This window comes from Adiantum capillus-veneris, chromosome 7 (genome assembly GCF_014529385.1).
Source record: "Adiantum capillus-veneris isolate H3 chromosome 7, ASM1452938v2, whole genome shotgun sequence".
In the NCBI taxonomy this organism is placed as follows: domain Eukaryota; kingdom Viridiplantae; phylum Streptophyta; class Polypodiopsida; order Polypodiales; family Pteridaceae; genus Adiantum; species Adiantum capillus-veneris.
Genome location: NC_140937.1, coordinates 124,937,349 through 125,009,437, shown reverse-complemented (window position 1 = coordinate 125,009,437; position 72,089 = coordinate 124,937,349). Strand labels below are relative to the sequence as shown.

Sequence of the window (72,089 nt, the reverse complement as noted above, 5' to 3'; positions counted from 1 at the left end):
ACACCGAGATTGCACATGACAATTTCAGATATGCGCTCATCATCTATGGTTCGCCATAGCGTGTCCCGGGCTTTATCAAATCCGTCTAGCCACTCTCCAATGTACACTAGGGACTCTGATACCAGCCAACCTTCTGCCATGCTATCCTCCGGACGTTCCTTCTGACGCACATATCCCTTGAGTGTTTTCATGAAACGTTCTAAAAAGAACATCCATCTGGAATGTACTGTGCCGGCTATTTCCACCTCATCAACTATGTGAACAAGAATATGCACCTGAATGGTTAGCATGGTAGTAGGAAAATGTTTCTCAAACATACACACAACCTCCATAGCGTTTAGTTTGGCGAATGGTATGGAATCCGTGTTGATCTCCTTTTGTGAGATCCATTGTACCAACTTCGCAAGTTTGTAGATTGTGTTACGGACGTCAAGAGACAGACATCCCTCAATGGAAACCAGTAAAATAAACTGCAAAACACGTGCAGCAATGATATTAAAGTACATCTACACACGAATTTGTTACACAATTCTCACTATGATATACTCCACTATGAACATACCTGACACATTTTATGCTAGTCGTGTGACTTCAAACCGGTAAGCTTTCCTTCTTTAGTAAAACACGTTCGGAGCGAGTGCATTACGCTAGTGGGGGTCCGCAAAGATCGAATGGTCTCTTTTACTTTGCGTTCTTGGGCTCCTGTGAAAATCCATGGTGCTTTAGGGAGTTTTATCGATCCATCGGACGCTATTTGCGGCCAATATTGCTCCATACGATCCACATTTCTAAGGTCAACTCTGGCTCCCAAAGTATCTTTCTTGCCGGTCAGATGGTCCCATAGTATATTACCCACATTCTTAAATATGTGCATTGGATCAAGCAAGTGATTGATCATGAGTCGGGGCCAGTATGGTAACTCGTACCATAGAGATAGTCTCTTCATCCCTGGGGGCAATCCGTCATCACACATCTCCTTCTGATCTAACCAAACTTGTGCAGACATCCTCTGTGGCTCTCTTTCCAAAAAGCCGTCGCGTAACACATGATTCTCTGGAAGATACGCTTGATGACCTTCGTAGATTTGCTTCTTCAGTGAGGGCGCCCTACGTGCATTTAGTCTAGGTCCACATGTGACACATACTCTGTATCCGCTTGTTTGAAGCCCTGCATGTATACACATGATAATAGATCAACTTGAGAAAAAGCAAGATTTACAGTGTCTGAGTGAGGAGTGTAAATAGATCATCTGAGCATTCTGTTAGTCCGGGATAGTCATGCATGGTCCACATTAGAATGCCTCTGATCAAAGCATTCTGTCGACCTGTGTGTCGGCTCATATCCACCACCTCTATGCCAATCCACAATTGTTGTAGCTCTTCCAATAGTGGACGAAGATACACATCCATATTCTTCACTTTATATCGCCCGGCACAATCAAGCTTAGCCATAGGTGCCCCTTCTTCGTAGTCAACCACGGGGGAATGTTGTAGTTGACGATGACAACGGGCCATACACTGTAAGATGTTGATCTTTGACCAAATGGATTTACGCCATCCATAGCCATGCCTAAGCGCAAATTTCGAGCTTCCCTGGCAAAATCCGTCCATGTTCCATCTATATGTTTCCAAGCTGCACAATCTGCAGGAATCCATAGCACACCATCCGAAGATTTATTCTCCTCATGCCATGATGCTAGGGCGGCCATGGACTTACATTCGAAGAAATGCTTGATGCGAGGAAGAAGAGGAAAATGTCGCAAAACCTTTTGCGGAATTTTTGTTCCGTGGAGATCTACTCGATATCTTTCGGAATCACATTTCGGACACTTCTCCATGTCTATGTATTCCCCTCTAAAAAGAATGCAGTCATTAGGACAAGCGTGGATCGAATTATAATCCATCCCCAAGTTTCGCAAAATCTTTCTTGCTTCCTCTCGAGAATCTGGCATCACATTATCAACTAGTAGTATGTGCTCTTTGAGCAATCTACATAACATAAAAATACGGTAGAATTGTGTAAAAATCTATCAGATCATTATACATTTAGAGTTTTATTAAAGTAAACTAATTGTAATAGATCACCTGAAAAGCGCTCTGACGCTAGTGTCACTCCATCCAAACTTTGTCTGCATGTTGAGAAGAACCAGGAGCGCTTTCAATCTAGACACACGTGCTCCATTATACAATGGCGTATCGGCTTCACTTTTCATATCATCATAGACAAGCCTTTCTGAATCCATGATCGTCTCGATCATTTCATCAACTTCGGGCTCAAACATTGCCTCGTTGGGAATGTGGTCTGCATGATCATCCCTCGAGCTGTCAGAGGCTACATCTTGTGGCCTCACATATGCTGCTTGACCAAAGCGCCTGCGAACACGTCTATTGGGTTGCAAGATTGCTGCCTGTTGGCCAGCGTCAGACTCCAACGAGTTATAATTGGCAAAAACTCGATCTATAATAGATAGATCGAACTCGCCAAATTCGCGAACGTGCTGCAAAGAAACGCGTCTTGTCCGTCGCACAGCATGCTTGCAATGGTTACAAGGACATAAGATCCTCGTTGAGAGATAGGTGTTTCGGTTGGACGGCCTCACATCCTCGTCGCTACTCATAATGAGGGCAAAAATCTTATAACCTAGACAACAAATTTAATCTTCTATTGGCATTCTTCGTCTTTTCTCTCTCTCTCTCTCTCTCTCTCTCTCTCTCTCTCTCTCTCTCTCTCTCTCTCTCTCTCTCTCTCTCTCTCTCTCTGTGTGTGTGTGTGTGTGTGTGTGTGTGTGTGTGTGTGTGTGTGTGTGTGTGTGTGTGTGTGTGTGTTCACACTGTAAACTACCTCACATTCTCTAGTCATGTCCAATCCCCGCACACCTCGGTCTAGAGGTGCACGGAGATCAGAACCACCGGGTTATAATCTCGTCTTTATTGGTCAATGCCTATATTTGTGGGTACAAGAAATCTACACACCCACGTCTACATGATACTGCATGTACTGGACAAAACCCCTTTGCCTCTTCTCTAGCTGTAGCATTTCACAGCATCTTAACATCTTTTCATAGTAGATCTTTGTTTGTAGCATGCAGGTACGTCATTCTTGCAATGTAGCTGATGTCTGCTCAAGGCACTTAATTCTTATTCTAGATTTGATGGGATGTGGTGTGTGTGTGTGTGTGTGTGTGTGTGTGTGTGTGTGTGTGACCCTTGGAATCGTCATCTTACATCACTAATTTCTGTGTATGCTCAATTTTCTCTTCCATTAGCTGAACATGACGGCTTATTGTATGGTAGCAGTAGTCGAACATGCAGGTGGAATTGCTGGTCCGCATGGACTGTCGAGGCTGTGAGCACAAGAAATTTTCTTCGCCATTTTTTCTAACCTTAATTAAATAAACTAAATCTAATTTAATATAACATATATAAACCTAAATTAATAAACCTAAATCTAATCTAATATAACGTAAATCTAAATCTAACGTAAATAAACCTAAATTTAATCAAACGTAAATCTAACTAAAAATAAACCTAAATCTAATCTAATTTAATTTAAATAAACCTAAATCTAATTTAACGTAAGTCTACTAAAACCCTAATTAATCTTTAACGTCTTTTGGGATAGTTTCCTACGGCGTTAAAACTCTCTTCTTCTTTTGTGTGTGTGTGTGTGTGTGTGTGTGTGTGTGTGTGTGTGTGTGTGTTTGTGTGGATGTGTGTGTGCCAATAAAAAGAGAAAAATGGTATAACCTTTCTATCACTCAAGTGTGGTAGATTGGTTATGCCATTTTCCTCTTGAATAACAAGTCTTGGTTTCAACTCCTCGTCGGCTAGATTTTTAGGTCTCTTTAATTAGTTTCCTACGACGTTAAATTAAACTCTCTTCTTCTCGGGTGTGTGTGTGCACGCCAATAAAAAAAGGAGAAAAATGGTATAACTATTCTATCACCGAAGTGTGATAGATTAGTTATGTCATTTTCCTTATGAATAACATGTCTTGAGTTCAACTCCTGTCGACTAGATCTTTAAGGTCTCTAGGGATACTTTCCTACGATATTAAAACTCTCTTCTTCTTCTTCTTTTCTCTCTCTCTCTCTCTCTCTCTCTCTCTCTCTCTCTCTCTCTCTCTCTCTCTCTTTGTTTTATATATATCTCTCTCTTTCTCTCTTTTCCTCTCTCAATGTGTGTGCATTCTTTGATTATGCATGTGTGTGTGCGCTTTTTTGGTTTATGCATGCTCTCTCTCTCTCTCTCTCTCTCTCTCTCTCTCTCTCTCTCTCTCTCTCTCTCTCTCTTTTCCTCTCTCAATGTGTGTGTGCTTTCTTTGATTATGCATGTGTGTGTGCGTATTTTTGGTTTATGCATGCTCTCTCTCTTTTCCTCTCTCAATGTGTGTGTGCTTTCTTTGTGTATACATGTGTGTGTGCGTTTTTTGTTTATGCTTGTGCTCTCTCTCTCTCTCTCTCTCTCAAAAACACAATGTGTGTGTGTGTGAGAGAGAGTGAAAGAGAGGGAGAGAGAAAGAGGGGAAGGGACCATGAGAGTGAGGAGAGGGAAGGAGCATACCTGACTCTCCTTCCTCTCCTCGTGTGTGTGTGTGTGTGTGTGTGTGTGTGTGTGTGTGTGTGTGTGTGAGAGAGAGAGAGAGAGAGAGGAGAGAGAAACAGGGGAAGGGAACATGAGAGTGAGGAGAGGGAAGGAGCATAACTGTCTCTCCTTCCTCTCCTCGTGTGTGTGTGTGTGTGGAGAAGAAAGAGAGAGAGAGAGAGAGAGAGGGAGAGCGTTACCTTGCTTGCTTTGAGCACGCGTCGAAAACTCAGATCTGAGATCTGAGTTTTCGGACACTCTCGGTTATTTTTTTTAGCCATGTCGGCGTCGCTATATGCGTCGCTATGTTACTTTTAACATAGCGACGCCGTGCATTTTCATGTTTGAGCGTCACAGTATGAGCGTCGCTAATGTTAAGCATGGCTTGTAGTGATCATGATAGCTCAAGCCAAGACATGCATGCCATGGGCCCACGGTCCAGGTCGTCAACTGTGCTTAGCCGCTTGAAGGAAACCTTTAGTAGAGCCACTCGCTCGGAACATTAAGCTAACGATGTAGATGAGGGAGGTGGGGTAGTAAATTTGCCATTCATGACCAACGTAGACCCCATGCTCTTGGAGAGTGTGCGTGTGAATACTCCATTCACTGCACCCCTGACTCTTCAAAGCTATTCCCCTCCGAGGTTATATTACCTAATGGTAGAAGCCTTGCCGAAGTGCAAGAGGTTGACCGATATATCATAGCAGCTAGGGAAAAGGAAATTGAGAGCTTACGCAAGGTGGAGCAACGAAGAGAGTTAAAAGCGAAAGCCACTATGTCAATATACTTGCTAGGAGAGCAATCAAGTTATTTTGAATTAGCGACCACTAAGGGTCAACCCATAGAGAGCCACATTGCATCTAGTTCAAAGGACATCCTTAGCATCTCAATCCTAGATGGAGCATTCCTAAATGAGAACTGGGAGTACGAACTACAAATGAAAACTCTAACCGACCTATACACAGGTCACACCTATCACGTGGGTTGGTTAGATGTCCTACAATCCACAACGGGTGCTACTAGTGAAGAGGATCAACAACAAAGAGTTTGTGAGGTCATCCATAGGGTTATTGAGCTAGAGAGATAGAACAAGGGGATCCACATGCCTTCAACGGGTCTCATGAGATTCTTGGATACAGGGAAGGCTAAACAACTGACCTTATCGCAAATGGAGACTCCCTCGGTAAGTCCGATGGATCCTCCATATGTTGTTTCGCCAGGGGCCTCAATGCAATCTAAGCCCATAAGTGATAGCTTTACCTTTCCAAGTCTAGCTCATCTTTCCCTTGATAACACCACGGATATCATGCCTACCCCAATGATGGGCATACCAAGAAACATGCCATGGACCTCATTTGTTAGTAAAGCACCACTATAAGGTAGCTCAATGCTTGCAACAGTACCTACAAGTGTATACCAATCGTGTACACCTATGGGTCCTCGTACTCATGTAGCCCCTACCCCTCCCATTGTTTCAACAACCTATGCTCCACAACCACAACACCCAAGCTCTTATTTCAATGGGGCCATACCGGCTAGCATTAGCATGTCACATCCAACATTTGTTATGCCTAGGGCCACACATATGAACTTTGGGCCACCACATGGCACAACACCATACCAGACTTGGAACCCAAGGGCTTTCTTTACGCCAAGCCCAATGCCAATACCTACTCCACATGTAGTCTCTGGAGCGCCTTCATCCACGATCCATGCTCACTTAGGTGACTTGGCAACATTTTCTCAAGCTATCGGTCGGTCTATTGCTGAGAATATGCATAACATGCCTGATAGAGAACCTAGAAGTAAGGCAGTACAAATAGCCAAGCTCACACAAAAATTTAGTGGAGACGGGGATGTGAGAAAGCATATCGAAGTGTTTGAACAAATAGGTGATTCTCTAGGAGACACAATTACCTGCATAAGAGTAATGCTTTAAGCCTAACCTTAAGTGGAAAGGCTAGGGATTGGTATAGAACCCTAAGGGTGGAAGGAAAAAACGATTTACCCTACTCTTAGGAGACTGTTCTTGAAAGAATACATACGAGAGGGAGTGCTTTGGGGTGTAGCCTCTCAGCTCCAAAAAGCCCAATCAGAGGAAGGAGAGTCGGTGAGAGACTTTATTGGTCACTTGAAGCATTTGAATTCTCGTTGTAATCCAAATGATCACTTCAATAATAATCAATTGCATGATAGATTCATTAGGGGATTACGACATGAGGATATCTACAATGGCCTAGTCATTAGACGTATCATCACTTGGAAAGCAATCACCACCACCAATGCGATCCAATTGGTGGATAATTTAATGATTCAAGGAGAAAGAGTGTCTGTTAAGCCTAAATCTACTAGCTGCAAGCATCGGGGCATCAACCAATGACCCTAAAGCCTATTGCCAGGGAGCCAAAGATATCTGAGATGGCTTTAGTAGATCTAACCAAGGCCATTTAAGAGAGTCTTAAAGACAATCGTGCTCCGAAAAACAATCATATGTATCCTAGAAGGGAGTAACAATGGTGCTCAGTATTCTATGGTCCGCATAGTACGAGTGAATGCCCTACTTTTAGAGTAAAATTCAATGGGAATTGCAATGCCTGTGGGAGGTATGATCATCAAACTAAGGATTGCATAGTATTTAAGCATGCAATGGCCAATAGACCAACCTTAGCATGGACAAACACATTTCGAGTGCCTGCATTGATGCTGGCTCCACCTCTTGAACAGACGTCACAACACATGGTCCCTAGGGCCCAAAACGTTGTTCAAACAACACCCTTAGCACCTCCAGTGCTAGGACCGCAACCACCACATTAGAGAATCACTTCTGTGAATCAAGTGGGTTGTGAGTCATCCATTGCTTGTTTGGAAGGCTGTGAGGAAGATATAGACCCTCATATTGCCTATGGGATTGATGCGCTTGAAGAAAGTCCACAATACTACATAGAGGACTATTGGGGACAAGTCAAACATGTCTATCAAGTAGCTGCTCTTGCTACAAGAGGCCAAAATATCAATTACAATGCCAAGAGACCACCTCTTCAATGCTATAAGTGTGGAGGTCCACATCGTGTGGCCGAGTGTCCTATTAGGCTACAAAAGAATGTCGTACTAATGCAAACCAATCAAGTGAGCACGTCTACAATGCCGATACTCATGTGTAATTGATGCGGCATAGATCATTTGATTGCCCAACGTCCGAATAATCCAAATGCACCAAAGATCACGCCATTAAACTTGATTGATGTTACCGAGGAGCCATCACAAAGTACACCTGTGGTACCAGTAAACATACTCACACGATCGATGCTCCAAAAACAAAATTAGATTCTTGAGGAAAGAGACACGGCATCAATTGCCCAATCTCAGAAGAATAAGAAAACATGAAGGAAGAGATCGCAAAAAGTAGTGAAGTCAGACCCCAGTTCAAAGACAAACATAGGGACTGGTGACCACCCAGTATATATGAACGACGCTGAAGAGGATTCTGATTCAGGTGAAACCATGGAGACCAAAACGACCACTAAGAAAGAAACCAACAAGGAACATCATCATGAGCCACAATGGACAGGATACAAGAAGAAGATAGGAACTTATCCAAACCCTATAGAGGAGATTGAGCGAGTCAAGCAATTAATAAGTTTGGTGGAAGATACTTAATGGGATCTAGAACCAGCACCTAGGCAGATCCAGATTACAAATACATTGTTTCATACGCAACAACAACCTCACCAAGTCCATAAACCCTTAGCCATACCTAGTGTCATCCAAGAATAAAGTGACTTAAAGTCATGGGAAAGTGGACGTACGCACTTCTTGTTGGAAAGAATGTTTACAGAGGGACTACGTGACCCTATCAAATAAATAGAGATCCCATCTTCCCCACGTCAAGGGACTGAAGCCCAAAAGGTTCCATTAAATATTTCCAAATTGATGGATTTCATGGCTTCAGTAGTTAGAACCACCATCATCTCCAAACTATATGGAGACCCTGAGCTATTCATAGCTCTTCGAGCTTTCCTGAATGGAAAGCTGAAGGTTGGGCTACCACAATTTGCACAGATGGATGAGCTAGGGAGATGCCAATAGAGGAGGAACACTTAGATCCACAACCCCACAACCCAACTTAGATGAGAACCTTGTTGTAGAAATACATGTTAACAAGTTGGGACAATACTTTGAGGGCGATGAATCCAATGCAACCATACCAATTACTACCAAGGGATTAATTGTGAAGGGAATCCTTGATGGTGGTGCTAGGGTTAGCATTGTGACTAAAAATTGCTGGGAAACTATGGGAAGACCTTGCCTTGGGACCACAACCATAGTAGTAAAGATGGCCAATGGGTCTATTGTTAAACATATTGGGATGCTAGAAGATCTCAAGATCAAGGTCTTTGGACATAAAATAAGAAATACCTTCATTGTTATGGATTTCTCCGAGTACACTATGGCATCTGAGATGATCTTAGGAAGTCCTTTCATGAGGGAAGCAAAAATGGTGCAAAACAGGTCTAAAAACCATATCTACTTCCAAGATTCTGTCATTCGGGTGGATCTTGTAACTGGTCGAGCACATCCTCTAGGAAATAGGTTTATAATTGATCATAGATCTGACACCACAGTTCACTCGGCCCCGTTGCAGTATTGTTACACATGTAAAGTGGACACTGATGTTGGGGAAGATTCTCCTTATATGGACGTACTACCTTGGATGACTGAGTCGAACAATGGGGATTGGGTTCACTTAGCAGCAACCATTGACACTTGGGGAAATAGGGGGACGACCTGCGTAACACCTGAGGGGGATAAAATGCCACCACTCATGCCCTTAAATATTCTAGAAGCAATGCATATAGCTTCTGATGACCTACAAGATGAAGGTCTGACTGGCATTGGAACCAGTAGCGTCTCACAAGACTATAGCCCACACGATTTGGGGTCAAAATCATCAATTGAAATTGACTCTGAGGGCAAAGAATCTGAGTTAAATCTTAGTGCAAATGTGGGGACAAACCATTCAGGGCCCAGTGGTACCCTAGATGACAATCTATCCAAGGAAGCGGAAGACACAAGTAGCGATTCATCTAGTGACTCTTCATTAGAGATCGGCCGTAATCAAAAATTAGACAAGAAGAGTAAGAGATATAAGAGGCAACAATATTGAGCAATTGTGCGTGCTAAAATAAATGAAAATAAATCTACCGTAGAATGGCTTAATTATATAGGGGCATGTGATGCTCATCGGAAGTTGGTAGATAACTGGGGTGAATACCTTCAAAGCGTTATGTGGTGTAGTGCACAACCCATTGACATCGCACAACTAAAGGCTATAGAGAAGCCAAAGTTAAGCCGTACCATAAGGAGACGATAAAATCGAGAGTTAGCTCAACAACAAAAGGAATTGGAAGTGAAATCACAGTCCACAGAACAACAGGGCCCCACAAACTTACAACCTGCACCTGAACATTTCAAATCCTACACCACAGAAGAACGTAAGGTTGTGTATACAAAGGCTCAAAGAAAACCTATCGATGGAAGCAATGGAGTATATGACGGTCCAACGATAGTTAAGGAAATAGAGTTAGCAAACCACGGAGAAGAGTCCAAACCTGTTTTCATCACCCAAGATCTGACAAAGACTACAGAGTGTGTACTTAAAGAACTTCTCAAGGAATTCAGGGATATATTTTCTTGGACATTTCATGATATAAAAGGTGTTCCAGCTTCCGTGGTGCAACACACAATCTCCATGAATAGCATGGCTAAACCAGTTTGGCAACAATCCTACCCAATGAATCCTAAATATCCAAAGATCGTTCAAGAAGAGATTGAAAAGCTTGTGAAATGCGGATTCATGTACCCTATTGAGCACTCAGAATGGGTGTCTCCAATAGTGATTATGCCAAAAAAAATGTAAAACTTAGAGTGTGCGTGGATCTCAAGAAGGTCAATGCCGCCACTAGGAGGGACCATTACCCCTTGCCATACTCAGAACATGTGCTTGAAAGAGTTGCAAGAAAGGAAGCTTATAGATTGTTTTGTTTTCTATGTGGATCATCAAGCTAAAGCAGCCTTTATAACCCTGCTACCGTGGTGCAATACACAATCTCCGTGCTTTGTTTTCTATGTGGATCATCAAGCCTTGTTGTATCTAGTAAATAAACCTTGTTCCACGGGAAGGATTACACGATGGTTGTTAATTCTCCTTGAGTTTGATTTACTGTCGTGGTGAGACTTGGTAAAAGACATGTCATGGTGGAGGCTAGGGAAGAATGATATTCTTAGATGTTGTGCCCGTGAGGATGAATATTTATACATACTGCAAGAAGCCCACATGGATATAGCCGGAGGATAGTTCTTGGGGGAACTAACAGCTACAAAGGTGTTGCAATTAGGCTATTGGTGGCCTACCTTATTCAAGGATGCATCACTTTTTGCAAAAGGATGTGATGAATGCCAACGTTACAAGATCACACAACAAAAGGATAAGATGCCCTTACATCCTGTTAAAGTGACTCAACCATTTGAAAAATGGGGTTTAGACTTTGTAGGCCCAATTAGTGTGGCAGCTCGTGAGACTCAATCTCGATATATTATCATTGCCACTTACTATGTGACAAAGTGGGTGGAAGCCAGGGTGACACATAAGGCTGATGCAAGGTCAACTTCCAAGTTTCTCTTTGAAAACATTATTACAAGATTTGGTTGTCTCTTTGAGATTGTGAGTGACAATGGCACTCATTTTATAAATGGATTGATAAAGAACTCACTACCAACTTCATGATAGCTCACTGTAAGTCCACACCTTATTATCCACAAGCAAATGGCCAAGCTGAGAGTACCAATAAGACCTTAATTTCTATCTTGACCAAAACGGTGGAAGCTCATCGCACAAATTGGGATTTGAATCTGACTTCAGCTCTATGGGATTATCGTACTTCTTCCAAAGTGGCTATTAATTGTACACCATTCAAAATGGTATATGGCCAAGAAGAAGTTATTCCATGGGAGTTTGTAATTCCTAGTCTACACGTAGCTTCACAAGAAGGTTGGGATGGTAACCCTTTAGTTGAGCGCTTATACATCCTTGAGAGGTTGGATGAAGAAAGACAATTGGCTGTGCAAAATGCACTTGTGGAGAAAGATAGAAGGAAGAAATGGTTTGATCGTCAACTAAAGAACAAAGATATCAATGTTGGTGATAAAGTCCTTATGTATAGAGTGCGTAACAAAAAGAAAAAGTTGAAATATGCGGGAAAAGGACCATATGGAGTATGTGAAATCACGCCACAAGGAACCATTCGTGTGGAGACTCTTGATGGAGTTGGAACCATCGGATTCCTCAATGGTAGCAAATTTAAAAGATATTATGATTCTCTAAGCCAAGAGGAACTACGTGTCATCCATCAAAAAAGGCATCCAAGGCACAAACAGAATTGAAGAAGATACAAGCTCAAGCTAAGACTAAACATCGACAGCAATGCATAAGACGCCAACGAGAGGCCAACCTTGGAGTTACACATGCATTCCACATTGAAACAGAGGATGATTGGTTGGAGTCTGACACACCTCTACAATACCCTATTGAGCTAAATAGCACCTATAAAAAAGTGCTATATAACGCCTTGTTAGACACAGGTGCTAAATATAATCTTTTGTCATATGGAGTGTGGTGTCAGTTGGGAAAGCCACCTCTATCTGAGAGTATTATCCAAGTCAAGGGTGTCAACAAGAAAAAAACTGCAGTTTTTAGAATCTGGCACACTTCTGTCAGTTATGACAATGGGTTTGTAGCTCAAGACTTTTTGGTCATGCCTGCTAGAACTATGGAGGGTAATATAAACTTAGGATGCACGTGGATGATAGCCACCAAATGCACTATTGATTGGGGGACTGGGGGTGTCACAACGCAAAAACCAACTCTTAGCCCTGCCACTCACAAGCCATAGTCCCTGAGATATTGCCTCTTAAGGTCATACAACCCAAAACCTTGCATGTCCAAGAGGTTGAACCATATGTCCCCATAGGCCAACTCTCTAGAGCTTCAACTGTTGTAGTTGAAATAAAGCTTGAGACATACAAGACCCATCCTAATATAACAAACAAAACATACAAGTGGGTCCCTAAAGCTTCTTTAGCAACCATAGCTAGTGCTAAAAGACAGGAGCCTGGTAAGAGATGTCCCACTCGCCCCAAGAAATGTAAAGAAACGTTGCGTTCGATTCCTTAAAAATAATTGGAAGCCCAAGGCTACTATGAAGGAAATGATCAAATCTGGGTGCCAAAACGTAAATTGTGCTCTTACCTATCACCTGACCCATGTGAGCCCAATCCTGTAGCTCCAAAACGAATTGAAGATTGTGGAAAGAAAAAAATCACGGGATGCTACACACCTGCTCCAGAGCTAGTTTGGGTACCTAGCTCAGGAACAGGGAAGTCAAATGAAGCTTCTTGCTCTTCATATAGTTCATATACGGAAATAAAAGCTTTGATGCAACCTCCACCTACCATTGTACATATCCATACAAACAAGAAAGAGTTTGCATCTCCCGTTGTAAGTTCACCACCTACAACAACGTTGCAAATAAAATCATGGGAGAGTACTTTATCACCTTTGCAACTAGATGAAATACCTAGGGCGGTCGAAAACTATTGGTCAAAGTCTTCACCCATAACAACTTGGAACAATTGGTTGCAAAAGGTGACGATAGCATTCCAAAAGGTATGATCTACCCAAGGAAGGGGGAGTGTTTGCTGACATTCATCATTCACTCACTTCCCTTTTGACCTTCCCCCTGACCTCTCAATCTCCAATCTTAAAGAATGTATATATAAAGCCTTATACTCACAAAAACAAGACAAAAAAGTAAAAGAGAAAGAGCCACCAAACAATAATCTGGAAACTTACAAGTTCTATACATAACACAAAATCATAAAAACACATTATGCACAAGGACATGACCTTTTGACACAACCCTTGTAATATTTACACTCTAACCATCATCTATCTGTGTGTACAGATATGGCTAGTACACTAGAGTCATCCACTCCTGCCTTGGGTGAGAGGTACCCTCGTTACTTTTTACAAGTGTTTCACATGGTATTTTTGGTGCTTGCCTGTGAATGGGATTTGGTAGGTACGCTAGCATGTGAGAGAAATTTTGACGAGTTAGAATGGCTGATACGTTCTTGACCACGACTGATCCATACTTAGTAGAGAGTGTTTCTCCCATTGCACGAGCCTACCCTTTTGACAAGATGACTATAGACGTCTAGTGACCTTCTTAGTACACATTGGTGTCTCTAATGATAAAGACAATTCACATGATTACACGGATGGCACATGTGGTCTCATGGATGATGACTTTGTCGACGACGAGGATAGGGGTTTAGCCTTAGGGTTCCCCCCAATCTCTACAATATCATATTCCCTTGACTCTCTAAGGGGAGTGCAAATAATTAGGTTAGGTTTCCTTATGTTGTTTAATTATGATTAATAAGGATTGGTACCTCTTCCCATTGATGTGCCTCTCGAAGGTGAATGTTTGGTGGTGACTATTGTGCAGTTTGTGACTACATAAGGATGCTTTCAAAGGACAACAAAAATGGATGTTTACATGTTACAACGGATGTTCTCCATTATATTAGGTGTACTACTTCCTTTTATGTATGTTTTCCACAGTTACATGTTTGCATCTTGTCATTTGAGTTTCTAACAATGCATAAAATTATAAAGTTGTGACATTGTCAATTTAGATGCTATAATTTTTTCAAACTTCTAGTACCTTGTTCTTCTCTTTGAGTTTGGTCTATTAGTTGATTTTAAGTAGGTATCAGGAACTTAGGCTAAACTAGGTCACTTAATTGTTGACTTTAATTCCTAAATAGTCTATTAATTGTAGTAACTTTAGTAATGTTTTAGGGTATGAGGATATAGTTCTCTCTAAGCTTATTCCACCTAAGTATGATTTGTGTTGTGGAAGTCCATGTGTTAAGCTGGTATTTGAGACCTCGAGTCTCCCGGCTAGTTTATGCTCAAGCTGGTATTTGAGACCTCGAGTCTCCCAGCTCTGGTGGTATTTGAGACCTTGAATCCCCCAGCGACTTGTAGCAACTATGACAACACCAAAAAAAAAAAAAAAATCAGATAGCACAAACTTCCTTGTATTTTATATTGATCACACTTAAGCGGTATAAGTGACAAGATGGTATAAGTGACAAGATTACTAGTCTTTAAACCCCAATGAGCATTCCTAGGATTAACTACTCTTTAGTCGATATTTTTTAATTAACGTTGGTCAATTAGTACTTATTTTAGCCCTAGCTCTTGTGTACTCCTCTTATAGTCAATAGACCTTAACTCAATTGCATTTCATTCAAGTACTACGCTTGTTCTAGTTGGCAATGTTACGATTCATGAATTTTTTTGCATTTCCTAGAATATCATGTATGTATCTCACTTATTGCACGCCTGCACATACTGCCTTTGAGCTTTCACAATGTTGTTTTTCTTCTGACACAGGTACTCCTATCGTGGATCCCGATGTTGCACTGTTATATTCTGAGGATGGAATCTACATTAGAAAGGGGGGCATGTTAACCACTAGCGTCCACTTCTAGTAGTCATGGAACAAGCTTGTCGGTCCAATAGGAAAAGGGTAAAAGTGATCGCCGATGAGAGGCGCACTCTAACTGGAAAATTCAAGGGTTAGTTGGCTAAGTATGGGCACACAAGTGTGAATGGATGAGCTCATATAAAAGTCACCTAAACCTAAAAATCACTTATTCTCTCATTTGTGCAATTGAAGAGTGCTCTCGCTCCATCTCCATTTTCTTCTTCATCTCCTTGCATGTGTGTGTGTGTGTGTGTGTGTGTGTTGCGTGAGAGAGACAGAGAGAGAGTGTGTGATCGAGCATTGCGACGGCACGACGGTGGCGAGGTGGTTGAGCGCGGCACGACGGTAGCTCCCTCTTCTTCGCGGCGAGGAATCCTCTACGAAGGCGAGCATAGGGCAGTGAGTGACACACCCTTGCTCTCTTGAGCTTGCTAGATTAGTCTGGTTGTGTGCTTTCAGCCATTTGTGGCTCGCACATAATGTACGGCAAGTCCCTTGCTTTGACACGTGCGACAGATGGGCACACACAAACTCCAAAAATAGTAGCCAGGGAGTGCTAGGGAATGTTCCAAAAAATAATCTATAGATGAAATATGCAGTCATCTTCAGGTCAGTATTAAGCAGTAAATTTAAAACCATTTAAGCAAAGCTTGAATTCTTACCTACATCCAAGATAGTTATCTTTGGCTACATATAACAGGTGTCAAAGAAACTATCATTTGCTATCCATGTCTTACTTAAAACTTATTAGACTAGATATTGTCCTATATGTGCAAAATTATTTCAAGTACAAGTGTATAAAGTGGTTTTGATTCATTTAGAGGGGTTTCACCTGCTTTCCCTCTTTAAAACATAAATAAACAATCCTTAAAAGATTTTCATTTTCCCTTAAAAGTAATGTTTTGTTTTGAATCTCTTTCCATTTGCGTGACGTCAATGAAAATCTAGTGGATTCCACCCCTTAACCTTTCAAAGGTCACTTTAGCCAACAACAGCTAGGGACTGGCCATCAAGGTGGTTAGCAACCTCAGAATCAAGAATCAAGACCTAGTCAAAAATGCTTTGGTGTTCCCAAATAACATAGGTAATGGTAGCCAAATTATACCAAATTCCAAATTATTTTGTGTTGTTTTGACAAGCAACAATATTCAAGTTTCTCAAAGCAGGGTGTTTTTTGTTACTCGATTGAGCCACTAATACTCATCAGAGTTGTACTTTTTTTGTCAAAATAGGACTTAGCACCTCAAAGTATATATCCATGTAATGATCAAAGTGTTCATCTAGACTTTTAAATATCCTAGAGCCCAAATTTATTCAACCATCCAAGAGGTGCCAAACTTTACTTTGTAGAAAAAATCTACGAAACCAAAATTAACAAATGCTACTCTAAGGGCATGATCAAGTATCCCTACTTCAAGTGAAATGTTATATGTAGCTAGTATTAAATCAATTGGCATTCCAAGAAGACTAACCCCAAGCTCGGTAATCCAAAACAATTAGCAACTTTTTAGAGTGAAATGCTTAGGGCATATCAGAGAAATCCTTTTGAGGAGACACCAATGCTTCAATGACTTCTAAAGAGATCAAAATTTAAATTAAAATTAGGAGAGTACCATTCTCAAGCAATCAAATGCATAGAAAAAAACATATTCAGTGATTATGGTATCAAGACAACGAGGCTATATTGAGGATGCACTCCATATTTAGTGATTATGGTAACAAGAACATGAGGCCAGATCGAGGACGCACTCCAAGAAAGTCAAATAACCAGCACATGTGTAGGTCAAAAGTTCATTCCAAGCAATTTAAAAAAATCTTAAGATAAGGACCAATTTTAACATAAACCATTCAATTCTGTGAACAAGAATGTTAATATTATCATAATCAACTCCTTTTGAAGGCAGCTTGACCATATGCAAAAAAGAAAGTCCAAAGTTTGGTAGTATAACCAAGCTCCATAGGATGGAGAAGATACGTAGCTCTTAAAGGCTTCAGTATAAGTGTATGGCACAAAGGAAAAGCTACCATGCTGCATCCAACAATGCAAGCAGTTCAGCAGTTTGTTACACGTATTTCAAAAGCATTAGTAAGGTTAAAGAAAACCAATGAGCTTCTAGATAAAAAGATTCCATAATTGTAATGTATTGTAGAAAAGAAAAGAATTGGCCAAATCATTTCAAATTAAAAATTGGAGAAAGTGAAAAAGCAAAAGACCAGTTACAATATGCAGCTTAGAGTAATCAAGTAAATTAAACCATGAGAGATTCTATGTCAGGAGCAATAAGGTCTTAGAGTAGAGATCATCTAGTAAAGCAAAGGATCCAATAGTATGGAATGCCATGTAAAGACCACAAGTCCATGATAAGAAATGGGGAAAAGTTTTTAAGGATCAGCAACACAAATTTTCCAAGTCAAGCTTCCAATGTTTTATCCAACCGGAAGACCAGTATTGCCACCAGTCATCCATAAAATTAAAGAAAATCTCAGGACAATAAGGAGTTCCAGTTCAAGATCATAGATCCAAACAATCCATAGTTGTGCAAATTTTCAAAAAATACAAAGGTTGATAGCCAAGCTAGTGAACAACTAGTGATATGCACATCTTCCAAAATTAAGGTTAAACTTAATTTGTTTCTTGGCAACCATTAGCAACAAACCTTGCTTTCTCAAACCTCCAAGCAGAAGCCAAAGAGTCAAATTAGGATCCAAGTTTCAATTACGTATAAAAATAAAGGAAGCAGACCCTACTAGTCATTCCCTTTCTTCTAGCAATATTCATGCCTTTCACCACCATTAGAAACCCACCAAAAGGTCAGAAATTAGTGAATCAAGTATTCACATGTGAGTCATAGTCCTAATCAAATAGGTATCAACAATCAACATCTCAAGACACTTCCATACCTTTAAAGCAACATATATTGCAGAAATTTGTCAAAGCATGGAATTATAAAACCAAAAACTAGATCCAAACTACATCAAAAGCAACTATGCAATAGAGGAAAAACCTACAAGGAAGAATGGTTCTCGAAAATCTCTTGTAGCTAGGAGATGAACACGTGCCCCAAATTTCTCAGTGCAAACCAAGCAAGACTAGTGAGCATTTTTCTTGTTCACTTATTCTCTCACACTCAGTCACTTGTAAAACAAAAAAGACCAAGGCTAGGTGAGGGATGGAAATTCCTCACCTTAAGAAGTTGGGGGCCTTGCCAGGAGCTGTCAGCCATACATGAGGATGTCATATTCCAAGCTAGGTACAAACATTCAAAGCTACCAGCCGTAGAGGGTAAGGTCCTACAGAGAATTGGAAAAGGTGCCATTCAGTGAACCGATAGAACATGCAAATAGAGAATAGACAATCCTGCAGCATGAGTAGAAAGCACCAAAGAAGTGAACTTTTCAAATTAAGTGAAAGCCATATGAGGTGGCATAGGCCTTGTGAGGTCCAAGAATTTTTTTCAGTGTGAGACACTCATAGACGGCACCATAGCATTACATGAGTATGTGTATGTGCATGAGTTAATCGAGCTCTATAAGTATATGACGTGTATGTGTGTGAGTATATCAAAGAATGAAAGGGTGCTCTGAAAGCATAGACATTCTTATAAGGAGAAGGAAGAAGCCCAACATCCTCAGCAAGGTAGTTTGATATCCAATACAAGGACAGCCATATCTTTCAAAAAGGAGTACCTTAGGACATGCTATATCAAAGTTGATGGCATATCAAGCTTTATATATGATAATACCAAGTCTTAACAAGTTTGTACCCAGTATAACCACTCCATTAGTGATTGCTTCATGAGGACCAAAGTGAAAACCATCATCATCGAGCTCTAACAGCTTAGGCAAGAGTATTCAGTCCCAAGGGCCAAACCATATTCAAAGTAAAGTGAGGATTCCTAGTTAGTTTCATCCACCCCAGTTCAAAGCACACCATTTCCATTAAAAAATGGGTTATTAAAAAGGAACAATCAATAATGCTAGAATCCAAATTACTAGGTAATAGCAACATCCTCCTGGAGGCACACCATTAAATGGTCTTTAAAAAACCGGGACGATCAATAATGTTAGAATCCAAATCACTAGGTAATAGCAACATCCTCTTAGAGCGTATTAGGTAAGGATTAGGAAAACACCTGCAACATCCAAACAGCTTTTCTAGATTACTTTTTCAGAAGGATATAAAGAAAAAACCAGAGGACGTTATGTTCATGTATGGTTTACTTACTACGACGCTTCTACTAGCTTCCCTACCTGAGGTAGGGTTAATCAGATAGTGTAGACAAGGAGGAGATGTGAGTTGTGATGCCCAAAACATCCCTTGTCAGAGATCAAAGAGCCTCGTCATGTCACATGTATAAACAGAAACATACCAGTTCTAGAAGGACCCAAAATCAAAGCCTTAATATGGAGTAAAGCCTACTTATCAAGGACCTAGTCAAACAAAGACATTCTGTTTAGATCTGTGTCAACACAAAACCTGATCCAAAATCATGTCCTGATCCAAAAACCCGGTGTTAGAAGTTCTATACAATTATATCCGTCAATAGAATTCAATCAATGAATTAGAAGTTCTATACAATTATATCCATCAATAGAATTCAATCAATGAATCACGGCCCTTGGTATTAAGACTTCTAGTAAAAAAACCTCTAATAAGGGATAATGTCAGGGTCGAAGATAACTTGTCCTGAGATATCATAGGCCCACATAAGCGTGAGCAATATTAAGACAAAACAATCTGTTAAGTACAAAATACTTTAAAAGTATCCATTACTGTTTTAAGTGCCACAATGGTTAATATAGCAGAGGCCCTTTTCCTCTCCTGCCAATTGCAGCTTATTCCTACTAGTTATGAACAAGCATTTCCATTCAAAATGACCCTGTCATTTTGGTTACAATCCCTATTGCTATTACTGAGTGACAATTCCCTAGGGTTCTCAACTCCTCATAATCTCCAACGTACTCATAGACATGTTATTACATCCCTCTATTTAAAGGACATGACAAGTGCTCACAGCTTTAGTTAGAAACTTCTCTCGAGGCTTTCTAAAGAAAATACTTGAGTTTTGTTGGTTTCCAAGATTCAAGAATAACCAAGGTTAGGTAATGCATTAGGTTCAAGATTAGGTAATGCATTAGTTATCCCTTTTACATGCTTACAAGCTAAATTTAGTCTCAAATGGTGATCCAATGTCCACAAGTAAAGTAAGATCATTTTTTGGGCCTTTGTGTATAGGTAAGTGGCTAGCAAACAAAGAGTAGTGCTTCGTACAACCAGGTAAGGATCTGCCTAAAGATGTTGCCCAAAAATGTGAGTACATGTATGTGCCCTCGCGCGTGTCCTCGTGTGTGTGTATGTAGATATCTTACACACATACATTTGGCTGTGTTTATGAATAAGATAAATAAATGTGTTTATGTATGCATATGTATGTATCCCTTGCTAGCTAGCACTCTGATCAAATACACTCGCTGAAGCAGTGCTTTTTCTCTGTAAGATGTAGTGAAACCTTTGACCTATAGCTCGAGCACAGAGAGAACAAAGCGATCGGTACTATCTTTGGAAGATTGTCAATATAACAAAGATGAGTACAGCATGGCCAGAATCGAACAAAAAAACCACCTGATTTAACACTATTTGAAACGGTTCTCTTTACAGTAATTGACCCAATGCTAAGTTTCACAAGAGCTACAACCTTTTTGGTAAGTGGGCCAGTGTACTTCTCGATTCAATGAAGAGTAGAGTGAGACTACATGGAATGGTGGCCGCCCTCTTGGCCATCCCAACATATTGATGCATCTTTTGCACCCTTTCAATTGAATCAAATGCACAGTTGATGTGTCCAAATTTTCACTTCTCATAGAGAATATCGTAATGGCCCGGCCGGTATAGCAACATGACCGGCGGCTTCACCTTCTCTTGAGACAGTTCAGAAGGAATGAAGTCATGGAAGTTCACTTCGACGGTCTTGCCCCCGTCACCAACACTACTGTCAAGATAGACAATTCGAATAGGTACTCCCAATGCATCTGATAGAGCAGTGATGTGCACATGGTCACTTTCTTCGCCCATAGGTTCTACAGATGTCCTGCAAAACTGTCGCGCACGAGAGTTTGAAGAGGTCACTTCCTTTCCTTATGACAGACCTACAAACAGACAAAAAAGTTACCTGTTGAACTGCCATGCCACTAGTTCCAAATATGAAGGGCTCAAAGAAGTCTGCTCGTTTGCGTATCTCTCCAGATGTTATGAATCGAAAAAACATCACCACTGCACCACCAACTTCAGCATACTTAGGACATTTGCTGAAACAACAGACCTCGCGCAGATGTACTACAATCAACTGCAACTCCAAAACCTAACAACCTTACCAGAATCAGAAATGGCCTGGTCCCTGCAATTGTCAACAAGCTTGTCCACACTGCGATAATTGCACAGCCAATAGAGTCGAATTATAAACCCCAAAAACACAGTGCATTATTTGAAATTGATTTGTTCTCATTGAATATCCTTAACCAGCCACTAGGTGGTCGCCAACAAGTTAGTCTAATGGTGAAAGCTTGTGATTCATCAGCAGAGATTGTGGGTTCATGTTGCCTTTGGACTTTCTTTGACAAAGGAGCACCTATTTTATTTGGCGTTCATGCTTCTTGCTCTTGAGCACTTCAGTGATTACTCCTTCCATGTGTCACTGAAGGAGAAGGATCAATTACGATGGATGCTGTTGTGTGTCTGAAGGGGAAATCCACCAACCCGAAAGAAACAAACAACTAGCTCTATCATAACCCTTCAGTGAGCAAGCCTCAGGTGTACCTACTCAATGACAACCCTGACAAGGATATCCATTATTCTTGATGGCAATTGTATGGGGGATCCACATCAAAATGTGCAACTGCTAGCACATGGGTTCACCTGAAGGGATTTTTAAAATTTCAAAAGTTACAGAATTACATGTAAAAGAGGGGTTTAAAAATGGAATATAGAAAAAAAGTCACAGGTTTATGAAGAAGAAGGGGTCATTTTATTCATGGTAAAGTGTGTGGAGATAGGATCTTCTAAATACCTCTTGAACACACGTGCTGTATGTATTTTTGAAAGGTGAACCCCCCCCCCCCCCCCCCCCACAACCCCCACGGGGCAGTTGCAAGAGCAATTTGTGACGTCCATATGCTATACAATGAAGCTAATGTAGTACTACCACATCAATAGTCTCATGTACAAAGAGTACAATCCAAAGAGCTTACATCTCAACAGCTGTTTGCTATTTGCTAATGTACGACTAATCTGCTAGGGCAAAGACAAAGCCAGAGGAAGTGAGAGAGGGAAAGGCAAACATACTCTGTTGTCGAGGGCTAAAATGACCTCGAAAGAACTCACCAAGATGAGGTGATGGAAGAGATCCGAGCATGGGCATCCACAGTCATGCGCACCAAGCGACCAACAAAGAGACCAACACCATGGGCAACCGTGCGATAAACAAAAACTACATGTTGCTTGCTAATTCCCGGACCCTTCTTCCAAGTGCACAAGTTACAACGATACTGAGTAATGGTTTCACAAACCATTTTTTACCAGATCCCATGTAATCATTCAAGTACACAGTGACACAGAGATCCTTGAAGACTTCCTAAAGTGGTTGCAACATGACTGGTGCATCTTTAGGGACACTGAAGGAATATTGTCACAAAATGATGACGTGGCGGGACTGCCCGAACCTGATGATGTGGCAGAACTGTACGGATTCCCGTAAAAAGCGCTAACATGCTGACGTGGACTGTCGGATTTCCATAAAAAGCGCTGACATGCCACGTGGCAATCTATACAGATTTCCGCGATTTCCCGTTGGATGGTTTTGGGCCAGTTGCTTTTGAGTTAGCAGCTTTTCATGTAACTGCTTTTGATTTTGAGGCCAAGGGCCTTTAAATGAGAACCCAAGGCCCCTTTTTCCCTCAATGTGCTGACAAGCAACTAAACAGAGGGGGTATTAATATAAAAAGAAATACCGAAAGGGACACCAGATTTTGGGGCCAATACCTCTAGGCACAGAACTATGCGAGGTCGTGTCGACTCTCTAATTTGAAAGTGTGATAAAATTGTGAAGTATTTTAAGTGATTTTCTCGTGTGTCGTGCCCGATTTCCGACTTGGGGTGTCCAACTCTGTAACAGTGGTATCAGAGCTTCAAGCGAGTGCTTTTCTCAAAGCATACTAGCCCTCCAAAGTTTACTGGAAATTCTATTAAAGAATCTTCGCGTCCCAAGTAACTTCTTAGCCACTCCCACCCTTACTTCATCGCGCATCGGGCGCGCTCCCGTCTTCATTGCTCTGTCTTATAGGGCATAAGCCATAAAGAACCCCAGATTACACATGGATTCAATTGATGAATCCCGCAAGAATCAGAGAACCCATCCAACAACTCCAGATCAAGTGAAAGTACCAGAAATTCAAATGGACAATCTGAACAAGAGTACGGCCTCCACGGCCTGCGGAGTATGAACGAATGGAGATGCAGCGCCACAACAAGTTGATGCTTGTGCCAAGCAGATGCTACAGTATTCGAAGATTCCCCAATACGCGAAATTTTTGACCCGGCACCCGATTGATGAAGTGCATTCTCAATGGCGTATGGCCATCGATTTACCATTAAAGTCCGGATTGAAGAAACCACCTGTCCCGCGATGTAAATTGAAGATGAACTTGATGATGTGATCAAACGACGAGTCAACCAAATATCGAAGACCACAAAGCCTCCAAAGAGACACAGCAAGGTTATTTGGGTCGACAGTCTTCTTTTGCAAATGCACGAAAAGCCAAGAAGCGTGTACGCTTCGAGGGTGTGTCCAATTCGTCCTCATCCTCTTCTGACAGTTCTGACAGCTCTTCCTCTTTTGAATCCAATGATGAGGACAGAAAGGGCAAGAAACGGCAGAAGAGCCAGAGACATGGAAAGAACAACAAGGATGCCAAGAAAAGCAAATCCCACCACAGATCTCGAAAATTTTCTGACGGTTCTGAGGAGGATTCATCATCTTCTGCAAATTCGGACTCTAATGACCAGATGTTTTATTCTAAGAGGAACGCTATTCATAGCACTCCAAGATTAGAAGGGCAACACCCTATTTGAAATGCACGAACATGGTGATCCACTCTTCTGTTACGAAAAGAAGCACCGACAAAGTAGTTGAAGTTCAAGAAAATTTTTATTTCTTCGTAGCTCACTCAAGAGTACGAACGTGTTGTGCTTACCACGCCTGGGATTATCTTCGGATGGCCAAGGCAAATATTTTTGATACTTACGAGAGATTTTGGGATGTTTTGTTACCTGCCGCATCTTTTAAAAAGATCAATTTTAAGCAACAAATCGAGCAATTTGTTGTGGACTGCCCGAAGAGACACGAGATTACTCCTTGTTACAAAAATTTGAGTCCATACAGCAGTTGAAGGGACATGCTAAGCAAGGGTTTGCTATGCATTTAGGTAGCTTGACTTATCCAATAGATCAATTTTCGACAAGTGATGACAGAAGAAGAGGAAACAAAGATACACGTTCCCAACTGATAGAGGAACAGAAAGACGAATACCTCAAAAAGGCACAATAATGAGAACGACTGACATAATGAAATAGTACTAGGCGAGGAGACACTCGCTCCAAAACAGATACTGGATAGGAAATTGACAAAAGATATTGATGTGTTGATGCTGATGTGTTGCCAGTATTTTTGCTTTATGACTTTATGAATGAATAATTTTTAAATGGGAAATTCAAGAAGATGACTTTGATTTATGAAATTAATGTTTTTGGAAGATCCTTCTATTTGTGTACACATAATAGGTGAAATTGAGAATGAGATGATAACGAATTAGGAGCAATGACAGCTCCAAAATCAACCCGATCATGATTCAAGATAAGAATCATGAATTTTGAATAATGATGAGTGATTGAATGAACTCTGCACATCATGAGTTCCTAAGGGATGAGATAGCTACACAACGATAAGGTGACTAGATTGAATGAGTGAAACACTCTATTCAGTATGAACTCAGTGTCTTATTGATGAATTGGAATTCCCGGAAATGATTACTCACACATGTGCTTGTGTTTGAGTGTAAGATTGAATTTGATTGACGAAATGATTGCGACATTTCGGTCTTGAGAAATCTATGGAAATGATCGCAAAAAGAGTTAGCTAATCCGACATCAGTGAGATCTGGTGTGGATCTAGATGCGACTGCTAAATACGTTGCTAGGAATCATGGTCCTAGATCTGGATGGATTCTATGTGATGTGATTTAAATGTGATGTGAATGTGAAGTGACTGTCGTGTTCGTGCAAGTGCTAGATTTGTGTCGTCTAGTGTGTCCGTACTTAGAGTTAGTGTCTACTCAACTGGTTTATGGCTTATGTCTGATTTTGCAAGCGTAATTTACAATTCTTTCAAGAGGGGATATGTCACAGAATGATGATGTGGCGGGATTGCCCGGACCTGATGACGTGGCATAATTTTACGGATTCTCGTAAAAAGCACTGACATGCTAACGTGGACTACCGTACGGATTTTTGTAAAAAGCGTTGGCATGCCTCGTGGTTGGCTGTACGGATTTCCGTAGGATGCTTTTGGGCCAATTGCTTTTGAGTTGGCAACTTTTCATGTAACTGCTTTTGATTTTGAGGCCAAGGGCCTTTAAATAAGAACCCAAGGCCCCTTTTTCCCTCAGTGTGCTGACGAGCAACTGAGCAGAGAGGGCCCGCGGGAGTCGTAACTTTTGCTCAAGCATTAATATAAAAAGAAATACCGAAAGGGGCATCAAATTTTGGGGCCAATACCTCTAGGCACGGAACTACGTCGGGCAATGTGTCGACTCTCTAATTTAAAAGTGTGATGTAATTGTGAAGTATTTTAAGTGATTCTCTATGTCGTGCCCGATTTCTGACTTGGGGTGTCCAAGTATGTAACGAATACCTAGTTAGTGGGCAACTGACTAGCTGAATTGAGATGTCAGGGGAAAGCATCATATATAAACCTTCAGGGAGTCGCTTTAATGAGTTATCAGCAATATTGTTCAGAGGGTGCCTCTACGTAGTAAACTGATCACTTTCAAAGTCTCGGTTAATGAGAAGCAGATTGCAAGACAGAAAACCTCTACTTAAGTCATATTTATTCCAGCTTGAGTTTGGGCTTCAATGCCTTAGAAGACACAAACTCAGGAGTGGTACAATACCTCAGGATTAATGTATTTGATGTGCCGAACAAGCACTTTAAGCGCATACTTCAAGAGATCAAGAGTGAGATTAGTTCGTACTTTGAGAACTTTGTGGATACTTGAAATGTACAGCATACCAACTGTCAAAGAGTAAACATATTCCTCAAATATAGATGATTGGAACAGAGCAGGATACTTGGATGTTGTGCCCTACCTTCTTCAGACGAAGAAAGTTATCCATAGACCTTTTCTCCTCCCTCACCGCCTCCCTCTGGAATATGGTGCCTCAGGATGTTCAGGTTTGTGTGGAGAAGAGTTTATATTAGATGTTGAAGCTACTGCTCTACTACTACTAGAACTTTATTCTGGGAGGCTTGTGGCAAGTATTACTGCTCTAGAAAAGCCAAAAACTCACCTCTTACAAACTTAAGCATCAGGCTTCAAAGCATTACAGACCCAATGCTCAAGAGAGACCAAGGAGGCTCTTTGCTAGAGGCCTTCATAACTTTGACATGATACAAATTAAAATGATCCAAAATCAAAAAAAAAAGGGTTATTGACCTTGCCAAACTTGTCTATAACTAAAACATCATGAGGCATACCTAAGAGTGACATCCTGCACAGCATCCAGCTGCTCTGTGAAGCTCTGTCAAAATCAGAATAACAGAATTTAATAGCAACCATGGTGCACAATAGTCAAAAATGTACATTCAGCAAGTAAAAACAAGAGCCAACCGCTAGAAAATCTTCAAAAGTAAACTCTGCATGACCAAGATCAAGTAAAGTTTGCTTGCATTTCTCAACACTGTCCTTCACTCGAGCAGCTTCTAGGTTATTTTTCGTCTCTAGAAGATTTTCCTGGCATAGTGACATCAACATTTAAGATTCCTAGAGTCCATGCAAAAGCACACGATACTCTGAACATACTAAACTACCAGGTATGAAAACATGAAAGCTCGGAAAAAGCAGTTTCCATCACCACGAGTACGCCTAATAGCGCCATATATCTCCCCCAACTTCTGCACTGCAAATAATTCGATGAGATACCATAGGAAATGAAACGTAGAATCACACTGCATGATGAAAAAGTGTACCTCTATTTTTGTTTTAAAAATCGAATTTCCCAGTTCATATTCTGCAGCAAGAGTAGACAAGGGTTCCTAAATACAATCCCAAATTAAGCGCTCTCTCTCTCTCTCTCTCTCTCTCTCTCTCTCTCTCTCTCTCTCTCTCTCTCTCTCTCTCTCTATCAATTGGAACAAATGGTATTGACTTTATGCAAGAAGGCGGCATTGAAGAGGTCACTATTTGCAATGCCATATCATGCTTTTGTTGTATGCAGATGATGCAATGCTTCTAGAACACACTTTAGAGGATGCATAAAAGCTTATGGTTGTCCTTGAGAACTTTTGCTTGCATAGTGGTTGTGAATGAATCCAAAACAAAGGTTGTGCTTGTGAAAACCAGCCATAAAGAGTAGCCATGCATTGTGTACAACAATGAGACACTTAAAGTTGTTGAGAGCTTTAAGTACCTTGGCTTTGAGGTTCTGCCCAATCACAACTGGCATGAATGTGCAATACGTCAAGCAGGGAAGCCGGGAAGAGAGCATACTATGCATTTGAGAACATGTGTAATGCAGGAAATGTCAAATGTTGGGTTCTCAAGAAGTACTCTTTTGACACATTGGTGACACCCGCTCTTCGTTATGGAGTTGAATTGTGGGGCGGGAGCATCTCAAAGTCTACTTGGAAAGAGTTTGAGAATGCGTTTTCTTACAAACTTTCTCCAAGTTAAGAAACAAACACAATATATACTCCTACTTCTTGAGTCAGGATCTCTTCCAATTGAGGTTATGGACATGGAAAGGGTTGTGGAGTACATGATAAAGATGCGTCAAAACGACTTCCTACAATTGCACGGGAAGCAAGCAAAAAAGTTCAAAAGACACATAAAAGCAAGATCTTGAGCACAGGATGGATGCAAGACATAAAGAAGTGGTTTAGGAGATGGGATGCATTACACTTGCTACATGATGCCTCAATAGACTCCTAGGTGAATGAAGCTTTTCTACAACGCCAATGTATTACGACTCAGAGGAATCCGGTGGGTCACGCTTCATACGTTACACCACCCACATTGCCCCCAACTACAAAACCATGTTCTTCATTGAAAGAGCTCACCCTTATATGCATGAGCCTATCCCCTTGTGAACGATACGCACTATCGCAACCATTCAGCTTAGCTCCCACTCCCTTCGATGTGAGACAAGGCCCCCAACTACACTGTGGGCTCTCCATTGCAACTCTCATCACCACAATTTTGGAGCATCGAATATCACTTATCAGCCCCATACATACTACATCACATTTAGCTTTGGTCCCATAGGTCATATTTGACCTCCAAGGACAATAATAAAATCTCTCTCTCTCTCTCTCTCTCTCTCTCTCTCTCTCTCTCTCTCTCTCTCTCTCTCTCTCTCTCTCTCTCTCTCTCTCTCTCTCTATATATATATATATATATATATATATATATATATATATATATATATATATATATATATATATACTTGAAGAACGCCAAATGGTGCGGGTATCGATGGCACCAAGTACAGACCATGCCCAAAGGCGACATTTAATAAAGCAGACACATTGGCCACATGGCAAAACTAAAAAACTGAAAGGCCAAGGAAATGACCTCTCCTAAAGAGAGTAAAAAGTGCCCTAACAACCTAGAGAAGAGAGGATGACAGCTGCCTCTGAAAGATTGACACTTTCTATAACTACACACCAAAGTCGAAGATAACAAGAAAGCCACCGTTGATGTCATGGAGAAAGGAACGAGCTGCCAAGGCAGCTGCTTGATGTTGGGCAAAACCCGCCAGCTTGTAAACCATAGAGCTCAAGAAGCACACAATAAGGGGAGTAGTCGATGACGAAGATGAGAGAAGAAGAAGCACAAACACCACCAAGAGAGCTACTGAAGGAAATTGTAAGCATCACGGTGAGAAGAGAGAGAACTTTTAGAAGATCGGTCATTAGATGAAAAATTTTGTTAGGGCCCCATTCATCGCCAAGACGCTCGACATAGGCGATGGCATCATCCAAGGTGGCAGGGTCGCATTTATAAAGATCATCCCTCAAGTTTGGCTCTGTCACAAGACGGGCACCACGTGCCAATAGAAAAGAACAGACTGAACAGACTTTTAGCACTTCAATAATTGAACTGAGAGAGAGAAAGAGACGACACGCGACACAGAGTGGCGGAATTCCACCCCAGAGAGTATTGGCCCCAAACCTTGGCGCCCCTTTTTGTATTTCTTTATATTACTTGAACTCCGTACAAGCCGGTACTCCAGACTCTGCACCTTCTCCAAGAAGCATGCCAGAGAATGAGCCCTAACCTCATATTTAAAGGCCCTAGGCCCCAAAAGCAGTTTACAGTGAAAAGCCTTCAAACTCAAAAGCATCTCGTGCAAAAGCAATGCCAAAAAGCTGCCAGCGTAAATCACTGAATTTCCGTACAACAATGCGCAAAACACGGAAATCCGTACAACCTGCCACGTCATCATGTCAACGCAATTACCTGAATTTCCGTACAGCTGCCACATCATCAATTGCTACGCCAGTCTTCTATGTGTGTGGGTCCTGCTTTATTTTACTCCTTTATGTCACTTGGGGCCCCATCGAACGGGGTCCCCATAAGTTGGTAGGACTTCTTCTTCTGTTACTTGTTCTTCTTAGGGTTTAAGCCCCTCGGCCGGCTTCTGTAAGTTGACTCTATTCTTCAGGGCTTTTACACGTCAGCAGTTTGTGACATCTCCCCTTCTTGAAAGAGAGTAATCGTCCGCGATTACAGCATATCTGCAAAACAACTCAAGTTAGCTCAAAAATTTCTAAGGGACATCTCGAGGAACAATCAGTTTGCTCTTTTTGTTAAGGAATTAGCTTCTCCTTTCGGCTCTCTTGTTCAAGGAGTTAGCTTCTCCTTTTGTCCAGATCGGAACTCTTGATACTCCGGCGTAGTAAAATTAGCCATCACACCCAGACTGTACTGATCTTCCACGGGTGTCTTGATGCACTAAAATTACATACCCGGGCAATCTCATCCAATTAGGAATATTCAGTGCTTGACATATCACAATGCAACACAAATGCTCACATATGCATGTTACAAGATATAGAAACATAAAGCCGCCGATGAACACTCCCCCCGCAAATAACCATCAAGGTCCGGGCCATGAGCTGTTCAACGACTCCGCCATCACTCCTCCCGCAAATAACCTAAAAAGGTCCGGGCCATGAGATATAGAGGCCTTTTACAACCAAACGCCCCTTACACCGTAGCCTGCGTCGTTTGGAGGTGCTGAGAGTAACCACTGCTCAGACTTCTTAATACTCCCCCCATAAATAACCATGCAGGTCCGGGCCATGAGTAGCAACAACAATACTTCCCCCGTGAATAAACACAAGGGTCCGGGCCATGAGTAAAAACAACACTTTTCAATCATTCAATACTCCCCCCGCAAATAACCACGAGGGTCCGGGCCATGAGTATGAACAAGCATTCTCAAACATCTTTTCTCACCCTCCACTCGAGAGTATAATCACCAATCGTTGAAACCAGTATTAAAACCAGAGTCAAACATTTCAAATCGGCACCAAGAAAAGTTCAAAACAGATACCATCCATTTCAAACAAATTTCAAACAAAGCTTCAAACAATACTTTCTCAAACAAAGTTCAAAAGTATCTAACTATAAAACAACTAGAGAGTTCATTCAGGGTTTTGTTCGGGCAACAAAACTTTGAGGACGACTGGCTTGCCCTTCTGCATCACGGTGATGGTTCAGTTCCGAACTTGGAGAGTCACATTATTCTTGTCATGCCAAGGCATGCTTAATAGAACGTCACAATTGCCCAACTTCATAATGTGGAAATCGGTTTTTCCATGATAATCTTGGATAGTCACTGGAAGAGCACCAATGAGTGGTACCACTTTCTGAGTTTGCCCTGTGGCTAGCTCAGCTTCAATTTCTCCACCCTCTGCATCATAATCGAAGTCCATCTGCTTCAAGGATTGTGGATGGATGAAGTTCTCTGTAGCTCTTGGGTCAAAGAAAATTAGGGCTTTCAAACCGTTGACTTTGCCATATGCTCGACACAATTCATTTGTACTTTCAAGGCGTATGCCATAGATGTCAGGTACTAATCCAATGGCCGGTTTAGCTCGTTTGGCTGGAGATGGTCCTGGGTTTCTGTCGACAGTCAATGCAAGAGTTGGCTCCGTAGGTCTGTCAGTGCGTTGGGGACAACCAAAATAGTTATGTCCTGTTTGAAAGCATCCAAAACATCGGCCTTCTTGTAGTAAGGTGTCTCGTTGTTGAGGTGTCAAATGAGGCCTTTGTGATTGACTTTCACGAGACTCTCGAGAATTTGTTTATTGTTGCCGAGAGTTGTGGTTAGTGGCCGGAGATTCTTCTATAGTAAACTCTAGCTTTCCCTTCATGAGTTTGTAGCCGACTGCGGCATGGTCCATAACTTCTTGCATAGTGGAGACTTGCTTGGATAGACAATATTCCTGCAATGGTGATGGTAGTCCAATGGTGTATCGCTCGCATCGGCCCTCCAAGGGAACAGTACACGTCGAGAAACCTTTGGTTATATTTGTCCATGGTTTCGGTGGCAAGCATTTTCAAGTTGCCCCACTCTGCCAAAATCCGCACTTCAAACATAGAAGTCATGAAACTATGTGCAAAAACTGTCTTGAAAGCTTGCCAAGTCCTTGGATCATGCATTTGTGTCGCGATCGAACTCCACCATTGCATAGCATTATCTTTTAAAAAATCCCGCTGCTCGAGAAATCTTGGATTCTTTTGTATAGTTTCCCAAAGCATAGATGTTGTCGAATTGCTGTAGAAACTGGAATGCTTTCTTGCGATCTTTCACCCCGGAAAAAGTGAAAAATTTGATTGTCGTGCCGCCATCGTTGAAATCTTAGGGTTGGTTAGGCGCATATCCTAGGTATGGATAATAAGGGTATCCATATGGACTCCAACCATTGTAGCCTGGTGGCGGTGGTGGTGGTGGTGGTGGAGGTGGGGGCAATGGCGGTGGCAAAGGCGGTGGCACTGGATCGGGGTCAGATGGCTGCACCATATTCCTGAAAACTCCCTCGATCGGAAAAGACGGTTGAGAAGGTTGCCCATTAGAAGCTCTAGTACTTTCTGATGCCGGAAGAGGAGATACCACCTGGGGCATCAGAGGGGATAACATGTAGTTCAAAAATTGTTGAAAACTTTGCAACGTCGGAAGATTCTGTTGAGGATGCCGCGAAAGAATGTCGTGGAGTTCGTTGAGCAGAAACCAGTATGCTTTCAGAAAAGCACACGCCTGATGCTCTGATACCACGGTCACAAGACAGGCACCACGTGCCAATAGAAAAGAACAGACTGAACAGACTTTTAGCACTTCAATAACTAAATTGAGAGAGAGAGAGAGAGAGAGAGAGAGAGAGAGAGAGAGAGAGACGACACGCGACACAGTGGCGGAATTCCACCCCAGAGAGTATTGGCCCCAAACCTTGGCGCCCCTTTCAGTATTTCTTTATATTACTTGAACTCTGTACAAGCCGGTACTCCAGAATTTGCACCTTCTCCAAGAAGCATGCCAGAGAATGAGCCCTAACCTCATATTTAAAGGCCCTAGGCCCCAAAAGCAATTTACAGTGAAAAGCCTTCAAACTCAAAAGCATCTCGTGCAAAAGCAATGCCAAAAAGCTGCCAACGTAAATCACGGAATTTCCGTACAGCAGTCAACGCAAAACGCGAAAATCCGTACAGCTTGCAACGTCATCATGTCAACGCAATTATCGGAATTTCCGTACAGCTACCACATCATCAACTGCTACGCCAGTCTTCTGCGTGTGTGTGGGTCTTGCTTTATTTTAATCCTTTATGTCACTTGGGGCCCAATCGGACGGGGTCCCCATAAGTTGGTAGGACTTCTTCTTCTATTACTTGTTCTTCTTAGGGTTTAAGCCCCTCGGCTGGCTTCTGTAAGTTGGCTCCATTCTTCAGGGCTTTGACATGTCAGCAATTTGTGACAGGCTCAAGCTTGTCAACAAAACTGTGAAGTTTAACGGAGGGGTTGAGAGTCTCTATTTCCCGAGCCAATTTCTCGAACTCGGAGATGTACGCGGCCAAGGAGCCAGTTTGGCTCAGTTGGCAAAGAGAGGCCGGGCATGGAAATCCACATTTGCAGGCGTGAAGGCCTTGCAAATCTTGCGACGATATTTGTCTCATGAGGGTGTAATTTTCCCATCTGGCCCCCGCGATGCCACCATAGGAAGGCAGTGTCTTTTAGCAGAGAGCTGAACAATACCACCTCTTTTATCTCAATCAAATCTGTGAACCTCCACCTTGAATAGCCATTGGTCAAGCACGCGCTTATCACGGCGACCATTGTAACCTTTCGACAATTTGACATGCAATTTCTTCTTATGTGCAGTGTTTAGAGCAGTTGTAGTTCTTGGTTATCTACCTTGGGGAAAGCATCTACTTCTTTCTTCTTTGTCGTCCACAGAAGCACCTGATGAATGTGCTAGGGAAGATCGTCGCTATGACCAAGAAGATGTGTGTAACTGCATCTGGTCCAAGCGAGATGTCATCTAGGCTAGAGTTATCAAGAAGACCTTGTTGAAGAACCTCCATCTGCTCCCTAAGAACTGCTAGAGGATTCGCATTCTATTCTTCGCCCTCTTATGAGTTTGGTATGATAAAAACTCAAGAGGGAATAGTAACGGGAGGGCACCACGTACCAACAGAACAGAACAAACTTTTAGCACTTCAAAATAATTGAAATGAAACAGAGAGAGAATCCACGCAAGAGACACGGAGTGACTGAGTTCCACTCCCAAACTACACTGCCCCAAACCCTGGCGCCTCTTTCGGTATTTCTTCATATTGCTTCAACAAGGTGCTCTCCTTCCTGGACTAGAATGCCAGAGAGAGACCCTTACACTTATTTGAAGGCCCTTGGCCCCCAGAAGCACACTTATTTGAAGGCCCTTGGCCCCCAGAAGCTCTACTATGAAAAGCTAATGAAAAACAACAGATGGCCAAAATTGATGTTGGGAAGTTGTTCTGTAAAATGAAATAGAGAGAGAATCCACGCGAGAGACACGGAAGGACGGAGTTCCACTCCCAAACTACATTGGCCCCAAACCCTGGCGCCCCTTTCGGTATTTCTTCATATTGCTTCAACAAGGTGCTCTCCTTCCTAGACTAGAATGCCAGAGAGAGACCCTTACACTTATTTAAAGGCCCTTGGCCCCAGAAGCTCTACTATGAAAAGCTAATGGTTCAAAAAACAACAGATGGCCAAAATTGATGTTGGGAAGCTGTTCTGTAAAACGCGGGATTCTGTATAGTGCCATGTCATACCTTGCCATGGTACCCTTGGATGGTGACCGGAAGAGCACCAAAACTTTATAACTTTGCCTTGTGGCTAGCTCGCCTCAAGTTCTCCAGCAAACTAATCATATTTAAAGTCCATCTACTTAAGAAACTCTATATGGATGAAATTCTCGGTGGCTCTTGGATTGAAGAAGATAAGTCTCTTGAAACCATTGATCTTTCCATATGCTTTGGAAAATTCTTTAGAACCATCAATAGAGAGGCCATACATGTCGCGAACACCAACTGCAGTTTTGGCTTTCTTACCACGAGGTTACTCTGGAGGCTTATCCCCTTTAGTAGGACATATAAGGAGGAGTGTCCCGTCTAGAAACATTTAAAGCATCGGCCTTCTTGCTACAGAGTTTCTCCTTGGTGAAGTGTCGATGAGCTTGTGACTTTCAAATGCTACACGTGGGTCGTCTTGAAAGGGAACAACACCTATGGCATATTCGTTGGCATTCCTAAACCACAAAGGGTGTGTTTGAATCTCCTATATGCAATATCGGTGCAAATAACTAGTTCCACAGGGACACGCACCACGTGCCAACCGAAAAGAACAGACTGAACAACTTTAAGCACTCCAAATAACAACCGAGCTGAAAGAGATGCACGACACGAGACGGGAGTGGCGAAGTTCCATTCCGAGAGAGCACTGGCCCCAAAAGTTGGCGCCCCTTCCTGATATTGCTTGAACTCAATACAACTCCCATGGCTCTGCTCTCAATCCCCCGTGGGTAGACTGCCAAAGTGAGAGCCTATGAGTCATATTTAAAAGCCCTTGGCCTCTAAGGGCAGTTTACATGAAAAGCAATCAAACTCAAAAGCATCTCGTCTTCAAAAGCTGCCAGCACGTTTTGCGGAAATCCGTACAGGTGCCACGTCAACATGTCAACGTGTTTTGCAGGGCGTCTGTATAGTCATGCCACGTCGTCAGTCAACGGAGATTGTGAGATGGCCGTACAGTTTGCCACATCATCAGCTCGGCGACGGGTGTGTGTGTTGGCTTTACTTCTAGTGTCACGTGCGCACTTCACTTGCGCCACGTGGACATGCTTCTACCATAGTCTAGCGTCAGTCTTAGCGTAGGACCTAGACTGGCATCTTTGTGAGCCTCTACCACGACGTGCATGCCTAGGCCGATCACAATTGCATACCCTCTCTTGCACAGTCAATTAGCATGAGCATTTTTAAGAGCATTGAACCCTTTTTTCCAAAGTACACATCTTTCACTTATTTATTAATAAGTGACTTTTGTTGGAAAAGTAAGTAGGGCGAATTGCTAAGGAAATATAAAAGAAACCCAAAGGTCACTCTGTAGAAGCAAAAGATGTAGGGACACAGAAAGGGCAGGCACCGCAGAGCAGACCAGCAGGCACCCTCATGATCCCCGGCGTTTTCTCAACAGTTCAGCCTAGCGTTTTCAGCATCAGCAAATCAGCGTTTTCAGCCATCAGCCACGAGTGTTTTCAGTTTCAGCCCTAGCTTCGTGGATCCTCCCCATCCAGTAGCAGATCCTCGCCACATCGGCCACGCAAAACCCAGATCAACCTAGCGTTTTCAGTTACAGCCAGATCAGCCTAGCGTTTTGCGTTTTCAGCCAAGACAGCCTGGTGTTTTTGCATTTCAGCCCAAGTGCGACTCGGCGGTTGCACATCCAAGCCGCAGTACCGCAGCAGTAGCAGATCCCTAGCAGGAAGCCTAGCGTTTTCAGTTCTCAGCCTTGACACCGTCGTCATCGACACCATCGTCGTCGTCGACATCGCAATCCCTATCTTGACGACGACACCTTCGTCATCATCATCACAGATCCCTATCTTGACGACGACACCTTCGTCGCCATCATCGCAGATCCCAGACTTGACAACAACATCGTCGTCATCCTCATAGTCTCCATCGTCGTCGACACAGTCGTCATCAAGTACCAATACCCCTTAGCATCAACATCTCAGCATCCAGTCATTGTAGTAGCATTTGTGCAAGAATAAAGAAACTACTTGCTCTGGCAACAGAGCAAGCGGGCCCTTGAGGGTAGGGACCTGACATCCCTGTGTCGTCTCTTTTCTCTCTCGTCTCTCTCTTTCTTTCAATTCAGTTCGGTCCTTTCAAGTGAAGTAAAGTGTCCCTTGTGTTTGTGCACGGAGTACTAGATCCGAGCAAATCCTCACTCTCTTCTGCTACACCTGACATTGGTATCAAAGCCCTGTGTGCGTTGCACCTTACATTGGTATCAGAGCTCTGTGCGTGCTTCAACTTCGCGAACTCAAGGGAAGAACCAAGAACCTCAAGAACTCAAGAACCCAAGAACAACCCAAGAACTCAAGAACAAAACCCATGCAAGACCAAGAACCCTAGGAAACTTTCCCGTGTTTTTTTTTCCTAAAGAAGCTTCGCGTCCCCAACCGGACTTGTTAGCCTCTCAACACCCTCGGTATGAAGAATCCAGTACCAGTTCCCATCTTTATTGCCATGTCTTTGAGGAAAGATCGGCATCGAATACACGAAAACCCAGATTTTAAGTACCTCCTAGCCTTCTACACGGATATGGAAGGAGTTGGAGAAAGGATCCCTAACCTCTTCTGCATTCGCATTCGCATCTAGCGTGCATCCATTTCCCTCGTCACTGAACCTTTGGAAAGGACTCTGGAACCAAACCTCAATCTATCAGCACCGGCAATGTTTTCACCACAGTCCGTGTCCGGGGAACAGCTCTTGCTACAACAGATAGAGTCAGCACTATCTGGTATAGAGCCCAGGCTGATATTCGGCAATCGTAGCAAGGCTAAGTAGTGACCCTTACGATGTTTGCATCGCCAGTAGTACCACAGTACCACAGTCCGTGGTTTCGAAGGAATCTGCTGTCACGTGACACATCCAACCCTATGTGGCCGTGGACAAGATACAGCAAGACAAGGGTTCAATCATACCAGTCAGTCTAGATTTAGAAGTGATCTGGCACTTTTGTGAGTCTATTCGTAGACCGTGCATGCCCAGACACTTAGTGTAGATGCATATCCTCTGGTTGCACACAGCATGATCATAAGCATTCCCATCAAAATCCTTCAGGGAAATTTTCCACTGCATTTAGCCTATTTTTCCTATTTTTGACATTTTTCACTTATTATTTTTAAGTGACTTTTGTTGGAAAGTAGGTAGGGCAAATTGAGTAAGTTTGTATATAAGCAAACCTAGACTAGCACTAATTGGCAGAAGAGGCAACAGGAGCACCAAAGCTCAACAGGCAACTTCTCAACAAGAACCCCTTGGTGGCGTTTTCCCTCCAAGCAGAGACTCCCCTTGCAAGCGTTTTTCATCCAGATGGCGTAGCAAGACAACCTCAGCAGATAGCGTTTTTCATCAGCAAGCTTCACCGCAACCCACAGCCCTAGCGTTTTCTAGACCCAAATCGCCCCCCTTTTTGCTGGCGTTTTTCAGCAAGTAAAGACCAACAGATTTCAGCCATGAAGACCCGCCATCTCAGCGTTTTAAGGAGCAAAAATTCAGCAATGAAGAACCAGCCATATCAGCGTTTTTAGGAGCAGATTTCAGCCAGCAGAATTCAGCCTATCAGCGTTTTTGGACAGCAGATAGAAAGCTCAGTTTTCAGCCCTTAGATCGGTCTCGTCATCCCCGTCGTCAACATCGACCTAGCCTAAACTTGCATCAGTCACATGCATTCAGTTTGTACCAGTGTGTGCAATCAATAGTAGACCACTCTCGCCGACGAGAGTGGGGCCTTCGGAGGACGGTTTTACAACGTCTCTAGTGTCGTATTCTCTTCTCTCTCTATCTCTCAGTCTCATACACTTGCACGCACAGTGTCCATTCACTTTTGTTTGTGATCATTGCACTCTCTCATTAAGAACGGAAGGCTCTCCCTTCCATAAGAACAAAAGGAACCTTGAGCACAGTTCGGAGCACTCATCTTGAGCAAGGTTCAAACATTCATTCCGCTGCACCTAAGATTGGTATCAGAGCTTTGACAGTGTTCTGTATCACTCAAGGAAAGAACCACAAGAATCACAAGAATTTTTTTTGCTTGTTGAGGTCACACGAACCCAAGTTCGCTTGGGCGTGTCGATTCCTAATCGTGTTTTTGAAGAGTGACAGGAATCCCACGAAAGAAGGGCTTGTCCAGCCTCCCCTTGTGCCTCTTTTCACTCATTGAGAGCGGACCATGCACTTAGCGGCCGGCCAATCGATGTACGGTGGGAGAAAGCAACCTTGGTGTGAGCGCAAGGCCGCCAAGGGGTGCGCCCGTAGGAAAGAGCAGAACTCGGGTAAAGAGAAGATCCTTCTCTAACACAGATTGCAAGCGAAAGAAGAACCTCAAGAACCTCAAGAACCCAAGACCCCCAAGAACCCAAGTTCCTCGGGAACTTAAGAACCCAAGACCACAAGAAACCACAAGAACCCACGACTTCAGAATGGTCATCACTCGAAGCAGAATGGATACTTCGCTTGGAGGTGATGAGCATGAGAGAGGCGAAGAAGAATTTTCCCCACCAGGAGTTTTTTCCGACCCTCCCCCTTCCCCATCTACGTCAAGGATTGCACTAACTCCTATGGAGGAGTTGGAGCAATTGTTTATGGAAAGGAAGTTAGAACACGAAGCAAGACGAGCAGAAAGAATGGCAGAATTTGATCGTGAATGCAAAAACAGAAAAGCAGAAATGGATCGCAAACACGCAGAAAGAATAGCAGAAATGGATTGCAGACACGCAGAAAGAAAAGCAGAAAGAAAGGCAGCCAAAGCAAAACAAGAACAGAGTGACCAACACATGAAAAAGTTGTGGCGACTTTTTTCTATTGTGCAGACGCAGTTTGCACAAGATCAAGAAAAGGAGACTCTCTTAGTCTCTTCTTCTCCCAAGCATGAGAGAAGATTTGCATGATTATGAGAAGCATGATGGATTGAATGATAATGATGAGCATGATGATTTGCATGATGATCAAGATGTGATTTCTCACGAGCATGATGATTTACATGATCAAGATGTGATTTCTCACAAGCATGATGATTTGCATGAAGATGACGTGATTATTCACAAGGATGATGTGTTAGTTGATACCTTCTCTAGTGAAGCTAACCTCCTTGTAGATTCGATACATCACGAAGAACCGATCTTGGCTCTCGAGCCTAGGTCCAAAGAACCCCCTCAGGAAGAACCGACCTTGGCTCTCGAGCCTAGGTCCAAAGAACCCTCACAGGAAGTATTATGTGTTCGCATTCATACGCACGCATTGTTCGAGTGTTTCATTCGTGATCGTTTCCTATATTTTAGTCAGCGTCTCTATGTGATCCCTTTTCCTAGGCATGACATATTGTACGTTGAGCACGTTTCACTCATGAATGAGCACAGATGTATGCGGATTTCTCATGAGCAGGGTTGTCCACGTTCGACGTTCCGTACCGTACGACTCAAACGTTCCGTATATGACTCGTCCATTTTTATTTTTTATTTTATTTTTTGCAGGGACGATTTGTGGTGTGGGATTGTTTTGTATCTCAGCTGCATCTGACCAAGAGCCCACAGGCTGCATTGGCTCAAACAATCATGACCTATGTGCGGCGAGGCTCGAGTAGCGTATCTACTATGGCCGCCACCACTTTGCAAATCATGATTCTTCTTTCTTCGGACATTGCCGTTTCCAATGTCCATGGATAGATCTTTCATGTTCTAACTTGTAAGACTTAAGTTACAAGTATTTAGTACTAAGTACCAAGGTCTATGTCATGACTCATATGATCTATCATGTTCTAACTTCTGAGTTTGAAAACTTCTTGGTTTAGTCTCTCTTGTAGTGTGTAAGACGCATGATTTTTTTTTGCATCGTACGTTACGTTACCGTACGTCTAATTTTTTTTAGTTCAATTAGTACCGCACATCTTCGTATTACGTGTACCCGTCGTACGTGACCGTACATGTCAATCCTGCTCATGAGAAGCTGGAAAGTATGCATTCAAGGAAGTCACATTTCATGTCTCTTCCTTGGCATGACACATTTGTAGAAAGAGCACATGAAAGTATGAGCACCAAGCATGGGCATTTCCGTTGTGAATTGCCACAGTTGATTGACTTAGATCAGAAAGACATGATTCGATCTCATTGTTTGCGTGTGTGTGGTGAACGTTTTGACACTCCGTCTCTTTGTTCATCTACATTGCATGCACACTCTTTGAGGAAGACGAGATTTTTTCCACTCCCTTTACATGGAATGGGTATGTTCATGTTTTTGTGTTGGAAGTGGTTTCGGGAATTTTCAGCCGTGGAGATTCTTGAAGAAGAAAGAAGCATGACTCTAGACGAAGTTGAAGCATTGAAGGAGCCACACAAGACTTTGTGTCGCTTTCGGCGCGGCCCAAAGAAGCAAGTGTTACAGGCCTTTATGAAGTTCAAGTACCGCACGACCCACACATCAGAGTGGGCCGGCGAAGAGTCCCTTCCAGGGTTCCGGATGCTATTGGCGATCTCCCTCGACGTCATACAGTTCCATACCAATACCTCACTTTGAAAAGGAGGGGATGTCACGTGACACATCCAACCCTATGTGTCCGTGGACAAGATACAGCAAGACAAGGGTTCAGTCAGTCCAGTCAGTCTAGATTTAGAAGTGTTCTGGCACTTTTGTGAGTCTATTCGTAGACCGTGCATACCCAGACACTTAGTGTAGATGCATATCCTCTGGTTGCACACAGCATGATCATAAGCATTCCCATCAAAATCCATCAGAATCCTTCAGGGGAATTTTCCAGTGCATTTAGCCTATTTTTCCTATTTTTGACATTTTTCACTTATTATTTTTAAGTGACTTTTGTTGGAAAGTAGGTAGGGCAAATTGAGTAAGTTTGTATATAAGCAAACCTAGACTAGCACTAATTGGCAGAAGAGGCAGCAGGAGCACCAAAGCTCAACAGGCAACTTCTCAACAAGAACCCCCTTGGTGGCGTTTTCCCTCCAAGCAGAGACTCCCCTTGCAAGCGTTTTTCATCCAGATGGCGTAGCAAGACAACCTCAGCAGATAGCGTTTTTCATCAGCAAGCTTCACCGCAAGAAGACCCACAGCCCTAGCGTTTTCTAGACCCAAATCGCCCCCCTTTTTGCTGGCATTTTTCAGCAGGTAAAGACCAACAGATTTCAGCCATGAAGACCCGCCATCTCAGCGTTTTTAGGAGCAGAAATTCAGCAATGAAGAACCAGCCATATCAGCGTTTTTAGGAGCAGATTTCAGCCAGCAGAATTCAGCCTATCAGCGTTTTTGGACAGCAGATAGAAAGCTCAGTTTTCAGCCCTTAGATCGGTCTCGTCATCCCCGTCGTCAACATCGACCTAGCCTAGACTTGCATCAGTCACATGCATTCAGTTTGTACCAATTTGTGCAATCAATAGTAGACCGCTCTCGCCGACCAGAGTGGGGCCTTTGGAGGAGGGTTTTACAACGTCTTCTCTGGTGTCGTATTCTCTTCTCTCTCTATCTCTCAGTCTCATACATTTGCACGCACAGTGTCCATTTGTAACAGACTTGGACACTCCAAGTCAAGAATCAACCGCGACAGCACCAAATAACCACTTCAAAACAATTCACAGATCACAATAGATTTGCACTGGCCCGGCGGAGTTCCGTGCCTAGAGATATTGGCCCCAAAGACTGGCGCCCCTTTCGGTATTTCTTTTTATATTAATCAATCATCAAAGTACAAGAGAGCGGTTAGGGTTTCACTCTCAGACTCTGCGTCCAGATCCTCTGAGAAGTGAGGCCCTCACCACTAATTTAAAGGTTACAAGGGATGCCCAAAAGCAGAGCCCCAAAAGCTTTTAAAATCAAAAGCATCAGTTCTCTCTCTCTCTTAGAGAGTCTTTTCTCTTTTTTTTATTAAAAAAAAAAAGCGAAAGCAAAATTCGCGTCGCTCATCATTTTCCAAAAAAAAAAAAAAAAAATTAATAATCCGCCTCCGCAATTTCCGGAAATTAGGGTTTTTGGCAAAATTTAGGGTCTGCAAGAATTTTAGGGTTTCTGGCAGAAATTAGGGTTTCTGTTGTCCGCCACGTCATCACTTTGTGACACCATTCACTTTGTTTGTGATCATTGCACTCTCTCATTAAGAACGGAAGGCTCTCCCTTCCATAAGAACAAAAGGAATCTTGAGCACAATTCGGAGCACTCATCTAGAGCAAGGTTCAAACATTCATTACGTTGCACCTAACATCTGCATTGGTTTGTGCATCCACAGCATCAGAAGCATTCATCAATCAGCATCACAAGTACAAATAGAAGTTCGGCAATTTTGTCTCACTTTTAACAAGGGGGGATGTCACGTGCGCACTTCACTTGCGCCACGAGGACATGCTTTTGTCATAGTCTAGCACCAATCTTAGCGTAGGACCTAGCCTGGCACCTCTGTGAGCCTCTAGCAGGACGTGCATTCCCAGGCAGATCACAGTTGCATACCCTCTCTTGCACAGTCAGGTAGCATGAGGATTTTTCAGAGCATTGAACCCTTTTATGCAAGGTACACATTTTTCACTTATTTATTATTAAGTGACTATTGTTGGAAAAATAAGTAGGGCAAATTGCTAAGGAAATATAAAAGAAACCCAATGGTCACTCTGAAGAAGCAGAAGAAGCAAGGACACAGAAAGGGCAGGCACCGCAGCAGACCGGCAGGCACCCTCAGGCTCCGCAACGTTTTCTCAACAATTCAACCCAACGTTTTCAGCATCAGCAAATCAGCATTTTCAACCATCAGCCACCAGCGTTTTCAGTTTCAGCCCTTAGCTTTGCGGATCCTTCCCATCCCGTAGCAGATCCTTGCCACATCGGCCAAGCAGAACCCAAATCAACCTAGCGTTTTCTATTCAAGGCAGATCAGCCTAGCGTTTTGCATTTTCAGCCAAGACAGCCTGGTGTTTTGCATTTCAGCCCAAGTGCGACTCGGCACTTGCAGATCCAAGCCACGGTACCGCAGCAGTAGCAGATCCCCAGTAGAAGCCTAGCGTTTACAGTTTTCAGCCTTGACGCCTTCGTCATCGACACCATAGTCATCATCGACATCGTCATCGTCATCGCCATCTCAGTCCCTATCTTGACGACGACACCTTCGTCATCGTCATCGCAGATCCCTATCTTGACGACGACACCTTCGTCGCCATCATCGCTAATCCCGGACTTGAGAACGACATCGTCGTCATCGTCAATCTCCATCATCGTCGACACACTCGTCATCAAGTACCAATACCCCTTAGCATCAACATCTCAGCATCCAGTCATTGTAGTAGCATTTGTGCAAGAATAAAGAAAGTACTTGCTCTGACAACAGAGCAAGGGGGCCCTTGAGGGTTGGGACAAACATCCCTGTGTCATCTCTTTTCTCTCTCGTCTCTCTCTTTCTTTCAATTCAGTTCAATTCTTTCAAGTGAACTAAAGTGTCCCTTGTGTTTGTGTGCGGAGTACTAGATCCGAGCAAATCCTTACTCTCTTCCGCTACACCTGACATTGGTATCAAAGCCCTGTGTGCATTGCACCTTACATTGGTATCAGAGCTCTGTGCGTGCTTTAACTTCGCGAACTCAAGGGAAGAACCAAGCACCTCAAAAACTCAAGAACCCAAGATGAACAGAACCCAAAGAACCCATGCAAGACCAAGAACCCTAGGAACCTCTACCATGTTTTTTTTTCCCTGAAGAATCTTCACGTCCCCACCCGGATTTGTTAGCCTCTCAACACCCTCGATGTGAAGAATCCAGTACCAGTTCCCACCTTCATTGCCAGGTCTTTGAGGGAAGATCGACATCGGATACACGAAAACCAAGATCGTAAGTACCAAGATCTCCTAGCCTTCTATGCGGATATGGAAGGAGTTGGAGAAAGGATCCCTAACCTCTTCTGCATTCGCATTCGCATGTAGCGTGCATCCATTTCCCTCGTCACTCAACCTTTGGAAAGGACTCCGGAACCAAACCTCAATCCATCAACACCGGCAATGTTTTCACCACAGTCGGTGTTCATGGAACAGCTCTTGCTATAGCAGGCAGAGTCAGCACTATCTGGTATAGGGCCCAGGCTGTTCTTCGGCAATCGTAGTAAGGCTAGACAGTGATCCTTACACGGTGTTTACATCGCCAGCAGTACCCACAGCACCCACAGTACCATCAGTCCCTAGTTTCGGAGGAATCTGCATCGCTTTGTGCATCCACAACATCAAAAGCATTCATCAGTCAACATCAAAAGTACAAATAGAAGTTCAACAGTTGTGTCTCACTTTTAACAAGGGGGGATGTCACGTGCACACTTCACTTGCGCCACGTGGACATGCTTCTGCCATAGTCTAGCGTCAGTCTTAGCGTAGACCCTAGCCTGGCACCTATGTGAGCCTCTGGCAGGACGTGCATGCCCAGGGCAATCAGAGTTGCATACCCTCTCTTGCACAGCCAGGTAGCATGAGCATTTTTTAGAGCATTGAACCCTTTTTTCGAAAGTACACATTTTTAACTTATTTGCTCTTAAGTGACTTTTGTTGGAAAAGTAAGTAGGGAAAATTGCTAAGGAAATCTAAAAGAAACCGAGTGGTCACTCTGTAGACGCAAAAGAAGCAGGGACATAGAAAGAGCAGGCACCGCAGCAGACCAGCAAGCACCCAGCAGGCACCCTCAGGCTCCCCAACATTTTCTCAGTAGTTCAGCCCAGCGTTTTCAATATCAACAAATCAGCGTTTTCAGCCATCAGCCACCGGCGTTTTCAGTTTCAACCCTTAGCTTCGCGGATCCTCCCCATCCGTAGCATATCCTCGCCACATCGGCCAAGTAGAACCTAGATCAACCTAGAGTTTTCGGTTCTAGCCAGATCAACCTAGCATTTTGCATTTTCTTCCAAGACAGCCTGGCATTTTTGCATTTCAGCCCAAGTGCAACTCGGCGGTTGCAAATCCAAGCCGCAGTATCGCAGCAGTAGCAGATCCCCAGCAAGAAGCCTAGCATTTTCAGTTTTCAGCCTTGACACCTTCGTCATCGACACCGTCGTCATCGTTGACACCATCATCGTCGTCGTCGTCATTGTCGTCATAGTCTCCATCATCATCGACACAGTCGTCATCAAGTCCTTAGCATCAACATCTTAGCATTCGGTCATTGTAGTAGCATTTGTGCAAGAATAAAGAAAGTGCTTGCTTTGGCAACAGAGCAAGGGGACCCTTGAGGGTTGGGACCCGACATCCCTATGTCATCTCTTTTCTCTCTCTTTCTTTTCAGTTCAGTTCAGTTCTTTCAAGTGAAGTAAAGTGTCCCTTGTGTTTGTGTGCGGAGTACTAGATTCAAGCAAATCCTTCGGTCCCATAAGTTGGTGGGAACTCCTCTTTAAAAATAGGCCACTCGGCAAGACATGCAAGTTGGTAAAACTACTTCTGCTGCTTCTACTGCTTCTTCTAGGGTTTAGGCCTTTCGATCGGGATCTGCAGGTTGGCTCCGTTCTTCAGTGGCTTGACACGTCAACAGTTTGTGACAACTAGACTCTAGTTGCTTCAATGTTCAAAAACATTGATCGAACTCAACGATCTACGTGACAGATGGACTAACACTATTCTTCTTGCTTTTAACACCCTTTAGCAAACACATAAAGGGGAGTAGAACCGTTGTCAAATAAAACCGTTACGACTTGACCATTGATCTCTCCTTTCCCACGGAGAAGATCATGCGGACCAAACAAGGTCGTATCAACACAACAACCTCTGCATCCACGTACATTAACATGAAAAATCTATGAATTAGAGAAGGACGAAGTGTTAAGAGTTATGGCATCTCTCTGGATTCATCAAGTTAGTCGCAGTCTCCCTGGGACAGGTGACAAGGAGTGAAGGCTGTTCTGTGGCTGTGCCAAGCCGTAGAGAGGTTGCTTTCTCATGTCGCAATTCTCCTAGCCTAGTTTAGTTGTTGGGTTTTGGTTCTTTCTTAGTCATATAGGTGGTGTGGGTCGGAGAGCTAGGGGTAGGGTCTATATATGGGCCTAGGGGGGTCACCTCTTGGAGTATGATGAGCCCAGCAGGGCGCCCATAGACGCAACCCTAGCTAACGTTTTTGGGCAACGAGGGGGGGGGGGGGGGGGGGGGGGGGGGGGGGGGGGGGGCATATATGCCTCTCTTCAATGTCTTTTGATGTTCTCCCTAAAATTTTCACGGGCAGCCCCTAGCGTTTTTAGGGGGAAGCCATGGTGAGGTTTACTGGCAGTGGCAGGCAGCACTTGCTAAGTCCATAGTTACCCAGAACGGGAAATTGGAACGGGAACGCGAAACAGCAACATGCATGAAATGCCATTCCCTGTTTTGGATACTCGTGTTTGAAACACGGAACGGGGATGGAAATTGGGTTGGGAACAGGGAACAATCACCTGAAAATGGCCATTCCTTGTAACTATGGCTAAGTCCCCTCTTTAGGGGCGATCGGCAACACACACACACACACACCTTCGAGTTTTCCCCTCGAGGCAACTTATTTGATGGGCATCTTTGTCAGAGGCAATGAACTTTCCTGTTTGTGCCAACCTATCTTCCTTGATGCCAGGAGGTGGATAAGTGTTGGGGGGGTTCCAACCCATGTTGAGGCCGTGTCAACGATCTCGTGCGCAAGAGCAGATGGCAGTAGCAGTCGCAGATGTGTGTACCTCAAGTCTATCCACTGGGGGATCAGTCTTGGGGTTCCAACCCATGTTAAGGCCGTATTAGTGGTCTCGTGTGCAGGGCAGATGGTAACAGCAATCGAAGTTATGTGTACCTTGGATCTATCCATTGGGGCATGTCAGTTCCATGCCATACCACCCTTGGTCACTTGTACGAGCAGTTTGTTATCATGGAGTCTCTCTCTCTCTCTCTCTCTCTCTCTCTCTCTCTCTCTCTCTCTCTCTCTCTCTCTCTCTCTCTCTCTCTCTCACACACACACATAACAGGTCATTCACTCTTGAATAACAAGTCTTAGTTCAACTCTCCTCATCGGATAGATCTTTAAGGTCTCTTGGGATTGTTTCCTACGACGTTAAAATTCTCTCTCTCTCTCTCTCTCTCTCTCTCTCTCTCTCTCTCTCTCTCTCCACCGCACTCTCTTATTCCCTCTCTTCAGGAAAAGGTGAAAGAAACCATCATTCAAGCTAAAAAGAATCACTAACGCAAGGAAGGAAAGAAAAGGATTTGTGGAAGTGCAAAACTTAGATCTTCACCAGTTCAATTCCGCTGCATCTGACATGTTATGCGTGTGGTCGCAGTCTCGGAGCGGTCTTAATGCAAAAGGGCCATGTTGTAGCTTATGAGAGTAGAATGTTCTTGCAACCAGAGCAAGTTGCACAGATTTACGAAAAAGAGCTAATGGCAGTCATCAATGCTCTTACTCAATGGCACCATTTCCTAGTCAGAGCCGATTTTACAGTTTTGACCGATCACCAGAGTTTGAGATACGTCTTGCCCGAGAAAGAGCTCTCAAACAAACAGATGAAGATGGGCAAATATTTTGTCGCATTTTCACTTCCAGATCGTCCATGTTAAGGGAAAGAAGAAATTGGAGGTAGACGCGTTGTCACGCAAGCCACAGACTTTGGCTATTTCAGTAATTCACCATCACAACTCCGAGGATATGGTTGATTAATACGCCACATATCCAAATTTTGTAGACATCTTTGACCAATTGCAGAGTCAAGAGACAGTTGCAGGCTATGCTAGAGAGGAAGGTTCTTTGAGGCGGAAGACTATGTTGTGTGTTCCTCGGGGGTTCACGAACAAGGTTTTGACAAGAGTGCCACTATCCTCCTTTTGCAAGCCACCGCAACATAGAGACAACTTTGAAAGGTGTAGAGAAGTATCTCTATTGGCCGAGGCTCGAAAAGCATGTGGACGAGCTTGTTCGCAGATACTTAGTGTGCCAAAAGGTCAAGTTTGACAAGCATAAGGCATCGGGTCTACTACAACCTCTATCTATTTCTAGCCGATCTGGAGAGTACAGCAATGGACTTCATTTTTTATCTTCCCAAGACTCAGAGTTGGTATGATGGGACAATCATCGACCAATTCAGCAAACAAGCTCACTATATTCCGGTGAACAAGACAATCCTATGTAGCATTGTGTGGTAACTTTGCCTTATTAAACACTACATCTCAGTTGCGTACTATTTTCCAGTTCTGAGGTAACCAAATTCTATAACCAATCTCTCCCTCATCTCCATATCCCACGAAGATGCCCTTGATGGATTTCATATCAAGTTTGGTCCACAATTCTACAGGTACATGCACAAAGGCATTGCAGCCAAAGACACGCAAATGGTCATATGAAGCAGATTTGCCAGACCAAACCTCTTCCATTCTTCAAAGCACGATTTGAGAGTGATTGCATACATGAATTGCAGTTTTAAGAGCCTCCCCCCAACACTATTGTGGGAGATTAGTTGTGGATAGCATGCATCTGACTCTCACACAAAGTGTGCGATTATATCTTTCAGCCACGCCATTGATGCAAGGTTATAAGGAGCTGTCAACTCCCTCGTAATGCCATGAATCTCACAAAATTTATTAAACTCATTATAGACATACTCTCCTCCATTATTTATTCTAATGACTTTCAATTTAAGCCCTTTCTGTGTGGTAACTAAGGCATGAAACCGCTTGAAAGCATTCAACACTTCATTTTCGCTCTTTAACACATACACCCATGACTTTCTACTAAATTCATCAATGAAAGTAACAAAATACCATGCACCCCCATATAAATTAGCAAGCATAGTGCATATATCAGAGTGTACTAAATCAACAACATTATACTTCTTAGCGACACCGGAGTAATAAGAAGACTTCACATGTTTTCCATATACACAATCATTACAAAAGTCAAGACCAAGGCACCAAATCTCCCCAAAAAGGAGAGAACCTGGAGGCCTTTCTGGCTAATATGCCAAGTCTTTTGTGGCAAAGCTCCATTTGAGAATGAACTTCAGCTATAGACAAGAACTTGCCAGGTAATGCTTTGCAATATAAATAATACAAAGTTCCCTTCTTGCTGCCTTTTACAATCAGCATAGAAACCGTGTGTACTTTCCAAGACCCACCATCAAAAGTAGTGAAATATCCTTTAGCATCTAGTTGCCCCACTGACAGCAAGCTTTTCTTAATGCCAGGGACATATCTCATGTCCTGCAACCCAGCTCTTGGCCATTTTCAAGAGCCAAGTGAATGGTGCCCACACCCTCTATCTCACATGCATAGTTGTTGCCCAAGTAAACCTTGCCTAGGCAAGAAAACAACTCCAAAGAGGGAGTAACATGAAAAGAAGCACCGATGTCCACTATCCAAGATTGGAAGAGCCCATCATGAGCTGAAAGCAAAGCATCAATCACTTCCCTTTGGGTGATGTGCATATCACATGTTGCTGCCATAACATCTCAATAATGCATCAGGCTGCAACAAGTACTTCTTCAGTGTCAAGAAGCTCTTCAATGACCACATTAGAAGCAACATTTGCTTTTGCAACTTCTTTAGAGGAAGAGTTGTCATCATCTTTCTTATCATCCTACGTTTTCTTTCCCTGCTATTTCTTTCTTTCTTGCTCTTTCTTGTGATATCGGCAATCGGGCTTTTTATGCACATTACGCCCACTTTGATAGCAAGTAACATCTTGTTGTTTGCCCTTGCTTCTACTTCTGCTTTTGCCTTTATTGGTTGCATTAGCCCTTTTTTTAGATCTACCTCTAGCTTGATAAGCTGAGCCACTGCTTTCACCACTAGACTTCCTCCTGATTTCTTCATTCAGGATAGAACCCCTAACACCATCAAAGGTTAAAGCAAGGTTGTTGCTAAGAGAAACCACCAAAGACTCCAAGCTATCGGGTAAAGTCATCAACAAAAAAATAGCCTTCAATTTATCATCAAAGGCTGGCAGACTTGAATCGTGTAACTAACTTAAAATCCTTGTGGAAGCACTCAAGTGCTCAGATGATGGCTTAGACTCATCCAACTCCATGTTCACAAGTTTACACATAAGGGGCACTTGATTCACAGGAGTTGTATTTTCATAGCTTATTCCATATAGCATAAGACGTATCAAGACACTTAATGTCTGTAAGTACATCATCAGACACAACCATTTTAATATATGCAATGGCCTTCTTGTTGAGTCTAGCCCAATCATCATCTGGCATGGTTACAAGCTTAGTTTCCAAAAGCGAATATCACAATCCTTGAGAAACAAAATGCCTTCCATTCTATCTTTCCACAGATCAAAGCCAGTGCCATCAAACCTCTTAATTTCGAGGAGGGATTTAGTGTCACTGCTACTAGAAGCATTAGTAGCCATAATTTAGTAATGCACCAAAGATACAAATGCTGCAATTTATGACAGTAAATAATCAGTTGAATATTCAGCCAAGTGTAATCCAATTTCCCAGCAAGATAAAGAGCAAGGATCACCACCAATGTGCCCCAAATACATGTACGACAGTAAAAGTGATGGTTTTCAACAGAGAAGCTGCATTTCATGTTGATGATCTCTAGAACACCTGCAACATGAATATTCAGTAATATATTAGCTCGATGAAAGTTAACCAACACATGTACTGCATACATAAGATATACCTAGATGAATCCAGGATAAGCCCAGATTCACCCATAAAGGAAAGTGCAAGGTATAGACCCATGGTAGTCACCCACAAGACAATATAACCATCAGCTCCATCATGCATAGTATTGACTAAATACCACGACATCCCCACTAACGTCGTCAGTGCCCAATAGTGGGTGTAGAACTAGGTACTAACATATGCTCCCAAACACCACACACACCGCACGCGCAATAAGAGTTCATACCAGTTTCTGATACACAAAACACCAAAGAATCTCTGCGATTTCTCCAAATTCTCACAAATAGGAGGTAAATCCGCAGCTTACAGCACAAATTTTGCTTCAAGAACGCATTAATTTTGCCAAAATCCACAAATTTCAGTAAAAGCCCCAAAATTTCTCACATCAATTTTGCCGAAATCCACAATTTCAACAAAAGCCCCAAAATTTCAATGACGAATCTACCCCAATTGCATTAATGCATGAATCCAAGAGCAAAATACGGGCAAATTTCTGCAAAATTTCGACCAATTTTGCAAAAGCCCCAAATTTATCCGGTTCAATTGGGCACCAATGTCAACGAATTCGACTCAGCTAAGTGAAATTTCACTGATACATGAAAAGCCCCATAAAAATTTTTGCTTCTGTGCACCAAATCTGCAATTTTTGACGCAGATTTTGTTGTTGTGCAAGAGTGGCATGATGGCTGTAATTTCGCGGGTAAATGGGGTCTGGCTTGACTTGACTCTGGCTCTCTTAGACCTGCAAATGACCTGCGCATGCTGCCTTTTTGGTTTCGTTGGCTGCTGCGTGCCTTGAGAGAGGCTCTGATACCAGTTTGAAGGTGCACAGAGTGTCACAAACTGCTGACGTGTCAAGCCACTGAAGAACCGAGGCAACCTTGAGATCCCGGCCAAGGGGCCAAAACCCTAAGACTAAGCAAACGAAGAAGAAGAAGTTCCTACAACCTTATGGGACCCCGTCCGATGGGGCCCAAGTGACATAAAGGCATTAAAATAAAGGAGGACCCACACACACACACACACACACGCATGGACTGATGACATGGCAACTGTACGGACAGCTCGAAAATTGCGCAGACATGCTGACGTGGCAACATGTATGGGTTTCCGCGATTTGTGATGCTGACGTGGCAGTTGTACAGATTTTCGTAAATCACGCTGGCAGCTTTTGGGCATCGCTTTTGGACCAAATGCTTTTGAGTTTGAAGGCTTTTCATGTTAATTGCTTTTGGACCTAGGGCCTTTAAATATGAGGCCATGGGCTCATTCTCGGGCATGCTTCTAAACGAAGGTGCAGAGGTTGGAGTACCAACTTGTACTTTGATGATGCAATATAAAGAAATACCGAGAGGGACACCAAGGTTTGGGGCCAATACTTTTTGGGGTGGAATTCCGCCACTCCGTGTCGCGTGTGCTCTCTCTCTCTTTCAGTTCAGTTGTTATTGAAGTGCTAAAAGTCTGTTCAGTCTGTTCTTTCTATTAGCATGTGGTGCCCGTCTTGTGACACAGAGGGGTGCAAGAGTGGAGCGCTACAGGTTTGTGTACGGCAGAGAACATTCGAGCCTGAGAGAGAGAACGCAGACAGATGCATGTACCTTATTCGATTTACAATAAGAATAGAAATGTATTTTATAGTTTAGGGTACTACTATAAGGGTGTGTTCCCAACCTGTATGAGTTTGAACATGAGATAAAGGGCCTTTACACCAAGAACGACAAGATTTTCTACAAGCTCAAGCCGATTGTTCCTCTAAGGGCTTGCCGGGAGAGTTCCCTCCTCAACGACCTGAAGATCACACAATTGATTTGATTCCCGACAGCACGCCACCAAACCGGCCACCTTATGTAATAGACTTGGACACTCCAAGTCGAGAATCTACCACGACACCACAAACAATCACTTCAAAACAGTTCACAGTTCACAATTGATTCGACACTATTGATTCGACACTGGCCCAACGGAGTTCCGTGCCTAGAGATATTGGCCCCAAAGACTGGCGCCCCTTTCGGTATTTCCTTTTGTATTAATCTGTGTTCAAAGTACAAGAGTGCATGCAGGCGCTCACTCTCAGACTCTGCGTCCAGATGCTTTGAGTTCTGAGGCCCTGCCCACATATTTAAAGATTACAAAGGATGCTAAAAGCAAAGCCCAAAAGCTGAAAATCAAAAGCTGTCCCAAAATAAAGCTCCCTCAATTTTCCTCTCACAAGCCCTCTTAGGGAAAAATAAAGCTCTCTCTCTCTCTCCTCTTGCGTAGGAAAATCAGGCGACGCTGCGTAGCCAAAAAAGCAGCCAGGGCTTCCGCAATTTATGCCGCAGAACGCGGACGTCCGTACAACATGACATGTGTCTTCACTTCCGCAATTTGCGGGCCTGTCTGTACTACAGCGCCACGTCAGCATTTTCAGCCATGGCGGGTGTGTGTGTGTGTGTGTGTGTACATGGCAGCCACGTCACCAATTTGTGACATACTCCCCTCTTGAAAGCATTGTAATCGCCCTCGATTACACCTGCAAAACAAACAGAGGCCATAAATTGTCTTAGCAAAGAGGGACTGTTAATATGACGCACTAGGAACACACATCTAGCACATGTACCAATCGGCAGTCACATCACACGACATCACAGGACATCACATGACAACTCACATTCAACATTCAATCGGATCTCAGACCACGATTTATCGGCAATGCAATTAGCAATCGCATCTAGATCTACTCAAGACCTCATAGATGCCCGATTGACTAACCCCTATTGCAACCATGTCTATCGAGATCATTCAGATCAAAATGCTGCAGCCATTTCGTCTATCAGTTCCTGCACTTAAACAAGTCAAGAACAAATCAGTTTCATATTATCCGGGATTCCATTTCCATAAAGTCATACAGCAGAATACTATCAGCTCTCGGTATCCCTGAAGCTCAAAGAAACATCAGTGACTCTAGTATTCAAAATTCAAAAATCAAGGCATCTGTTGACAAAGGAGCAAAGTAACTCCCCTCTTGTGCAACCCACTACACCAGATCTCCAGCCAAGCTGAATTCGGGGTTCCATTTGGAATAGACTATGCTAAACCAAAAGCTTCAAGGTAAAGTTTCACAATCTAAGGAGTATCTGCTAGGCCCTCCTCCTCCATCCACTTCGCATCCAATGCAGGATAGTTCTTGAATTTAACCAAGAACCGCCTTCTTACTTTACCCTTACTCTTTCTGTCCTTATGTGCCAAAATCTGTTCAAGAACAAGGATCTCCTCGTTTTCTTCCACTTTGGGTTGCTCATCAGGCTCCCCATCTTGGGCACATCATCTTTAAAGGTTTCTAGAGACTCGCATGAAATGCATTGTGAATCCTCCAAGTGTCAGGTAATTTCAGTCGGAAGCAGCCGTCATTTATCTTTTCGGAGATCTGGAAAGGTCCCTAGTATCTCATACTAAGCTTTGGAAAAAGCCTCTCCTTTCCTTCTTCTTTCTCAGGCGTACCTTCTCAAAACATAAGAGCACCCGATCATCCTCCTTCAAGTTCAAATCACGACGATGGCGATCTGCTGCCTTTTTCTGTCTTTCCTGAGATTTCTGCAAAGCCTCGCGGACCTTGGCAAAAGCCGTGTCTAAGTCGCGCATGTACTCATCGGCTTCAAAAATCTTATCTTTCGTGCTTAGGAAGGGTGGAACCTTCACAACACCTTCAATAATCTCAAATGGCGCCTTCCCCGTCGAAGAGTGTATCGTGTTGTTGTAGGCAAATTCCACCAAAGGTAGATACTTTTCCCATTGAGTCTTCTGATCCGAGATAAAAGACTTCAATAAATCTAAAACCACTGAATTGGCAATCTCAGATTGCCCGTCACTCTGCAGCGGGTGGAAAGATGATGATAACTGCAACCGCGTGCCAATGTTCTCCCAAATTGCCTTCCAAAACAAACTCATGAATCTGGGTCCCTGTCGCAGACAACCGTCCCGAGCATGCCATGTAATCTGAAAATCTGGGCCACAAACAGTCTCGCTAAGTGACCCCGCTTGACTGTTTTCTTCACTGGAATGAAATGAGCCTACTTGCTAAATCTGTCAATAACAGTCCACATACCATCGCGACCACTCTGTGTTCTCGGGAGATCAAAAATGAAATCCATTGCAATACTTTCCCATGGGTGGGTGGGTATGGGCAAAGGTTGTAAACAATCCCTGTGCTTTACGCTTGTCAAACTTGACCTTCTAGCATACCAAGCAACTGCGCACAAACTCGTCCACATCCTTCTTGAGTCTCAGCCAAAAGAAGTATTTCTCTACCCCTTTCAAGATGGTAGCAATGCCGCGGTGGCCTGTAAACAGTGGACAGTGGCATTCAATCATAACCTTTTCCCTCAACGGCTGTGTAATGCACAACATGGTTTTTCTCATCAAGTAGCCATCCGGAATGGAATATCCCGCTATTGTCTCCCCCTCCCGTATCCGTGTGAAAATGTCTGCAAAGTCTATATCTGTGGCATACTGATCGACCATATCCTCGAAGCTCCTATAATGTATCGTGGAAATAGCCATAACCAACGGCTCCCGAGACAAAGCATCTGCCACCAAATTCTTCTGTCCCTGAACATGGACAATCTGGAAGTGAAACTGTGAAAAGATGTTCGCCCACCGCATCTGCTTTTTTGATAGCTGCTTCTATGACAAGAGGTAGCGTAAACTCTGGTGGTCTGTGAAGACAGTAAAATCTGCTCCGTGTAGGTAGTGCCGCCACTGAGTAAGAGCATGGATAACCGCCAAAAGCTCTCTCTCATAAATCTGTGTTGTCAATTCCGGCCTTGAGAACAATCGGCTCTCGTAAGCAATGATATGGCCTTCTTGCATTAAGACCGCACCCAGACTGACCACAAGCATCACAATATACTTCGAATGACTTCTGCAGGTCTGGCAAAGTCAAAACTGGTCTCGTAGTCAATTTCTCTTTCAATGTCTGAAAGGCAGTCACCTCTGTGGGTCCCCATGAGAAAGGGACTCCTTTCTGTGTCAAGATATGCAAAGGAAAAGCAACCTCTACAAACTTTCTAATGAACCACCTGTAGTACGAACACTATCCCAAGAAGCTTCTAAGTTCATGGACATTCTTCAAATCAGGCCAATCACGAATAGTCTCTATCTTGGTCGGATCCATCTGCACTCCTACTGCAGAGACAATGTGTCCCAAAAAGTGTATCTCTGGTAGGAAAAATTCACTTTTCTTCGCATTAATCACCAACTTGTGACATCGTAATAATGCCTGAAAGACTTGAAGCAGACATACTCTATGTTCTACCTTATTCTTGGAGAAAACAATGATGTTGTCAAAGAAAGTGCCAACGAATAGTCTATACTCTCAAAAAATCATGTCCACCATCCAGTTAAATGTCGCAGGAGCATTGCTTAGGCCAAAAGGCATCACCAAAAACTCAAATAACCCAAAAATAGTCCGAAAGGCTTTCTTGTAGACGTCTCCGGACGCGATTCGGATCTGATGATATCCACTCTTCAAATCAATCCTGCTAAAACACGAGGATCCCTATAATCTGTTGAGTATATCATCGATCCTAGGAATCGAAAATCTGTTCTTGATGGTGATTTTGTTGAGAGCTCTATAATCGATGCACATTCTCCAAGATCCGTCTTTCTTCAATACCAACACTGGAGAGCAGTACGGTAAAGTACTAGGCTAGACAAGACCCTTTTCTAGGAGGTCTTTCACTTGGTTAATGATCTCTGCGTTCTGGGCTCGGCTCACACGATAAGGTAGCTGGCTCGGTGGTGTGCTTCCAAGTATCAGATCAATGGTATGATCTCCAGGAGGAGCGGATGGTAACTCGCCTGGCAGGCCCTCTGAGAAGCAATCGGCATGAGCGTGGAGAAATCTTGGCGTTCTTTATCAAGTTCAGACATATTTGTCCTATCCTCATCACTCAACTCTTTCAAAAAGATCGAGTAAACAAACAGACTGGATTTCATTAATTTGAAAATGGTCGAAGCCGATACAGTAGGGACACACTCGCCCTTAAGTTTTACATCAAGTACAATGGTTCTGCCCTTCTCTGTGGTCAATGTCGCTTTCCTCGCCCGATAGTCGACCACGGCGTTGTTCTTGTGGTACCAAGGAATTCCGAAGAGGACGTCACAACCTTCCAAAGGCATTATGTAAAAGTCCATGCCCCAAATACCCCTGACAATGCAACCGAAGTTTGTCAATGATAGATGTAATGGCTACGTCCATGCCGTTGCCGCTAGAACTGCCTCTACAAGTGGTCCCATCCAATCGAGAGTGATCTCGAGCGGCGCTGCCAATTCCGATGAAATGAAGTTGGCCTTGGCTCCTCCATCAAAGAAGATCAGGGCTTCTTGGTCTTTCACTTTGCCCAAGCTCGGCAAAGTTCTGTACTCTCGTCCATCGTCTAGGATCAGCACCCACGCAATTTGGAACCAGTCCTGTTTTCATCTTGCCTTTTCTTCAACGGTCCTCAGCTGCTCTCAAACTCTCAGGCCTTTCGTCGTCCTTGTCGTGTTGTTCTTTCTGTGTCTTTCTAGGGCACTTCGCGGAGATATGCCCAGTTTCCCCGCATCCAAAGCACTTCCCCTCCTTTATCTAGCGAGCCCTCTCTTGAGGAGTAAGTTTGGGTCGTGCATCCTTTTCTTTCTATTCTGGGTTGCTCTTTCTCTTTCTACTTTCATTTTTCGAAGACTGTTCAGCTCTTTGCGTCATGATCTCATTTGTGGGGTAGGTCAGACTGTCAGAGTGAATGGCAAAACCCCGTTTCGCAGGACTCATCAACTCCTGAATGGAAGCTGACTTTTGTTCTAAGCAGTGATCACGGATCTCTGTAGGAAGACCCAAGGTAAACCGCTCAATCTGTTCCTTGAACGAGATCTTCTTAAATGAAGAGGCGGGTAGAAAAGAGCTCCAGAATCTCTCGCAATAAGCGTCCACTGTGTCCTTCTCGGTCATCCAAAGATGGTTCCAAGCAGTTCGTATGTCGCGTTCATACTCTTAAGTCAGCCAAGAAGAAATAAAAAGACTCTTGACTTTCAGCTATTTAACTGGCGTTGTCTTGTTTAAGAGAAGCATGGACCACCAAGTTCGAGCATTCCCCTTAAAGTAAGAGGCAACCCTCCAAATCTTAGAGTGCTCTGAGTAACGCCCTCCTGAGAAAGCTATGTCAAAATGCTGTATAAAAGGCAAAGCCTTCGAAGCATCTCTATAACCAGAAAACGTGTCAATTTTTATTGACTATCCACCTTCCTTAGACTCTCGGACTTTCTTGCTTTTATCTTCCAGAAAGTCATACTGGTTGGCTTTATGAAAATTCTTCTTCTTTGCCTAAAAGTTGCTATTGTCAGAGTCCGAACTATCTGAAGACGAGTCCTCTGTAGAACTGTCAACCACGGGACGAGATTTAGGCTTCTTTGCCTTTTTCTTGCCCTTTCCGAAGCTTTGCTTTTTGCTTCGCTTTTTGTCTTTTCTGTCTTCTTCGCTCGAGTCAGATGAGCTAGAGGAACTTTAAGAAGAAGAAGAAGAAGATCTGGGTACTCCTTCAAATCAAACACGCTTCTTCTTCTTTTTTGCCGATTCAAAGGTAGACCGACGACCCAAATAACCCGGGAAGTCAGTGCCTTTTTTCTGCTTTTTGTCGTGCTTTTTAGCTTTGTTCTGCGCGTCAAAAAGCTGAGCAATGCGTGCATCAACCACCTCTGCTAATTCTTGCTCTGTGTATATCCTGGGAGTAGGAGGTTCCTTCAGGGCCGGTTTGAGGGGTGGCTCTGTGGTCTACCGCCACTATGCATGCACCTCATCAAAAGAAGTCTGGCTCATAAATTTTGTAAATTTCAGGTCCTTCGCAAAATTAAGCATCATCTTTGTTGCATCGTCGATCAATCGTCGACACTCCATCTCTTCAAGCTCCGCCTGAGTAGGCCGAGGCGGGCCGTACTCCTCGCGTGAATCTTCGTTGTGATCTCTTCCCTCATCTCCGAATGCAGAGGAAGTCAACTGATCTTTGCCTAAAGCCATAAGTGCCACGTAAAAAGGATCGGATTTCCCGTAGAAGAGAAATCGACCGTTCTCTAATACCGCTGTAAGAGACTTGGACACTCCAAGTCGAGAATCTACCACGACACCACATACAATCACTTCAAAACAGTTCACAGTTCACAATTGATTCGACACTAGCCCGGCGGAGTTTCGTGCCTAGAGATATTGGCCCCAAAGACTGGCGCCCCTTTCGGTATTTCTTTTTGTATTAATTGTGTTCAAATTACAAGAGTGCAGGCAGGCGCTCACTCTCAGCCTCTGCGCCCAGATGCTCTGAGTTGTGAGGCCCTGCCCACATATTTAAAGATTACAAAGGATGCTAAAAGCGGAGCCCAAAAGCTGAAAATCAAAAGTTGTCCCAAAATAAAGCTCCCTCGATTTTCCTCTCACAAGCCCTCTTAGGGAAAAATAAAGCTAGGCTTTAAAAGCTCTCTCCCCCCTCTTGCGTAGGAAAAGCAGGCCACGCTGCGTAGCCAGAAAAGCAACCCAAGGCTTTTGCAATTTACGCCGCAGAACGCGGGCGTCCGTACAACACGACACGTGTCTTCATTTCCGCAATTTGCGGACCTGTCTGTACTGCAGCGCCATGTCAGCATTTTCAGCCATGGCAGGTGTGAGTGTACATGGCAGCCACGTCACCAATTTGTGACGCCTTACCGAGTTAGCAGAGCTGTCACAAATTGCTGACGTGTAAAGCCACTGAAGAACGCAGCCAACCTGTAGATCCCGGTCGAGAAGCCTAAACCCTAAGTAAAGAAGCAAAAGCAACAGAAGAAGTTTACCAACTTACAAAGTCTTGCCGAGTGGCCTATTTTTAAAGAAGAGTTCCCACTAACTTATGGGACCCCGTCCAATGGGGCAAGTGACATTAAAGCATTAAAAATAAAGCAATCCCACACACAGACACACACGCGGAGAGCTGATGACGTGGCAGACTTGAACGAATTTCCGCAATTTGCGTTGATCGTGCTCACATGGCACCTATACGGATTTCCGCAAAACACATTAGCAGCTTTTGGGCGCTAGTGCATTTGGGGCCATATGATTTTGAATTTGAAGCTTTTCATGTAAACTGTTTTTCACAAGCCAAGGGCCTTTAAACATGTGCAGAGGGCTCAGTCTCTAGCACTCTTCCGAGTGAAGGTGCAGAGCACGAGTACCGGCATTGTACTGAGTTCAAGTAATATAAAGAAATATCGAACGGGGCACCAAGGTTTGGGGCCAGTACTCTCTGAGGTGGAATACGCCACTCCGTGTCGTGTGTGCTCTCTCTCTCTTTCAGTTCAATTGTTCTTGAAGTGCTAAAAGTCTATTCAGTCTGTTCTTTTCCGTTGGCACGTGGTGCCAATCCAAGACACAGCCCAGAATGAGAAAATTATGAACCAAGTGAAAGTGCTTCTCGAAAAGGGTCTAATTTAACCCAATACATCACCTTACTGTTCGCTAGTGTTGTTGGTATTGAAGAAAGATGGTCCTTGTAGAATGTATTGATTATATAGCTCTCAACAAAATCACCATCAAGAACAGCTTTCCAACACCCATGATCGATGATTTACTGGACAGGTTACGATGATTTACTAGACAGGTTACAGGGTTCTACATGCTTTATGAGAATCGACCTGGACAGGGGTACCGGGTTCTACATGCTTAAGCAGAATTGACATGAAAAGTGGCTATCATCAGATCACGATCGCTCTTGGATACAAAACCACGTTTAGGACATCCTTTGGATTGTACAAGTGTTTCATGATGCCTTTTGGACTCACAAACGCTCTTGCAACGTTCAATAGGATGAGCGACGGGATTTTTAAAGAGTATCAGTCATTTGTAAGCACCTTTTTCAACGATATCATCATATTCTGCAAGAGTGAGGTAGAGCACAGACACCATCTATTACGGGTTTTCCAGGTACTACGGCAACATAAATTGGTGGTAAATGGAAAAAAGAGCGAGTTTTTCTTGTCAAAAACACTTTTTGGGACACATTGTCTCTTCAGAGGGTGTAAAAATTTAAAAATGGACCCGGCCAAGGTTGAAACCATTAGAGATTGGCCAGATATGAAGAATGTACATGAAGTTCGCAACCTTTTGAACTTATGTTCGAAAGTTTGCGGAGATTGCTTCTCTGTTACATAATTTGACTCAGAAAGGAATTCCTTTTGCTTGGGGACCATCAGAGATGGCAACATTCATGACTCTAAAGAAAAAGCTGACGACTAGTCGAGCATTAATCCTACCAGATTTACAGAAACCATTTGAGGTTTACTGTGATGCGTATGGACGCAGTCTGAGGGCGGTCTTACTACAAGAGGGCCATGTTGTAGCTTATGAGAGTAGAATGTTCCCGTGACCAGAGCGGGTTGCACAGATTTATGAAAAGGAGCTGTTGGCGGTCATCCATGCTCTTACTCAATGGCACCGTTTTCTACTCAGAGCAAATCTAACAGTGTTCATCGATCACGAAAGTTTGAGATACTTCCTGTCCTAGAAACAACTATCGAACAAACAGATGAGATGGGCAAACATTTTGTCTTGGTTTCATTTTTAGATCATCCGTGTTAAGGGAGACGTTCTTCTTGCCTTTGTTATGTCTCTGAGTCTTTCTCCTCTTCTTGTTCTTCCTATCTGCATCGCTAGAGTCAAAGGAAGAACTCTCCAAATTGTCAAAAGAGGATGAGGACGAATTGAAAACGCCTTGAAATCGAACATGTTTCTTTGGCATATTGTCGGCCTCAAAGGTAGACTTTCGACCCAAGTAGCCGGGATAGTCTACTGCCCGACTCTTCTTCCGCGGCTATCTCGTGGTCTTCATGAGTCTGCTAACTCATCGTTCTACAACTTCATCAAATTCATCCTCTGAGTAGACCCTTTGTCTAGGTACCACCGGTGTAGATTTCTTCTTCAAAGCCGACTTGAGAGGCGAATGGATGGCGGCACGACATCGAGAGTGCACCTCGTCAAGTGGGTGTTTCACCAAAAATTTCGCATACTAGGGATCATTGGAGTATTGAACCATCTATCGAGCACAAGTGTCGACCTGCTACTGACGTTGCATCTCCATTCTTTCTTATTATGTGGGTGGAGACAGACCATACTCTTCTCCCAAATCGTCGAGAGGTGGTCAATGTTTATTCAAATCTCCGTTGTTTTCTTCTGTACCCGAATGGTCCAATAGCAGTTTCCTTCTACCGAGATTCATCGACTAAATCCATGCGTGTTGCAAATAAAGGGATCGAATCCTCCGTAGAAGAAGAAACGTCCGAGCTTTGACACCATTGTGATATACTTGGACACCCCAAGCCGAAGATCTAGTGCAACACGTGCGAGAGAAGCTAAAAAAACTAACAAAACAAAGAGAGAGAGAGAGAGAGAGAGAGACGACACGGCACGGCGGAGTTCTACGCCCAGAAGTACTAGCCCCAAAGACTGGCACCCCTTCTCCGTATTTCTTTATTATTATGATTTAACAAGTAGAACGTCCGAGGTTCCGCTCTCTCTGTAGTGCTCCCAAGCAAATTTGTCGAAAAAGAGGCCTTGGCAACTCTTATAAAGTCCCTTGGCCAAAAGCAATACATGAAAAGCAGTAGTCTACAAGCATCTAGTAACCAAACGCTAGCGCCCTCTTGGATCGTCCGTACGGTATGCCACGTCAACATGTCAACACGATTTGCGACGCAAATCGCGGACGTCCATACAGCCAACCACGTCATTAGTTCGCTGTGAAAATTTTGGGTTCTGCTTTATTTTTAAGGTTTTAGGCCCCTCGGTCGGGAGTACCATAAATTGGGAAGTCTTTTGGGTTAGGTTCTTCAACCTAATCCCTTCTGGCCACTCGAAAGAGTGCTGTAAGTTGATAAAATATCTTCGGTCTCTTTGCTAAGACTTTGGCCCCTCGGCCATGCCACGTCATCACTTTGTGACATTCGTTGTCTTGGAAGCCACAAATATCAGTTAGTTCAGCAATCCATCATCAAAACTTCGAGGATATGGTTGATCGTTATGCCACACCCCAAATTTTGCAAACATCTTTGGCCGGTTGCAGAGTGGGGAGATTGTTGCAAGCTATGCTCTAAAGGAAGGTTATTTAAGGCAAAAGACAATATTGTGTGTTACTCGAGGGTTACGGAACAAGGTTTTGAGAGTGCCATTGTTCACCTTTTGCAAGACATCGTGGCACTGACACCACCTTGAGAGGCGTGGAGAAATATTTCTACTGGCCAAGGCTCAAAAAGGATGCAGACGAGTTTGTTCGCAGTTGTTTGGTGTGCCCAAAGATCAAGTTTGATCGACATAAGGCACCTAGTCTCCTACAACCTTTACCCATTGCTAGCCGACCTTGGGAGAGTATAGCAATATACTTCATTTTTTATCTTCCCAAGACTCAAAGTCGCCATGATGGCATTTGGACAATCATCGACCGATTTGGTAAACAAGCTCACTTTATTCCAGTAAAGAAGAAAGTTAAAGACGACCATTTGGCTAAGCTGTTTGCCTCACAGCTTTTCAGATTACATGGTATGCCTGAACCTATAGTCTCAGATAGAGATCCCCGTTTCATGAGTTTGTTTTGGAGGGCAATCTTGGAGAATATAGGCACAAGGCTTGAATTCTCGTCCTCGTTTCACCCACAGACACATGATTGAACATTGCAAATCCCATGTATAATCTAGAGAGGTACATTTCCAGCCCATGGATGAGTTGTGTTGTGTAGACAAGACTCAATCCAAAAAAAAACACTTTTCCCCACAAAACTTGCAATATTTGTCTCCATTAAACCAATAAGGTTAGCAATCTCGACTAATTACAAATTGCCAGTAAAATGAACACAAAAACTTCAGAGTATTTCCATATTATCATCATTATCACTAATAACAAAATTTAAGCTCCAATACAACAGGAAGATAGGGTTCATAAAGAGTTGAGCCATTCATGCATCCTTGATGTTCTTTGGTACCAGAGTAATTGTGTCTATGTAAGGAGCCTATCACTGATAATCCAAAACACCATACTTTCCCTGGACTTGAGAGTCGAAGTGAAGCATGTTCATGTGGCTCACAGAACCAATGTGCAAGTGAAAGCACATTCATTATTACAACTCATACATAAATCTGCATGAATCTAAGAAGAGCTTAGGTTCACCTAAGAGGAAAGGGCAATTCATAAACTCGTAACCATTATCCACAACACAATATAATTGTTAACTCCCATCATACATAGCATTAACAAAATATTACTGATCCTCTACTAACATCATAGTACCCCATAGTGGGTGCACAAGTTTCAGTTAGGTATGAGCACATGCAGATATGAGCATACATTAACATGAAGATGAGATTTTGTCACAATGTCAGAGATAAAGGCAGACTCAGAATATTGAAAGCCTAGCCCTAAATGAAGCATAAAATAGAAAAACCAACTAAACAAAAAGGCAGTTCACTAGACATATCCTGCAACTAAAGTTTAAACATAGGAGCATTACCACAATATCTAATGGTCATGATTAGAACAAAAATTTCACAACCTGTAATTGCATGTCAACTTGTTCGACTACAAAATAAAGGCAGACTCAAAATATTAAAAGAGTAGTCTAACGAAGCAGTAACCAAACAAAAAGGAGGTCATGGGACATATCCTGCAACTGACAATAGAAAAATACCACGATATTAATTGATCACAATTTGAACAAAAATTTCACCACCTGAAATTGCACAACTATAATATATATCTAGATGAATCCATAAAGAGACCTTTAAAGGGAATTGCAAGTTACATACTGAGGGCCATCATGGTCATCCACAAGATAGTATAACCATCATCCACATCATGCATAGTAATTTTTACTATATACTTCGGCATCCCCACTGGCCAATAGTTGGTGTATCAATACTCTCCAACAAACATCCACACACATTTGAGCGTACACTAGTTGCCTTAAATAATTTCCTACTTGGTGACAGCTTGATGTGCATGATTGAATCGAGTATAGTGAACAGATCAAATGCTTAAGCAAAAGACTCAACATAGGCAACATGTACATATTCAGTGGTTAAGACTCGACTCAAGGACGGCAACACAATAAAATGCTTGCGCTTGCATGAGACTGAACCTACATGATGGTAAGAGAGAAAGAAAGCCTTCAGAGTAATGAGAAGATCCTCTGAAAACTGAGCACTTAAATCTTTCTTAAGGCACAACTTCAACCCACTGAAAATGTTAAACTTAAAGGGAACATTGAAAGTAGACCGGCAATGTGTTCCTGCAACTCTGATGCATTTTTCTCCTTTGGATATGTAAGAGTTGCTAAGAATACAAAGTGTAATGATTTTGCCATACCAAAGAATTTCACCTTAACAAAACGGAAAACTAAGCGCATTCTTTTAGTTTACAGCATCACCACTCAGCCTGAAACAAAGGTTTGTGGTTCTTTTCATGCTTACAGCATCATTAAACAAAGGTTTATGAGTTGAGATCAGGTGTGAAACAGCATGGCAAAAAAGTATTGCAACAAAAGAAGCTAAGTCACTGAGACACAAGATTGTTTTTTTTTTTTTTTTGGGGGGGGGAGGGAAGTATGGCAGCAAAAACCTACAACATTTGAAAAACAAGGTTGTGAGGAAGAAGGTGATGGATCAATGAGCCACAAGTTTAATCTATCAGCATTGAGCCACAAGGTTGGAAAGCAAGCAAAGCACCAGAAAAACCGTACTAAACCTGAAACGTGAACCTTCTCAACCACATCACTCAGAGACGAGGAGCCATTATAAAGTTTGACAAGCCATGATGAATTTCTCGATGCTTATAAGAAATGATCTCTCTCTCTCTCTCTCTCTCTCTCTCTCTCTCTCTCTCTCTCTCTCAAATCTACGCGACAATAACAGAAGAAGGTACCTTGTTCCCCAGGAAGGATATCTTCCCAGCCTCCTCAGCCCGGATGGCGTAGTGCTGCGCCATGATTTCATCGTCCCGTGGCCTGTCTCCATCGAGATCGAGCACCATCTCCATTGCTACGAGTCTTGGAAATGGAAGGCAGTGTATTTGTAAATGTTTGATGCTTGATTCGATGGAGCGGTACTTATTAACAACTTAATCCATTTCTTCTTCTTCATTTCCCTCTTACTCATCTTCATCTTTCACTGATTGTTAGGTGGGCCATAAGAAACGTTCTTGGATCTTTGGCATAAAGGAGACTAGTTTGTGACCCGTGCATTGTTGTAGCAATGAAAATTTTTTCACATTTATACACATCATACACGTGATAGTGTACTTCTCATCATCAAAAGAGTTTATGGATTATGCTAGCTAGAGGAGGCAATAAGAGGCTCTCTCTCTCTCTCTCTCTCTCTCTCTCTCTCTCTCAAAAATGCAATTCTTAAATATGGGATAATTTATACACAATGATTACAATATGCAAATTGAAATCATAAGATGGATGGACGAGGGAATCAAGAAACTGCTATATTCTTTCTTTGTTCCCTGCACTAGTGTTATTCGAGTCTCCTCCTCCTCAACAACAACCACCAAGGTCTCCTGATATATATTTATATATCTATTTTTCTATTATAGATCTTGGAGGCCTCCTGGAATTGTTACTATGATGTTAGCAATTCTCTTTGTGTTTGTGTGTGTGTGTGTATACGCGCACACACACGCTCGCATACACATGCCTCTTGCTTGGGTTGTTTTACACCTCCAAAAGACAATTGATATATTCATCAAGATTCAAAAAAATATTTTTCTATATTGATACTCCCGTTTTTTGTTCCTTGTTAAAAAGCAAGACAAAAATAAATGATCATTGGCTCCCTTGCATCCTTCAGAGAGAGAGAGAGAGAGAGAGAGAGAGAGAGAGAGAGAGCACTTTCATGCTCAAGTAGTCTCTGGATCAAAGCAAAGGATCGCTATCTAGTATGGAACATGATCTTGGTGATACACACAAAATAGTAGCTCAGAGATAGCTTCATACCAAACCTTATTGAGAACTCCAAATAGCTTATAATAGATTGCATTTCAAGTGAGATAGTGAGAGTAGAGAAGGTTTCTTATCACAGCCTTCTCTGGAATGAGCTAGTTACTTGACAACTATTCTAGAGTTAGAAATTTAGAGTCAGATGCCAGATATTAGATCAAACCAAATAACAAAAATAGACTTCAAAAGACCATCTTGAATTCAGACAAACAAGTGAATTGAAGTGAAAGACTTCAAATCACATGAATTGAGACAACTGAAAATGTAGATTCAGAATCATAAATTGGTTCAAAAGTACAAAGCTTAAAAGCACAAGTGGTACAACACTTAGTGCTCACAAGCTCTATAAAATGTCTAGCAACTAGAGTTTCAATAGATATAGAAGTTCCAATCCAATCGATCCCCAAAATGGGATTAATGGGTCATATTTATAGGTACTGGCACTAGAATCTGATTGGTCGCATAGTCATACAAGGTCTGGTAACTGTCGATAACTCCGCCAGGTAACTAGTCTAGGTAAACCCTTGTGCAAGGTATTTCTAGAGTCGGTTTCCACCTTCTCTGTCCTTCTCTCCTTTCTTGAATTTTGTCATGTAAAAAATTTCAGATATTTAGTCTAGATTCATATTTTTTGCATCGCTTCCTCTTGTCTGGAGATTTCTTTTTTTCAAGCTTATGCACATGTTAAACTGTGCCCAGCTCTTACTACCATTTGTTGCTAAGAAGTGTTGAAGGTAGGATTCTCCTTCTGGATAATCCTGTAAATGGCCTCCTGCTCCAATTACTCCCTTCTTTCAATTATCATCTCCAACTCGTGAGGTGTTAATGCATGCCATTTTTTTGTGCCAAGGTCATATAGAGTCCCTTTGGCTATGATTAACCTTGCTTTGGCTAGCTTCAAACAAAACCTCAACCATTTCTCTGAATTGTGGTTTGGAGATGGCTTTACTGGCAAGTTTCTTTTTATGAATCTTTGAAGCTTCAATAGATAGTTGCAGGAGCTCATTCGTGCGTTTAGTCAGCAAGTTGATACGGGATTTCCATTGTGTTAACCCTCACGGCTCACGGACACCCTATCACCTACGACGGACATTCTAACCTACGGCGGACATTGTATTATTTATTTGGTAGAGTCAGGTACCAGGCTTGTCGGTCCAATAGGAAAAGGGTAAGAGTGATCGCCGATGAGAGGCGCACTCTAACTGGAACATTCAAGGGATTAGTTGGCTAAGCATGGGCAACCAAGTGTGAATGGGGCGAGCTCATATAAAAGTCAACTAAACCTAAAATTCATTCATTCTCTCATTTGTGCAATAAAAGAGTGCTCTTGCTCCATCTCCATCTTCTTCTTCATCATCTCCTTGTGTGTGTGTGTATGCGTGAGAGAGAGAGAGAGAGTGTGCGATCAAGCATTGCGACAACGGCACGGCGGCGGCGAAGCGGTTGAGCGCGGCGAAGCGGCGACTCCTTCTTCTTCGCAGCGAGGAATCCTCCACGAAGCAAGCGTAGAGCGGTGAGTGACACACCATCGCCTTCTTTGAGCTTACTAGTTCAGGCTTGTTGTGTGCTTGGAGCCATTTTTGGCTCGCACACGGTGTATCGGCAAGTTCCTTGCATTGACATGTGCGACATACGCGCACATTTTTGGCGTCGTTGCCGGGGAAGGCATTACAAAGGCACGACGACGGCGAGGCGGTTGAGTGCGGCGAAGCGGCGGCTCCTTCTTCTTCGCGGCGAGGAATCCTCCACGAAGTAAGCGTAGAGCGGTGAGTGACACACCATCGCCTTCTTTGAGCTTACTAGTTTAGGCTTGGTGTGTGCTTGGAGCCATTTGTGGCTCGCACACGGTGTATCGGCAAGTTCCTTGCATTGACACGTGCGACATACGCGCACATTTTTGCCGCCGTTGCCGGGGAATGCCGTGCATTAAGCTCGAGTAGCACTTTGTGCTTCTCCGTGGTGCAAATTCAATTATAGGAAAGGTAGGGAAGGAGTGTGTGTGTGTGTGTGTGTTGAGAAGAGGGATTTGGTGTTATACTGTGTGTTTTTTTTGTTAATGCAGTTTTCAAAGGTACTGTGTTTATTCTCAATGTATTAAGGTTGTTAGTTTTCTTTGTTAATGGAGATTTCAAAGGTACTTGTTTATTCTCTGTGTATTAAGGTAGTTAGTTTTTTTCAAAGGTACTGTGTTTATTCTCAATGTATTAAGGTTGTTAGTTTTCTTTGTTAATGGAGATTTCAAAGGTACTTGTTTATTCTCTGTGTATTAAGGTAGTTAGTTTTCTGTGTACAGTAAGTAGGAAGTAGATTAGTGAGAGTTAATAGAGTGTGTTAGTGTGTAAGAGTAGGTGTATTAGTTAGAAGTAGGTAGATAGAGTGTGTGTGTGTGTGCTCTCGTGCAGGCCACGGTGACCTTATCCTTATTTTTTTTATTTTTTTTTTAAAAAAAAGGTAGGACCGGGATCGGAAATATCTCCCAGACCCAAGCCCAAGCTCACGCTCAGGCCTAGGCCTTAAAAAAAAAAACTAATTTTAGCTTCACACGTAGCTAAAAATCGATTTTTTGAGGACCAACGGAACATTAGATGCCCGAAAATTGTGTTGTAAAGCACATAGCGACCCTCTAAGTGATACGCTCATTTCGAGCTATCACACACTTTAATCAAAGAAATCAAACATTAAAAAACATTTAAAAAATATTAAAAACGTAAAAAACACGAGTGAAAACGGACGCTTAAAAAAGGTAAGCGGTTAACCTTCGAGGTTATTCGTCGACGTTTGTAGGGTGCCAAAGGCACATGCATCTGCGCTCTAGTCGTGTGCTAGAGACGGAGCAACTAGAGAGAATTTCGACTTACGCGAGTTCTCAATATCCACCTACTTTAGCTTCTGGACCCTCGACGAGGACCCAAGGTAGTACAAACCAAGACCCAAACACAGCGGCTAGTGACTCTTCCTCTGACTACGACGTCATGGAGGGTTTCCCAATGCCTAATCCTGATAGCTCGAGCCAAGACATGCATGCCATGGGTCCTCAGTCTAGGCCGAGCGTGCTTAGCCGCCTAAAGGAAACCTTTAGTAGAGCCACTCGCTCCGAACATGGAGCTAATGATGTAAATGAGGGGGGTGGGGAAGTAAATTCTCCATTCGTGACAAACGTAGACCCTATACCGTTAGAGAATGTGCACGTGAATACTTCATTCACTGCACCTCCTGACTCTTCAGAGTTATTTCCCTCTGAGGTCATATTACCCGATGGTAGAAGCCTTGCCGAAGTGCAAGAGGTTGAGCGATATATCCTTGCAGCGAGGGAAAAGGAAGTCGAGAGCTTACGCAAGGCGGAGCAACGAAGAGAGTTAAAAGCGAAAGCTCCTATGTCAATATCCTTGCTAAGAGAGCAATCAAGTGCTCCTGATTTAGCAACCGCTAAGGGCCAACCCCTAGAAAGCAACATTGCATCTAGCTCAAAGGACACCCCTAGCACCTCAATCCTAGATGGAGTGTTCTTAAATGAGAACTGGCAGTACAAATTACAAACAGAAACTCTGACCGACCTATACACATGTCACACCTATCACGTGGGTTGGTTAGATGTCCTACAATCCACAATGGGTGCTACTAGTGTGGAGGATCAACAACAAAGAGTTTGTGAGGTCATCCATAGGGTCATTGAGTTAGAGAGACAGAACAAGGGGATCAACATGCCTTCAACGGGTCTCATGAGATTCTTGGATACAGGGAAGGCTAAACAACCGACCTTATCGCAAATGGAGACTCCCTCGGTAAGTACGATGGACCCCCCATATGTTGTTTCTCCAGGGTTCTCAGTGCAATATGAGCCCACAAGTGATAGCTTCACCTTTCCAAGTCTAGCTCATCTTTCCCTTGATGACACCACGGCTACCATGCCTACCCCAATGATGGGAATGTTGAGAAACACGCCATGGACTTCATTTGTTAGTAAAGCACCACTACATGGTAGCTCAATGCCTGCAACAGTACCTACAAGTGTGTACCAATCGTATGCACCTATGGGTCATCACACTCATGTAGTCCCTACCCCTTCCATTGTTTCAACTACCTATGCTCCACAACCACAATACACAAGTTCTTATTTCCATGGGACTATACCGGCTAGCATTAGCATGTCACATCCGACGTCTGCTATGCCTAGGGCCACCCATATGAACTATGGACCACCACATGGCACAACATCGTACCCAACGTGGAACCCAAGTGCTTCCTATGCGCCAAGCCCAATGCCAATACCTACACCACATGTAGTCTCTGGAGCGCCTTCACCCACGGTGCCTACTCACTTAGGTGACTTGGCAACATTTTCTCAAGCTATTGATCAATCTATTGCTGAGAATATGCGTAACACACCTGATAGAGAGCCTAGAAGTAAGGTAGTACAAATAGCCAAGCTCACACAAAAATTTAGTGGAGACGGGGATGTGAGAAAGCATATCGAAGTGTTTGAACAAATATGCGATTCTCTAGGAGAACACAATGACCTACATAAGAGCAATGCTTTAAGCCTAACCTTAAGTGGAAAGGCTGGGGATTGGTATAGAACCCTAAGGGTGGAAGAAAAAACGATTTACCCTACTCTTAGG

At 43.1% G+C, this 72,089-nt stretch overlaps 1 protein-coding gene across 3 annotated transcripts; it reads right to left on the bottom strand.

The window, feature by feature from the left end:
- Window positions 1-20,807: 20,807 nt before the first annotated feature.
- On the bottom strand, window positions 20,808-66,595 carry LOC147454567 (ubiquitin thioesterase otubain-like protein). Of its 3 annotated transcripts, none has more exons than XM_086516476.1 (9): window positions 66,393-66,526; window positions 51,285-51,373; window positions 27,496-27,561; window positions 27,337-27,420; window positions 27,137-27,259; window positions 27,004-27,047; window positions 21,572-21,621; window positions 21,370-21,470; window positions 20,808-21,296 (listed from the first exon to the last, which is right to left on the bottom strand). In XM_086516476.1, the coding sequence occupies exons 2-9, from the start codon at window positions 51,351-51,353 to the stop codon at window positions 21,051-21,053; spliced, it is 783 nt and encodes a 260-aa protein (XP_086372602.1). In that variant the 5' UTR covers window positions 51,354-51,373; window positions 66,393-66,526; the 3' UTR covers window positions 20,808-21,050. The 3 variants fall into 3 exon arrangements, with proteins under 3 accessions (XP_086372602.1, XP_086372603.1, XP_086372601.1); XM_086516477.1 differs by having other exon boundaries at window positions 51,288-51,373; XM_086516475.1 differs by lacking the exon at window positions 51,285-51,373 and having other exon boundaries at window positions 66,393-66,595.
- Window positions 66,596-72,089: the final 5,494 nt, after the last annotated feature.

Excerpts from the sequence above, each read along its gene's own strand:
- LOC147454567 (XM_086516475.1), bottom strand. The coding sequence starts at position 66,506 with ATGGAGATGGTGCTCGATCTCGATGGAGACAGGCCACGGGACGATGAA. Across the intron at positions 27,562-66,392 it reads TATCCTTCCTGGGGAACAAG|GAACCCTTGTCTACTCTTGC; the intron begins GTACCTTCTTCT and ends GATTGTATTTAG. Across the intron at positions 27,048-27,136 it reads CTTTTGAAGATTTTCTAGCG|AGCTTCACAGAGCAGCTGGA; the intron begins GTTGGCTCTTGT and ends TGATTTTGACAG.